The sequence below is a fragment of the Triticum urartu genome, chromosome 7 (assembly GCF_003073215.2).
Source record: "Triticum urartu cultivar G1812 chromosome 7, Tu2.1, whole genome shotgun sequence".
Taxonomy (NCBI): Eukaryota; Viridiplantae; Streptophyta; class Magnoliopsida; order Poales; family Poaceae; genus Triticum; species Triticum urartu.
In genome coordinates, this window is record NC_053028.1 from 429,766,186 (window position 1) to 429,838,274 (window position 72,089).

The 72,089-nt window shown below is 44.1% G+C and overlaps 3 protein-coding genes across 3 annotated transcripts; 2 read left to right on the top strand and 1 right to left on the bottom strand.

Annotated features, from left to right (window-relative positions):
- Nucleotides 1-26,227: 26,227 nt before the first annotated feature.
- On the top strand, nucleotides 26,228-31,583 carry LOC125525641 (BTB/POZ domain-containing protein At1g30440-like). The gene is made up of 4 exons (XM_048690643.1): nucleotides 26,228-26,916; nucleotides 28,840-28,909; nucleotides 29,152-30,378; nucleotides 30,879-31,583. Exons 1-4 carry the CDS (start codon nucleotides 26,858-26,860, stop codon nucleotides 31,452-31,454), a joined length of 1,932 nt encoding a protein of 643 aa, XP_048546600.1. The 5' UTR covers nucleotides 26,228-26,857; the 3' UTR covers nucleotides 31,455-31,583.
- A 1,853-nt stretch (nucleotides 31,584-33,436) lies between these two features.
- LOC125522195 (RNA exonuclease 4) lies at nucleotides 33,437-38,598 on the bottom strand. The gene is made up of 7 exons (XM_048687284.1): nucleotides 38,255-38,598; nucleotides 38,092-38,176; nucleotides 34,881-34,989; nucleotides 34,694-34,782; nucleotides 34,558-34,622; nucleotides 34,407-34,485; nucleotides 33,437-33,980 (listed from the first exon to the last, which is right to left on the bottom strand). Exons 1-7 carry the CDS (start codon nucleotides 38,512-38,514, stop codon nucleotides 33,813-33,815), a joined length of 855 nt encoding a protein of 284 aa, XP_048543241.1. The 5' UTR covers nucleotides 38,515-38,598; the 3' UTR covers nucleotides 33,437-33,812.
- Nucleotides 38,599-53,749: 15,151 nt separating this feature from the next.
- LOC125520429 (60S acidic ribosomal protein P0) lies at nucleotides 53,750-56,216 on the top strand. The gene is made up of 5 exons (XM_048685343.1): nucleotides 53,750-54,155; nucleotides 54,238-54,306; nucleotides 54,868-54,966; nucleotides 55,054-55,446; nucleotides 55,886-56,216. Exons 1-5 carry the CDS (start codon nucleotides 53,898-53,900, stop codon nucleotides 56,027-56,029), a joined length of 963 nt encoding a protein of 320 aa, XP_048541300.1. The 5' UTR covers nucleotides 53,750-53,897; the 3' UTR covers nucleotides 56,030-56,216.
- Nucleotides 56,217-72,089: the final 15,873 nt, after the last annotated feature.

Sequence of the window (72,089 nt, forward strand, 5' to 3'; positions counted from 1 at the left end):
TTGGTCGGTAAAAATTCATTATATATTCTCCCCAAGGTTTAGACCCCCGTATCACGCAAATATCTCTTGTCTTTGTTTCGAGCTATTTTCTGTCAGGGTTATCAAGGCCAGGCATTATGTCGTCTCCCTCCTCCTCCAACCATGAGGGCAACGATGCCTGGCTAATGAAGATAGAGTTGAAGAGAGAAGAACCCATGGAGATCAACAAGGATGAAGGGATCAAGAAGACCACGGAGGACCAAGTTCCAGTGACAGAAGACATCCTTCAACTTGATCAAAATCTTCTTACCCCAACTGAGATCGAAGCTTTCAAGATGATCGAGTTAGCTCGTATACAAAATAAGTATCTCACACGTGAAAATATTTTGTTGAAGGAGCATATCATCGCACTCAAAGGCATTATCCGCAAGTTAGAAGACCTCCTACGCTCGATGTGCGACTATCCATCACCAACAACTCCACCTTCTTCACCAACAAAGGAGACATAATCACATGGGTATGGGCACTCCCCTTGGCAACTGCCAAGCTTGGGGGAGTGCCCCGGTATCGTATCACCATCACTTTTATCTTTACCGTTTTTCTTATTTCGATCCTTTTAGTAATATCTTGATCTAGTAGAATAAAAGTTTTTAGTATGATCTAGTTGTGAGTTTTGCTTTATGATCCTTCTATGTAATCGAGTCTGTGAGCTATATATAATAAAGATTAGTGTTGAGTCAAGGGCTTGATTATTTTGCCATGATCCTGAGGGAATAAAATAAAAGAGAAAGAATAAAAAGAATAAAAGAGATCATATGGATCTTATGGAGACTAATGAGCTCACATATAAAAAGTATGATGAATAAAAGTTGTTGAGAGTTGACAAATATAGTTTTGGTCATCGTTGCAATTAATAGGAAGTAATAAAGAAAGAGAGGTCTTCACATATAAATACACTATCTTGGACATTTTTATGATCGTGAGCACTCATTAAAATATGACATGCTAAAGAGTTGACGTTGGACAAGGAAGGCAATGTAATGGGTTATGTTTTCTTGCATCCGAGATAAATTATATTGTCTTGGATCACCCAACATGATTGAGCTTGCCTTTCCCCCTCATGTTAGCCAAATTCTTTGCACCAAGTAGAGATACTACTTGTGCTTTCAAACACCCTTAAACCAGTTTTGCCATGAGAGTCCACCATACCTATCTATGGATTGAATAAGATCCTTCAAGTAAGTTGTCATCGGTGCAAGCAATAAAAATTGCTCTCTAAATATGTATGACTTATTATTGTGGGAGAAAATAAACTTTATACATTCGTGTAATATGGAAGAAATAAAAGCGACGGACTGCATAATAAAGGTCCATACCACAAGTGGCAATATAAAGTGACGTTCTTTCGCATTAAGATTTTGTGCATCCAACCATAAAAGCGTATGACAACCTCTGCTTCCCTCTGCGAAGGGCCTATCTTTTACTTTTATCTCCTACCTTGCATAAGAGTCATGGTGATCTTCACCCTTCCTTTTTACATTTTATCTTTTGGCAAGCACAACACGTTGGAAAGATCCTGGTATATATGGCTAATTGGATGTGAGTTTTCATGAACTATTATTGTTGACATTGCCCTTGAGGTAAAATGTTGGGAGGCAAAACTATAAGCCCCTATCTTTCTTTGTGTCTGATTAAAACTCCATACACATAAGTATTGCGTGAGTGTTAGCAATTGTGAAAGACTATATGATAGTTGAGTATGTGGACTTGCTGAAAAGCTCTTATGTTGACTCTTTGCTATCTTATGATAAATTGCAATTGCTCCAATGACTGAGATTATAGTTTGTTAGTTATCAATGAAGTTTATGATTCTTACTTGAAATTGTGATTGAATTATTACTCTAGCATAAGAGATCATATGACAATAATTATATAACTTGATGTTCTAAGAATGATCATGATGCCCTCATGTCCGTGTTTTATTTTTATCGACACCTCTATCTCTAAACATGTGGACATATTTTTCCATTTCGGCTTTCGCTTGAGGACAAGCGAGGTCTAAGCTTGGGGGAGTTGATACGTCCATTTTGCATCATGCTTTCAGATCGATATTTATTGCATTATGGGCTGTTATTACACATTATGTCACAATACTTACGCCTATTCTCTCTTATTTTACAAGGTTTACATAAAGAGGGAGAATGCCGGCAGCTGGGATTCTGGGCTGGAAAAGGAGCAAATATTAGAGACCTATTCTGCACAACTCCAAAAGTCCTGAAACTTCACGGAAAACGTTTTCAGAATATATAAAAAATAGTGAGCGCAAGAAGTTCACCAGGGGGGCCACACCCTGCCCATGAGAGTGGGGGCGCGCCCTACCCCCCTGGGCGCGCCCCTACCTCGTGGGCCCCCTGGTGGCCCTCCAATGGCCATCTTCTGCTATATGGAGTCTTTCGATGAGGAAAAAATCATAAGCCATCTTTCCGGACGAGACTCCGCCGCCACGAGCTGGAACCTTGGCGGAACCAATCTAGGGCTCTAGCGGAGCTGTTCTACCGGGGAAACTTCCCTCCGGGAGGGGGAAATCATCGCCATCATCATCACCAACTCTCCTCTCATCGGGAGAGGGTAATCTCCATCAACATTTTGACCAGCAACATCTCCTCTCAAAACCCTAGTTCATCTCTTGTATCCAATTCTTGTCTCCAAGTCCAGGATTGGTACCTGTGGGTTGCTAGTAGTGTTAATTACTCCTTGTAGTTGATGCTAGTTGGTTTATTTGGTGGAAGATCATATGTTCAGATCCTATATGCATATTAATACCCCTCTGATTATGAACATGAATATGCTTTGTGAGTAGTTACATTTGTTCCTGAGGACATGTGAGAAGTCTTGCTATTAGTAGCCATGTGAATTTGGTATTCGTTCGATATTTTGATGAGATGTATGTTGTCTCTCCTCTAGTGGTGTTATGTGAACGTCGACTACATGACACTTCACCATTATTTGGGCCTAGAGGAAGGCATTGGGAAGTAATAAGTAGATGATGGGTTGCTAGAGTGACAGAAGCTTAAACCCTAGTTTATGCGTTGCTTCGTAAGGGGCTGATTTGGATCCATATGCTTCATGCTATGGTTAGGTTTACCTTAATACTTTTTTTTGTAGTTGCGGATGCTTGCAATAGAGGTTAATCATAAGTGGGATGCTTGTCCAAGTAAGGGCAGCACCCAAGCACCGGTCCACCCACGTACCAAATTATCAAAGTACCGAACGTGAATCATATGAACGTGATGAAACCTAGCTTGATGATATTCCCATGTGTCCTCGGGACCGCTTTACATCATATAAGAGTTTGTCCAGGCTTGTCCTTTGCTACAAAAAGGATTGGGCCACCTTGCTGCACTTTATTTAATTTTGTTACTTGCTACTCGTTACAAATTATCTTATCACAAAACTATCTGTTACCTATAATTTCAGTGCTTGCAGAGAATACCTTGCTGAAAACCACTTATCATTTCCTTCCGGTCCTCGTTGGGTTCGACACTCTTACCTATTGAAAGGACTACAATAGATCCCCTATACTTGTGGGTCATCACTTGTGCACGGGCAATCGCGGCCGCACCCATGGCGCGGCTTGACGGGGGAAGCTTGGGACAAGATACAAGATCACTAGAGAAGCCACCAGACCAGAGAATAGAGGACGAGCTAGACCCCCAGCAAGATCCTTGCCACGACAGCTTGTGTCACCCCCGGCAAGATCCTTGCCAGGACCGCTTGAGCCACCCCGACAAGATCCTTGCCGGGACCACTTTCAAGACACTAACAAGAGCACCACCATTGAGGTTGAGAGCTCTGACACCATCGACGACGTTAAGGCCAGGACTCAGGGGCACACACGTAGAGGCGTGCAGATCTTTGTGGAGGCCAGAAGATGAGGTACCTAGCAAGATCCTTGCCGGAGGCGTCTACGAGGCCCCGGCAAGATCCTTGTCGGGGGCATCGGCAAGACCATGGCAAGGCTTTGCCACCCCGTCACCACTCCAGCAGAGTGGCCGACCTACCAGCCTGGCAAGCACCTCTGTGGTGGCATGCAGATCTTCATGAAGGTCCTGCCACCCCACTAGCGCAATAGCTGGCCAGCCAATTTGGCACTGCATGTCTCATCGGCGTGGACGCGTGTCATGTTGGGGAACGCAGTAATTTCAAAAAATTCCTACGCACACGCAAGATCATGGTGATGCATAGCAACGAGAGGGGAGAATGTTGTCTACGTACCCTTGTAGACCGTAAGCAGAAGCTGTTGGAAATATGCCCTAGAGGCAATAATAAAATGGTTATTATTATATTTCCTTGTTCATGATAATTGTCTATTGTTCATGCTATAATTGTGTTATCCGGAAATCGTAATACATGTGTGAATATATAGACCACAACATGTCCCTAGTGAGCCTCTAGTTGACTAGCCCGTTGATCAACAGATAGTCATGGTTTCCTGACTATGGACATTAGATGTCATTGATAACGGGATCACATCATTAGAAGAATGATGTGATGGACAAGACCCAATCCTAAGCATAGCACAAGATCGTGTAGTTCGTATGCTAAAGCTTTTCTAATGTCAAGTATCATTTCCTTACACCATGAGATTGTGCAACTCCCGGATACCGTAAGAATGCTTTGGGTGTGCCAAACGTCTCAACATAATTGGGTGACTATAAAGGTGCACTACGGCTATCTCTAAAAGTGTCTGTTGGGTTGGCACGAATCGAGACTAGGATTTGTCACTCTGCATGACGGAGAGGTATCTCTGGGCCCACTCGGTAAAACATCATGGTAATGAGCTCAATGTGACTAAGGGTTGGTCACGGGATGATGTGTTACGGAACAAGTAAAGTGACTTGCCAGTAACGAGATTGAACGAGGTATTGGAATACCGACGATCGAATCTCGGGCAAGTAACGTACCGATTGACAAAGGGAATCGAATACGGGGTTGATTGAATCCTCGACATCGTGGTTCATCCGATGTGATCATCGTGGAACATGTGGGAGCCAACATGGGTATCCAGATCCCGCTGTTGGTTATTGACCGGAGAGTCGTCTCGGTCATGTCTACGTGTCTCCCGAACCCGTAGGGTCTACACACTTAAGGTTCGGTGACGCTAGGGTTGTAGAGATATTAGTATGCGGTAACCCGAAAGTTGTTCAGAGTCCCGGATGAGATCCCGGACATCACAAGGAGTTCCAGAATGGTCCAGAGGTGAAGATTTATATATAGGAAGTCAAGTTTCGGCCATCGGGAAAGTTTCGGGGGTAATCGGGATTGTACCGGGACCACCGGAAGGGTCCCAGGGGTCCACCGGGTGGGGCCACCTATCCCGGAGGGCCCCATGGGCTGAAGTGGGAGGGGAACCAGCCTCTAGTGGGCTGGTGCGCCCCCCTTGGGCCTCCCCTGCACCTAGGGTTGGAAACCCTAGGGGTGGGGGGCGCCCCACTTGGCTTGGGGGGCACTCCACCCCCCTTGGCCACCGCCCCCCTTGGAGATCCCATCTCCTAGGGCCGGCGCCCCCCCTAAGGGTCCTATATATAGGTGGAGGGAGGGAGGGAAGCCGCACCCTAGCCCCTGGCACCTCCCTCTCCCTCCCGTGACACCTCTCCCTTCTCGCTGAGCTTGGCGAAGCCCTGCCGAGAACACCGCTGCTTCCACCACCACTCTGTCGTGCTGCTGGATCTCCATCAACCTCTCCTCTCCCCTTGCTGGATCAAGAAGGAAGAGACGTCTCTCCCAACCGTACGTGTGTTGAACGCGGAGCTGCCGTCCGTTCGGCACTAGGTCATCAGTGATTTGGATCACGACGAGTACGACTCCATCAACCCCGTTCTCTTGAACGCTTCCGCTCACGATCTACAAGGGTATGTAGATGCACTCCCCTCTCCCTTGTTGCTAGATGACTCCATAGATTGATCTTGGTGATGCGTAGAAAATTTTAAAATTCTGCTACGTTCCCCAACAGTGGCATCAGAGCTAGGTCTATGCGTAGTTTCTATGCACGAGTAGAACACAAGTTGTTGTGGGCGTTGATTTTGCCAATTTACTTGCCGTTACTAGTCTTATCTTGATTCGGCGGCATCGTGGGATGAAGCGGCCCGGACCGACCTTACACATACGCTTACGTGAGACTGGTTCCACCGACTGACATGCACTAGTTGCATAAGGTGGCTGGCGGGTGTCTGTCTCTCCCACTTTAGTCGGATCGGATTCGATGAAAAGGGTCCTTATGAAGGGTAAATAGAAATTGGCATATCACGTTGTGGTTTTGGCGTAGGTAAGAAACGTTCTTGCTAGAAACCTATAGCAGCCACGTAAAAAACTTGCAACAACAATTAGAGGACGTCTAACTTGTTTTTGCAGCATGTGCCATGTGATGTGATATGGCCAAAAGGATGTGATGAATGATATATGTGATGTATGAGATTGATCATGTTCTTGTAATAGGAATCACGACTTGCATGTCGATGATTATGACAACCGGCAGGAGCCATATGAGTTGTCTTAATTTATTTATGACCTGCGTGTCAACATAAACGTCATGTAATTACTTTACTTTATTGCTAAACCGTTAGCCATAGTAGTATAAGTAATAGATGACGAGATAACTTCATGAAGACACGATGATGGAGATCATGATGATGGAGATCATGGTGTCATGCCGGTGACGATGATGATCATGGCGCCCCGAAGATGGAAATCAAAAGGAGCAAATGATATTGGCCATATCATGTCACTATTTGATTGCGTGTGATGTTTATCATGTTTTTGCTTCTTATTTGCTTAGAACGACGGTAGTAAATAAGATGATCCCTCACAATAATTCCAAGAAAGTGTTCCCCCTAACTGTGCACCGTTGCTAAGGTCCGTTGTTCCGAAGCACCACGTGATGATCGGGTGTGATAGGCTCTAATGTTCGCATACAACGGGTGTAAGCTAGATTTACACATGCAATACACTTAGGTTGACTTGACGAGCCTAGCATGTACAGACATGGCCTCGGAACACGGAAGACCGAAAGGTCGAACATGAGTCGTATAGAAGATACGATCAACATGATGATGTTCACCGATGATAACTAGTCCGTCTCACGTGATGATCGGACACGGCCTAGTTGAATCGGATCATGTATCACTTAGATGACTAGAGGGATGTCTATCTGAGTGGGAGTTCATTAAATAATTTGATTAGATGAACTTAATTATCATGAACTTAGTCTAAAATCTTTGCAATATGTCTTGTATATCAAATGGCCCACGCTAATGTTGCCCTCAACTTCAATGCGTTCCTAGTGAAAACCAAGCTGAAAGACGATGGCAGCAACTACACGGACTGGGTCCGTAACCTAAGGATTATCCTCATAGCTGCCAGGAAGGCATATGTCCTTGATGCACCGCTAGGTGAAGCACCTGTTTTCCCTGCAAAACAAGATGTTATGAACACTTGGCAGACACGTAGTGATGATTACTCCCTGGTTCAGTGCGGCATGCTTTACAGCTTAGAACCGGGTCTCCAAAAGAGTTTTGAGCAACACGGAGCATATGAGATGTTCCAAGCGCTGAAAATGGTTTTCCAAGCTCACGCCCGGGTCGAGAGATATGAAGTCTCCGACAAGTTCTACAGTTGTAAGATGGAGGAGAATAGTTCTGTCAGCGAGCACATACTCAAAATGTCTGGGCTGCATAACCGCTTGCCCCAGCTAGGAGTTAATCTCCCGGATGATGCGGTCGTTGACAGAATCCTTCAGTCGCTCCCACCTAGCTACAAGAGCTTTGTGATGAACTTCAATATGCAGGGGATGGAAAAGACCATTCCCGAGGTATATTCAATGCTGAAATCAGCGGAGGTGGAAATCAAAAGGAACATCAAGTGTTGATGGTGAATAAAACCACTAAGTTCAAGAAAGGCAAGGGTAAAAAGAACTTCAAGAAGGACGGCAAGGGAGTTGCCGCGCCCGATAAGCAAGCTGCCGGGAAGAAGTCAAAGAATGGACCCAAGCCTGAGACTGAGTGCTTTTATTGCAAGGGAAACGGTCACTGGAAGCGGAACTGCCCCAAGTACTTAGCAGAAAAGAAGGCCGGCAATACCAAAGGTATATGTGATATACATGGTATTGATGTGTACCTTACCAGCATTCATAGTAGCTCCTGGGTATTTGATACCGGTGCAGTTGCTCATATTTGTAACTCAAAACAGGAACTACGGAATAAACGGAGACTAGCGAAGGACGAGGTGACGATGCGCGTCGGGAATGGTTCCAAGGTCGATGTGATCGCCATCGGCACGCTACCTCTGCATCTACCTACAGGATTAGTTTTAAACCTCAATAATTGTTATTTAGTACCAGCTTTGAGCATGAACATTGTATCTAGATCTCGTTTAATGCGAGATGGCTACTCATTTAAATCTGAGAATAATGGTTGTTCTATTTATATGAGAGACATGTTTTATGGTCATGCCCCATTGGTCAATGGTTTATTCTTATTTAATCTCGAATGTGATGTTACACACATTCATAGTGTGAATGCCAAAAGGTGTAAGGTTGGTAATGATAGTCCCGCATACTTGTGGCACTGCTGCATTGGTCACATTGGTGTCAAACGCATGAAGAAACTCCATGCAGATGGACTTTTGGAGTCTCTTGATTATGAATCATTTGACATGTGCGAACCATGCCTCATGGGTAAAATGACCAAGACTCCATTCTCCGGAACAATGGAGCGAGCAACCAACTTATTGGAAATCATACATACTGATGTGTGCGGTCCAATGAGCGTTGAGGCTCGCGGTGGCTATCGTTACGTCCTCACCCTCACTGATGACTTAAGTAGATATGGGTATGTCTACTTAATGAAACACAAGTCTGAGACCTTTGAAAAGTTCAAGGAATTTCAGAGTGAGGTTGAGAAACAACGTGACAGGAAAATCAAGTTCTTGCGATCAGATCGTGGGGGAGAATACTTGAGTCACGAATTTGGTACGCACTTAAGGAAATGTGGAATAGTTTCACAACTCACGCTGCCTGGAACACCTCAGCATAATGGTGTGTCCGAACGTCGTAATCGCACTCTATTGGATATGGTGCGATCTATGATGTCTCTTACCGATCTACCGCTATCATTTTGGGGTTATGCTATAGAGACTGCCGCATTCACTTTAAATAGGGCTCCGTCGAAATCCTTTGAGACGACACTGTATGAATTGTGGTTTGGCAAGAAACCTAAGCTATCGTTTCTAAAAGTTTGGGGATGCGATGCTTATGTCAAGAAACTTCAACCTGAAAAGCTCGAACCCAAATCGGAAAAATGTGTCTCATAGGATACCCTAAAGAAACTATTGGGTATACCTTCTATCTTAGATCCGAAGGCAAGACCTTTGTTGCCAAGAATGGATCCTTTCTAGAGAAAGAGTTTCTCTCGAAAGAAGTAAGTGGGAGGAAAGTAGAACTTGATGAAGTATTGCCTCTTGAACCGGAGAGTGGCGCAGCTCAAGAAATTGTTCCTGAGGTGTCTGCACCAACTAGGGAGGAAGTTAAAGATGATGATCATGAAACTTCAGATCAAGTTGCTACTGAACTTCGAAGGTCCACAAGGACGCGTTCCGCACCAGAGTGGTAGGGCAACCCTGTCCTCGAAATCATGTTGTTGGACAATGGTGAACCTTCGAACTATGAAGAAGCGATGGCGGGCCCAGATTCCGACAAATGGCTGGAAGCCATGAAATCCGAGATAGGATCCATGTATGAAAACGAAGTATGGACTTTGACTGACTTGCCCGTTGATCGGCGAGCCATAGAAAATAAATGGATCTTTAAGAAGAAGACAGACGCGGATGGTAATGTGACCATCTATAAAGCTAGGCTTGTCGCTAAGGGTTATCGACAAGTTCAAGGGGTTGACTACGATGAGACTTTCTCACCCGTAGCGAAGCTGAAGTCCGTCCGAATCATGTTAGCAATTGACGCATTCTATGATTATGAGATATGGCAAATGGACATCAAAACGGCATTCCTTAATGGTTTCCTTAAGGAAGAATTGTATATGATGCAGCCGGAAGGTTTTGTCGATCCTAAGAATGCTGACAAGGTGTGCAAGCTCCAACACTCAATCTATGGGCTGGTGCAAGCATCTCGGAGTTGGAACATTCGTTTTGATGAGATGATCAAAGCATTTGGGTTTACGCAGACTTATGGAGAAGCCTGCGTTTACAAGAAAGTGAGTGGGAGCTCCGTAGCATTTCTCATGTTGTATGTGGATGACATACTATTGATGGGAAATGATATAGAATTCTTGGAAAGCATAAAGGCCTACTTGAACAAGTGTTTTTCAATGAAGGACCTTGGAGAAGCTGCTTATATATTAGGCATCAAGATCTATAGAGATAGATCGAGACGCCTCATTGGTCTTTCACAAAGCACATACCTTGACAAGATATTGAAGAAGTTCAATATGGATCAGTCCAAGAAGGGGTTCTTGCCTGTGTTGCAAGGTGTGAGATTGAGCACAGCTCAATGCCCAACCACGGCAGAAGATAGAGAAAAGATGAGTGTCGTCCCCTATGCCTCGACCATAGGGTCTATCATGTATGCCATGTTGTGTACCAGACCTGATGTAAACCTTGCCGTAAGTTTGGTAGGAAGGTACCAAAGTAATCCCGGCATGGAACACTGGACAGCGGTCAAGAATATCCTGAAGTACTTGAAAAGGACTAAGGATATGTTTCTCGTCTATGGAGGTGATGAAGAGCTCGTCGTAAAGGGTTACGTCGATGCTAGCTTCGACACAGATCTGTATGACTCTAAGTCACAAAACGGATACATATATATTTTGAATGGTGGGGCAATCAGCTGGTGCAGTTGCAAGCAAAGCGTCGTGGCGGGATCTACATGTGAAGCGGAGTACATGGCAGCCTCGGAGGCAGCACAAGAAGCAATCTGGGTGAAGGAGTTCATTACCTACCTAGGAGTTATTCCCAATGCGTCGGGCCCGATGACTCTCTTCTGTGACAACACTGGAGCTATTACCCTTGCCAAGGAGCCCAGGTTTCACAGGAAGACTAGGCATATCAAGCGTCGCTTCAAGTCCATTCGTGAAAATGTTCAAAATGGAGACATAGATATTTGCAAAGTGCATACAGACCTGAATGTCGCAGATCCGTTGACTAAACCTCTTCCTCGAGCAAAACATGATCAACACCAGAACTCTATGGGTGTTCGATTCATCACAATGTAACTAGATTATTGACTCTAGTGCAAGTGGGAGACTGTTGGAAATATGCCCTAGAGGCAATAATAAAATGGTTATTATTATATTTCCTTGTTCATGATAATTGTCTATTGTTCATGCTATAATTGTGTTATCCAGAAATCGTAATACATGTGTGAATATATAGACCACAACATGTCCCTAGTGAGCCTCTAGTTGACTAGCTCGTTGATCAACAGATAGTCATGGTTTCCTGACTATGGACATTAGATGTCATTGATAACGGGATCACATCATTAGAAGAATGATGTGATGGACAAGACCCAATCCTAAGCATAGCACAAGATCGTGTAGTTCGTATGCTAAAGCTTTTCTAATGTCAAGTATCATTTCCTTAGACCATGAGATTGTGCAACTCCCGGATACCGTAAGAATGCTTTGGGTGTGCCAAACATCACAACATAACTGGGTGACTATAAAGGTGCACTACGGGTATCTCTGAAAGTGTCTGTTGGGTTGGCACGAATCGAGACTAGGATTTGTCACTCCGCATGACGGAGAGGTATCTCTGGGCCCACTCGGTAAAACATCATCGTAATGAGCTCAATGTGACTAAGGGTTGGTCACGGGATGATGTGTTACGGAATGAGTAAAGTGACTTGCCAGTAACGAGATTGAACGAGGTATTGGAATACCGACGATCGAATCTCGGGCAAGTAACGTACCGATTGACAAAGGGAATTGAATACGGGATTGATTGAATCCTCAACATCGTGGTTCATCCGATGTGATCATCGTGGAACATGTGGGAGCCAACATGGGTATCCAGATCCCGCTGTTGGTTATTGACCGGAGAGTCATCTCGGTCATGTCTACGTGTCTCCCGAACCCGTAGGGTCTACACACTTAAGGTTCGGTGACGCTAGGGTTGTAGAGATATTAGTATGCGATAACCCGAAAGTTGTCCGGAGTCCTGGATGAGATCCCAGACGTCACGAGGAGTTCCGGAATGGTCCGGAGGTGAAGATTTATATATAGGAAGTCAAGTTTCGGCCATCGGGAAAGTTTTGGGGGTAATCGGTATTGTACCGGGACCACCGGAAGGGTCCCGGGGGTCCACCGGGTGGGGCCACCTATCCCGGAGGGCCCCATGGGCTGAAGTGGGAGGGGAACCAGACCCTAGTGGGCTGGTGCGCCCCCCCCCCTTGGGCCTCCCCTGCGCCTAGGGTTGGAAACCCTAGGGGTGGGGGGCGCCCCACTTGGCTTGGGGGGCACTCCACCCCCCTTGGCTGTCGCCCCCCTTGGAGATCCCATCTCCTAGGGACGGCGCCCCCCCTAGGGGTGCTATATATAGGTGGGGGAGGGAGGGCAGCCGCACCCTAGCCCCTGGCGCCTCCCTCTCCCTCCTGTGACACCTCTCTCTTCTCGCTGAGCTTGGCGAAGCCCTGCCGAGAACACCGCTGCTTCCACCACCACTCTGTCGTGCTGCTGGATCTCCATCAACCTCTCCTCTCCCCTTGCTGGATCAAGAAGGAAGAGACGTCTCTCCCAACCGTACGTGTGTTGAACGCGGAGCTGCCGTCCGTTCGGCGCTAGGTCGTCGGTGATTTGGATCACGACGAGTACGACTCCATCAACCCCGTTCTCTTGAACGCTTCCGCTCGCGATCTACAAGGGTATGTAGATGCACTCCCCTCTCCCTCATTGCTAGATGACTCCATAGATTGATCTTGGTGATGCGTAGAAAATTTTAAAATTCTGCTACGTTCCCCAACAGAAGCGTTATGACAACGCGGTTGATGTAGTCATACGTCTTCACGATCGACTGATCCTAGTACCGAAAGTACGGCACCTCCGTGATCTGCACACGTTCGGCTCGGTGACGCCCCACAAACTCTCGATCCAGCTAAGTGTCGAGGGAGAGCTTCGTCAGCACAACGACGTGATGACGGTGATGATGATGCTACTGTCACAGGGCTTCGCCTAAGCACTACGATGATATGACCGAGGTGGATTATGGTGGAGGGGGGCACCGCACACGGCTAAGGGATTATCGTTCAACTTGTGTGTCTATGGGGTGCCCCCCCCCCCCCGTATATAAAGGAGTGGAGGAGGGGAGGGGCCGGCCCTCTACTATGGCGCGCCCTGGGGAGTCCTACTCCCACCGGGAGTAGGATTCCCCCTTCCATGTAGTAGGAGTAGGAGAGAAGGAAGGGGAAGAGAGAAGAGAAGGAAGGAGGGGGCGCTGCCCCTCCCCCTAGTCCAATTCGGACTAGGCCTTGGGGGGCATGCGGCCTGCCCTAGGCAGCCCCTCTCTCTCCCCTAAAGCCCAATAAGGTCCATATACTCCCCGGAGAATTCCCGTAACTCTCCGGTACTCCGATAAATACCCGAACCACTCATAACCTTTCCGATGTCCGAATATAGCCTTCCAATATATCGATCTTTATGTCTTGAACATTTCGAGACCCCTCGTCATGTCCCCGATCTCATCTGGGACTCCGAACAACCTTCGGTCATCAAATCACATAACCCATAATATAAATCGTCATAAAACGTTAAGCGTGCGGACCCTACGGGTTCGAGAACTATGTAGACATGACCGAGACTCATCTCCAATCAATAACCAATAGCGGAACCTGGATGCTCATATTGGTTCCTACATATTCTACGAAGATCTTTATCGGTCAAACCACATAACAACATGCATTGTTCCCTTTGTCATCGCTATGTTACTTGCCCGAGATTCGATCGTCGGTATCCTCATACCTAGTTCAATCTCATTACCGACAAGTCTCTTTACTCGTTTCATAATGCATCATCTCGCAACTAACTCATTATTCACAATGCTTGCAAGGCTTATAGTGATGTGCACTACCAAGAGGGCCCAGAGATACCTCTCCGATACACGGAGTGACAAATCCTAATCTTAATCTATGCCAACTCAACAAACACCATCGGATACACCTGTAGAGCATCTTTATAATCACCCAGTTACGTTGTGACGTTTGATAGCACACAAGGTGTTCCTCCAGTATTCGGGAGTTGCATAATCTCATAGTCTGAGGAACATGTATAAGTCATGAAGAAAGCAGCAGCAATGAAACTGTAACGATCATCGTGCTAAGCTAACGGATGGGTCAAGTCAATCACGTCATTCTCTAATGATGTGATCCCGCTTATCAAATGACAACTCTTTGTCCATGGCTAGGAAACTTAACCATCTTTGATTAACGAGATAGTCAAGTAGAGGCATACTAGTGACACTCTGTTTGTCTATGTATTCACACATGTACTAAGTTTCCGGTTAATACAATTCTAGCATGAATAATAAACATTTATCATGATATAAGGAAATATAAATAACAACTTTATTATTGCCTCTAGGGCATATTCCCTTCAGTCTCCCACTTGCACTAGAGTCAATAATCTAGTTCACATCGTCATGTGATTTAACACCAATAGTTCATATATTTATGTGATTAGTTCACGTCTCCATGTGACTAACACCCAAAGGGTTTACTAGAGTCGATAATCTAGTTCACATCTCCATGTGATTAACACCCAAAGAATGATCATGTTTTTCTTGTGAAAAATATTTAGTCAACGGGTCTGCCACATCCAGAGCCGTATGTATTTTGCAAATTTTCTATGTCTACAATACTCTGCACGGAGCTACTCTATCTAATTGCTCCCACTTTCAATATGTATCTAGATCGAGACTTAGAGTCATCTAGATCGGTGTCAAAAGCTTGCATCGACGTAACTCTTTACGACGAACTCTTTGTCACCTTCATAACCGAGAAACATTTCCTTATTCCACTAAGGATATTTTTGACCGCTATCCAGTGATCCACTCCTGGATCACTATTGTACCATCTTGCCAAACCTATGGTCAGGTACACAATAGTCTAGTACAAAACATATCATATTTTATAGAACCTATGACTGAGGCATAGGGAATGACTTTTCATTCTCTTTCCATTTTCTGCCATGGTCGGGTTTTGAGTCTTTACTCAACATCACACCTTGCAAAACAGGCAAGAACTCCTTCTTTGACTGTTCTATTTTGAACTACTTCAAAATCTTGTCAAGGTATGTACTCATTGAAAATATATCAAGCGTCTTGATCTATCTCTATAGATCTTGATCCTCAATATGTAAGTAGCTACATCGAGGTCTTTCTTTGAAAAACTCCTTTCAAACACTCCTTTATGCTTTCCAGAAAATTCTACATTATTTTCGATCAACAATATGTCATTCACATATACTTATCAGAAATGATGTAGTGCTCCGACTCACTTTCTTGTAAATACAGGCTTCACCGCAAGTCTGTATAGAACCATATGCTTTGATCACTTTATCAAAGCATATATTCCAACTCCGAGATGCTTGCACCAGTCCATAAATGGATCGCTGGAGCTTGCTCACTTTGTTAGCACCTTTAGGATTGACAAAACCTTCTGGTTGCATCATATACAACTCTTCTTTAAGAAATCCATTAAGGAATGCAGTTTTGACATCCATTTGCCAGATTTCATAAAATGCGGCAACTGCTAACATGATTCGGACAGACTTTCAAGCATCGATACGAGTGAGAAAATCTCATCATAGTCAACACCTTGATCTTGTCAAAAACATTTTGCGACAATTCGAGCTTTGTAGATAGTAACACTACTATCAGTGTCTGTCTTCCTCTTGAAGATCCATTTATTCTCAATGACTCATGATCATCGGGCAAGTCAATCAAAGTCCATACTTTGTTCTCATACATGATCCCATCTCTGATTTCATGGCCTCAAGCCATTTTGCGGAATCTGGACTCATCATCGCTTCCTCATAGTTCGTAGGTTCGTCATGGTCTAGTAACATGACTTCCAGAACAGGATTACCGTACCACTCTGGTGCGGACCATACTCTGGTTGACCTACGAGGCTCGGTAGTAACTTGATCTGAAGTTTCATGATCATCATCATTAGCTTCCTCACTAATTGGTGTAGTAATCACTGGAGCTGATTTCTACGATGAACTACTTTCCAATTCGGGAGAAGGTACAATTACCTCATTAGGTTCTACATTCCTTCCACTCACTTCTTTCGAGAGAAACTTCTTCTCTAGAAAGGATCCATTCTTAGCAACGAATATCTTGCCTTCGGATCTGTGATAGAAGGTGTACCCAAAAGTTTCCTTTGGGTATCCTATGAAGATGTATTTCTTCGATTTGGGTTCGAGCTTATCAGGTTGAAACTTTTTCACATAAGCATCATAGCCCCAAAATTTAAGAAACGACAGCTTAGGTTTCTTGCTAAACCACAATTCATATGGTGTCGTCTCAACGGATTTAGATGGTGCCCTATTTAATGTGAATGCAGCTATCTCTAATGCATAACCCCAAAACGATAGTGATAAATCGGTAAGAGACATCATAGATCGCACCATATCTAATAAAGTACGGTTATGACGTTCGGACACAGCATTACGCTGTGGTGTTCCAGGTGGCATGAGTTGCGAAACTATTCCGCATTGTTTCAAATGAAGACCAAACTCATAACTCAAATATTCTCCTCCACGATCAGATCACAGAAACTTTATTTTCTTGTTACGATGATTTTCTACTTCACTCTGAAATTCTTTGAACTTTTCAAATGTTTCATATTTATGTTTCATCAAGTAGATATACCCATATCTGCTCAAATCATCTGTGAAGGTCAGAAAATAACAATACCCGCCGCGAGCCTCAACACTCATCTGATTGCATACATCAGTATGTATTATTTCCAATAAGTCAGTTGCTTGCTCCATTATTCTGGAAAACGGAGTTTTAGTCATCTTGCCCATGAGGCATTGTTCGCAAGCATCAAATGATTCATAATCAAGTGATTCCAAAAGCCCATCAGCATGGAGTTTCTTCATGCGCTTTACACCAATATGACCTAAACGGCAGTGCCACATATAAGTTGCACTATCATTATTAACTTTGCATCTTTTGGCCTCAATATTATGAATATGTGTATCACTAAGATCGAGATTCAATAAACCATTCACCTTGGGTGTATGACCTCAGAAGGTTTTATTCATGTAAATAGAATAACAATTATTCTTTGTCTTAAATGAATAACCATATTGTAATAAACATGATCCAATCATATTATGCTCAACGCAAACACCAAATAACATTTGTTTTAGGTTCAACACTAATCCCGAAGGTAAAGGGAGTGTGCGATGGTAATCTTATCAATCTTGGAATCACTTCCAACTCACATCATCACTTCGCCCTTAACTAGTCTCTGTTTATTTTGCAACTCCCGTTTCGAGTTACTACTCTTAGCAACTAAACCAGTATCAAATACTGAGGGGTTTCTATAAACACTAGTAAATTACACATCAATAACATGTATATCAAATATACCTTTGTTCACTTTGCCATCCTTCTTATCCGCCAAGTATCTAGGGCAGTTCCACTTCCAGTGACCATTTCCTTTGCAGTAGAAGCACTCAGTTTCAGGCTTGGGTCTAGCATGGGCTTCTTCATGGGAGTGGCAACTTGCTTCCATTCTTCTTGAAGTTCCCTTTCTTTCCCTTGCCCTTTTACTTGAAACTAGTGGCCTTGTCAACCATCAACAGTTGATGCTTTTCTTGATTTCTACCTTCACTGATTTCAGCATCGCGAAGAGCTCGGGAATTGTTTTCATCATCCCTTACATATTATAGTTGATCACGAAGTTCCAGTCACTTGGCGATAGTGACTAGAGAACTCTGTCAATCACTATCTTATCTGGAAGATTAACTCCCACTTGATTCAGGCGATTGTAGTACTCAGACCTTCTGAGCACATGCTCACTGGTTGAGCTATTCTCTTCCATCTTGTAGGCAAAACACTTGTCAGAGGTCTCATACCTCTCAACTCGGGCATGAGTCTGAAATACAAATTTCAGCTCTTGGAACATCTTATATGCTCTGTGGTGTTCAAAGCATTTTTTGAAGTCCCGGTTCTAAGCCGTAAAGCATGGTGCACTAAACTATCAAGTAGTCATCATACCGAGCTTTGCCAAACGTTCATAACATTTGCATCTGCTCCTGCAATAGGTCCGTCACCTAGCGGTGCATCAAGGACATAATTCTTCTGTGCAGCAATGAGGATAATCCTCAGATCACGGACCCAGTCCGCATCATTGCTACTATCATCTTTCAACATAGTTTTTCTCTATGAACATATGAAAAATAAACAGGGAGCTACATCGCGAGCTATTGATCTACAACATAGTTATGCAAATACTATCAGGACTAAGTTCATGATAAATTAAAGTTTAATTAATCATATTACTTAAGAACTCCCACTTAGATAGACATCCCTCTAGTCATATAAATGATCACGTGATCCAAATCAACTAAACCATGCCCGATCATCACGTGAGATGGAGTAGTTCTCAATGGTGAACGTCACTATGTTGATCATATCTACTATATGATTCACGCTCGGCCTTTCGGTCTCCAGTATTCCGAGGCCATATCTACATATGCTAGGATCGTGAAGTTTAACCCGAGTATTCCGCGTGTGCAAAACTGGCTTGCACCCATTGTATGTGAACGTAGACTTATCACACCCGATCATCACGTGATGTCTCGGCACGACGAACTGTAGCAATGGTGCATACTCAGGGAGAACACTTATACCTTGAAATTTAGTGAGAGATCATCTTATAATGCTACCGCCGAACTAAGCAAAATAAGATACATAAAGGATAAACATCACATGCAATCAAAATATGTGACATGATATGGCCATCATCATCTTGTGCCTTTGATCTCCATATCCAAAACACCGTCATGATCTCTATCATCACCGCCATGACACCATGATCGCCATCATCTTGATCTCTATCAACATGTCGTCACATGGTTGTCTCACCAACTATTTGTTTTGCAACTATTGCTATCGCATAACGATAAAGTAAAGCAATTATATGGCGCTTGCATCTTATGCAATGAAGAGGCAACCATAAGGCTCCTGCCAGTTGCCGATAACTTTAGCAAAACATGATCATCTCATACAACAATTTATATCTCATCACGTCTTGACCATATCACATCACAACATGCCCTGCAAAAACAAGTTAGACGTCCTCTACTTTGTTGTTGCAAGTTTTACGTGGCTGCTACGGGCTGAGCAAGAACTGTTCTTACCTACGCATCAAAAACCACAATGCGGTATAGTGATTGCTTTTTGATCTTCAGAAAGAACCCTGTTCATTGAATCCGATTCAACTAAAGTTGGAGAAACAGACACCCACTAACCACCTATGTGCGAAGCACGTCGGTAGAACCAGTCTCGCGTAAGCGTACGCGTAATGTCGGTCTGAGCCGCTTCATCCAACAATACCGCTGAATCAAGAATCAACTAGTGACTGCAAGAAATATGTATGTACCCACGCCCACAACTCCTTTGTGTTCTACTCGTGCATATAACATCTACGCATAGACCTGGCTCGGATGCCACTCTTGGGGAATGCAGTAATTTCAAAAATTTCCTACGCACATGCAAGATCATGGTGATGCATAGCAACGAGAGGGGAGAGTGTTGTATACGTACCCTTGTAGACCGTAAGCGGAAGCGTTATGACAACGCGGCTGATGTAGTCGTACGTATTCACGATCGATCGATCCTGGTACCGAAAGTACGCCACCTTCGTGATCTGCACACGTTCGGCTTGCTGACGTCCCACGAACTCTCGATCCAACTCAGTGTCAAGGGAGAGCTTCGTCAGCACGATGACGTGATGACGGTGATGATGATGCTACCGTCACAGGGCTTCGCCTAAGCACTACGATGATATGACCGAGGTGGATTATGGTGGGGGCACCGCACATGGCTAAGGGATCAATGATCAACTTGTGTGTCTATGGGGTGCCCCCTCCCTCGTATATAAAGGAGTGGAGGAGGGGAGGGGCCGGCCCTCTACTATGGCGCGCCCTGGGGAATCCTACTCCCACCGGGAGTAGGATTTCCCCCTTCCATGTAGTAGGAGTAGGAGAGAAGGAAGGGGAGAGAGAAGAGAAGGAAGGAGGGGGCGCCGCCCCTCCCCCTACTCCAATTCGGACTAGGCCTTGGGGGGCACGCGACCTACCCTAGGCAGCCCCTCTCTCTCTCTCCCCCCTAAAGCCCAATAAGGCCCATATACTCCCCGGCGAATTCCCGTAACTCTCAGGTACTCCGATAAATACCCGAACCACTCAGAACCTTTCTAATGTCCAAATATAGCCTTCCAATATATCGATCTTTACATCTCGAACATTTCGAGACTCCTCGTCATGTCCCCGATCTCATCCGGGACTCCGAAAAACCTTTGGTCGTCAAATCACATAACTCATAATACAAATCGTCATAGAACATTAAGCGTGTGGACCCTACGGGTTCGAGAACTATGTAGACATGACCGAGACTCATCTCTAGTCAATAACCAATAGCGGAACCTGGATGCTCATATTGGTTCCTACATATTCTACGAAGATCTTTATCGGTCAAACCGCATAACAACATACGTTGTTCCCTTTGTCATCGGTATGTTACTTGCCCGAGATTCGATCGTCGGTATCCTCATACCTAGTTCAATCTCATTACCGGCAAGTCTCTTTACTCGTTCCATAATGCATCATCCCACAACTAACTCATTAGTCACAATGCTTGCAAGGCTTATAGTGATGTGCGTTACCGAGAGGGCCCAAAGATACCTCTCTGATACACGGAGTGACAAATCCTAATCTTAATCTATGCCAACTCAACAAACACCATCGGAGACACCTGTAGAGCATCTTTATAATCACCCAGTTACGTTGTGACGTTTGATAGCACACAAGGTGTTCCTCCGGTATTCGGGAGTTGCATAATCTCATAGTCTGAGGAACATGTATAAGTCATGAAGAAAGCGGTAGCAATGAAACTGTAACGATCATCGTGCTAAGCTAACGGATGGGTCAAATCAATCACATCATTCTCTAATGATGTGATCCCGCTTATCAAATGACAACTCTTTGTCCATGGCTAGGAAACTTAACCATCTTTGATTAACGAGATTGTCAAGTAGAGGCATACTAGTGACACTCTGTTTGTCTATATATTCACACATGTACTAAGTTTCCGGTTAATACAATTCTAACATGAATAATAAACATTTATCATGATATAAGGAAATATAAATAACAACTTTATTATTGCCTCTAGGGCATATTTCCTTCATGTCAGGACGGAGCGGGGCGGCGACGGACGGAACGGGTTCTACTCCCGTCCCCGATAAAGCTAAGGGGCATGTAAGCAGTGCATTTAATGCGCTTGTCCTAAGACGCCGGTGATAAACATAGACACTGTAACTACTTTACAGCTCCTGTGTGCCACTATGGCAGCCCCTTGGACATATAAAAGGAGGCCCATGGCGTACTGGAGGAGGATTCAGACTTTTGAACCTCTCGGCCCAGCTTGCATGCGTAACGGCTAGATGAAGCTCAAGAACACAGAATATACACTCAAGCAGGACTAGGGTTTTACGCTTCTCAGCGGCCCGAACCTGGGTAAAAATTCCGTCATGTTGATCATTAGATCCGCTCTTTGCTCTACCCCTCTTCCCTGCCAACCCGTAGAAGGGATCCACGTGATCCCGTAGGTGTTGTCCTTCGCACCGACAGTAACGCCTTAAGTAAGATGACATGATGTAGAGGGATAAACTCAAGCAATATGATGAAAGATCCATCTTTTTATCCTCGATGGCAATAATGCAATACGTGTCTCGCTACCCCTACTTTGTCACTGGGTGAAATCACGCAGGATTGAACCCAAAACTAAGCACCTCTCCCATTGCAAGAAAAACCAATCTAGTTGGCCAAACCAAACCGATAATTCAAAAAGAAATACAAAGATATCAAATCATGCATATAAAGAATTCAGAGAAGATTCAAATAATATTCATAGATAAGCTGATCATAAATCCACAATTCATCAATCTCGACAAACATACCACAAAAGAAGATTACATTGGATAGATCTCCAAGAACATCGAGGAGAACGTGGTATTGAGAATCAAAGAGAGAGAAGAAGCTATCTAGCTACTAGCTATGGACCCGTAGGTCTCAGGTAAACTACTCACATTTCATCAGAAGGGCAATAGGGTTGATGTAGATGCCCTCCGTGATCGAATCCCCCTCCGGTAGGATGCTGGAAAAGGCCCCAAGATGGGATCTCACGGGAACAGAAGGTTGCGGCGGCGGAAAAGTATTTTTGGTGGATGCCTCTGAGGGTTTTGGAATATATGTGAATATATAGGACGAAGATCTAGGTCAGGGGACTCCCGAGGGGGCCACAAGGTAGCCCCCCCTAGGGCGCGCCCTCCACCCTTGTCACCGCCTCGTGGGCCTTCTGGCTTGGACTCCAAGTCCTCTAGGTGTCTTCTGGTCCAAGAAAAATCATCGTAAAGTTTTATTCCGTTTGGACTCCGTTTGATATTCCTTTTCTACAAAACTCAAAAATAAGGAAAAACAGAAATTGGCACTGGGCTCTAGGTTAATAAGCTAGTCCAAAAAATAATATAAAATAGCATAATAATGCATATAAAACATCCAAAACAGATAATATAATAGCATGGAACAATCAAAATAATAGATACGTTGGAGACGTATCAGTGCATATAGGTGAGCCCAGTTGTTTTAGGTTTTGTGTTTGACAAATTAAACGCTAGTTTTATTCCGCATTTGTTCAAGCCTAAACCGTAATTATTTAAAGCGCTTATTCATCCCCCCTCTAAGCGACATCCACGATCTTTCACTTGGGCTGAGGGTTGAACATTCACGACTTGTAGCTTACGCCAAGAGCTAAGAGCACCACAAAATAGGGTATTACCTCCACCGAACAGGGCCCGAACCTGTATAATTCCCTGTGCATACTCATATCAGCATTCTTCGGTAGATACGATTGCCTCTACATTCCTATCCCCGTAGTATTGTCAGGATTATATCCACGATAGCCACTTTGCGCTCCAGGCATCACTTTTCCTTGGACACTTTGCCTATGGTCGAAAGGAGCTTCAACTAGCCAGGCTGCATCTTGCGCTGGATTGCATAACTGTTGGTAAAGGGCCTCGATCTCCCCATCATTGAGTTCCACCACGGCACTTTCCTCACTTCCCATGAAGCTATAATCTGGCGTGTCGACCGTGTAACATCCTGGACCTAGGTCACCTGCCACGGGCGTAAAGGCGTCATGGATGGCACCGTTATTGCGGGCCGCTCAAGAAAAAGTTGTGAATGTGTTTCCCATCTCAAAGAAAAAAAGATAAAAAAAACATCACCTTCATCTTAATTTTTTTAAAGAAAATCTCGCATCACGTGAATATCACATCCATCTCAAAAAAAACTAGAAAACAATTATCAAAAAGAAAAAAGAAAAAGGCTCACTTCCCTCTTCTAAAAATAATCTCCATAAAAATAAAATAAAAAATCTCACCGTGGCCAACCAGCATGCGCCAAGTTGCATAGCTGGCTGGCCGCTCTTTCACTGTGCCTTAATGGGTTTGGCAATTTTGTAAATAAAAAAAGGATAAGTGGAAAAGAAAGCATGGAACTGGATTAGTGCCTCGCTTGTCCTGTGACCGGGGGAATCTTTGCTGCCTTGGGACAGAAGGGAAAGGGATGCATCGATTGGAGGGAGCATGGCATGGTGCTAATCATGCGCGGCTGCCCTCGCAGAATCCACAACCTTTTGCGCTGCCACAAGACAAACAAAAGTGATCAACAGTGCGCCTAGTGTCTAGTGCTACCTCACGGTTTAATAGTTTCTGTTTCTGAAATTCCATGGTTGCTTCATCGAACATGAAAAACAAAGATGGAACATGGAATGCTTAGGCCCGGCCCTGCCCCTGCGACGTGATTCCAGTTGTTTCTGGATGGAAGTGCCAGTCAATCTCCCCCAAATCTCTCGGCTGTCCCGACTTGCACGTTGGTGATCTCCATCATCTCCTCCACCAGGGACGACAGACCTTTCGGTCTCGAACATGCAAGAACTTGTCGACGGACATTGAAACATATGGATTCTTGCGGGTGTGTGTTTAGGACTTACGAGTGGCCATTTGCTGCTGTGGTTGTGGACCACGGGGAGGGTAGAAGACCCTCAAGAAAAGGCCAAAAGCACAGTAGCCAACGGTGGTTGATATTTGTAGTATAACAAGAAACACGCGGATTACCATTTACCGTCCCCTCACTTTCTCTGTCCAAAAATCTTCTCCTCTTATCTTTTCTTCTGCGCGAAACTTTTGATTTATTTATCTTCAATCATGATAGTATAACGAACATCATATAAAATAAAAATTACATTCAAATCCGTAGACCATCTAGCAACGACTACAAACACTGAAGCAAGCTGAAAGCGTGCCATCGTCATCACCCCGTTGTCAATTAGTTTGGCGGAGAGGGACATAGAGAATCAAAATCAAGAGCCTATCAATCAATAAAAATGGAAAATTAGTTGGCTATCGATCGCTAGCCTACCCCTTCCTACTCCCTTCCCAAGCGAACAAAAGATTAGGATTCCTACCTACAGTCGGTGGCAACACCGATTTAATTCATCTCCTGTGGCGTAAGGGCCATGGGCGTGTGGTGGATCCCGACCACTGCCGTCGGGAAGGCTCAGTTGTTAGATGTTTCTTTGAATTTGTTAGGATTTGTGTTTTGCTCATGAAAGTGAGACGACGGCGTCTCCCTGAAGATGGAATAAGATTTTCCTTGCCTAGCCCCCATCTCAGTGGTGCTTCTAGCATCGTCGGAGGCCGCGTGGAGGTGTGTTTCACGAGATTTAGTTGGTGGTGGTCTTTGGTGGATCTGCTCCTAACAACAAGTTTTGCCCAGCCCCGACGAGGGAGGGAGGGGGTGATGACGATGCCACACCTTCGGCTTGTTTCAGTGTACAACCTGGCTAGGTGGTGTACGGATCTGAATGTAAATTTACTGTTTGTTGTACTGGCATGATCGTAGATGAATACTCCCTCCGTTCCTAAATATAAGTCCTTTTAAAGATTTCAACAAGTGCCTACATACGGAGCAAAATGAGTGAATCTATAATCTAAAATATGTCTACATACATCCGTATGTTGTAGTCCATTTGAAATGTCTAAAAAGACTTATATTTAGAAACGAAGGAAGTAGATTGGAATCATGAAACGCAACGGCCCTGGTGATGGGCATTGCCCGCTCTGGGGGCCTGAAGAGGACTCAAACCATATCTTCTTCTCCTGCGTATCCGCGCAGTTCCTCTAGAACTGTTTCCGTGAGATAGTGGGTGGAAGCTGGGACCACAACAACTTTCCCGCCTTTTTTGCCGAACTCCAGGCGTTAGCACCTCCGGCTCGCCACATTAGGTGGCTGATCATTGGGGTGCTTGCCTGGACGTTGTGGACTGTTAGGATAAGCTTGTGATTCAGCGTATCCCTCTTCGTCGCGCTACTGATGCTTTGTTCAAATGGTCTGGTTACTTGTAGCTTTGGCGGCCGCTTAGCCGCCCCAGGAAGAGAGACGCCATCACCTCCATCATCATCCAGCTTCGTGTGATGGCTCTCCGGATGGCTCCACCGCTTCCCCCACCTCCGGAACCGGATTAGATCTTCTCTACTTCGCCGCCACCGTCGTTTATGTGTTGTGCATGTCGTGTGTGTATGTTGGGCTTGTTGTGCTGTGCCCACAGCTGAACCCGGGTGTTGTGTGTTTGTGTGTGTGTTGGATTTTGCCTGCGGTGGCGTTGTGTGTGTTGTTCGGTTGGTATTTTGATAACTTTGTGCCCCGTGGTTGTTTTATTTATAAAGCGGGGCGAAGACTTTTTTAAGGACGGGAAGGTTTGGTAAAAAAAAAAATACAATGCAGCCAAGCCAAAGTGCATTCGGGCCTGCTGGGTCTGGGCCCACAGCCTGGCTGCCTTCCTCCTCCCCCCTCCCCGTCTCCTTTCCGTTTGGTGTCCTTTTCTCCATAGGAAGCTGTGAAGCCCACCCAAATCCACACCACGGCAGGACTGCTAGTACTAGTACACCGAGCCAAAGAAGAGAATGTTCTTGGATCCCCTTCCCTGCCTGCCACAACATTCCTACTCCCCCACACTTCCAGTCCCCATAAACAAACAAACCAACAAACCACTGGTCATCGACCTCTCTTCCTCATCTTCTTCTTCCGGGACGGTCTATTCCTTCGTTGAGTCGGGATCTTGGGCGGCAGAATCCAGGAGTAATTCGGCGGGTGGGCTTAGTTAGGTACCACAGTTATCCAAAGGTCCGCCGGCCCTTCTTTTCCACGTCTCCAGAGGTCGCCGGAATCTCTCCTCACCAGTGGATGTGCAATCTCGTGCGTCCTCTCCGCGTAATCTGGGCGCCCTTCGCCTTCCACATCGCAGCAACGTCTCGGGGGATTTTGGGCTAGATTGAGGTTTTGCGTGCGTGTTCCTGTGTGGGGAAAGTGCTTTCCTTTTCTATTTTCTTTCCCTTGGTTTCTCGAGGATTTGGTTCTGGTGTGTGCGGGGGGGCGGAATCTTTCTCTGCCTTTGATCCCAAGGAACCGGCCGCCTCGTTCATGTAGTGCGGCGTCCGCTGGAACCTGGGACTCCTAACATGGCCTGCCTCAAGCTGGGATCAAGGGCTGATGTATTCAGGAAGCAGGGTCAAGACTGGTATGAACAGCTTCTCTCTCTTTCTTCATTTCCCCCAACATGATCCTCTGCCATGTCTAGCCTGCACATTTCCTCATGGTTGCAAATGACAATTTTAACATCTTATTAAAGTTGCTTCACCTTTTAATACGTGCAATGTTTTCATTACTTGCTCTATTTGCTGCCATAATTACCACCGTAGACATTGGAGTGTTTGTCTGTGTGAGGTTGGGCACGATAGGAAATGTACCTGCCATTACTTCTTTCAGGAATTGGAAAAATAATTGAATAGGTGCCATATGTGTGTACTAGAAGCTCCCATGCATCATCCATGGCCCAACCTCTTCCTGTTGGCCTCATCTGGGGTACTGATTATAATATGCTAACCAACTCCTTCTGGATGGAAGGCTCTAATCAAAACATCGAGCCCAGGCCAGCTAGGAAAACTACAACCCTTTTTGTTTTTAAGCTGATGCAACTTTCTGGGAGGACTCACTACCAGTTATTTACCTAAAGACAGCCTGTTAATCAATATCATTATGCTAAGGCTGTCATTTCGATGCATTCAATGCTCGTACCGTTTGGACGACTTCATCTATTCGTGGAAAAATGGAACCTACCTTTTATACTACCATTTTTGGGTGTTATTGAGATCAAGGCAGTGGTGGGTAAATGGAGCAGAATGCCTGTCCTGGATTAGCATTTATTCCCCCTTTCCATGAGAAATATTGTCTCGCTCTCGCCTGACTTTTGGGACCGGCCGTTCTTATGTTCAGTACTTGCTGGAGCTGCACATGTTGGACACTAAATGTGCCATATTGATGCCTCCAAATTCTGTTCTCTCGTCACAATCATGCCGAGCATTACTCCGTCAGATACCGGTCCTGGAATATGTAATAAACTGCTACAAATCTGAAACTTGAGATTTTTTTTATCTTTTGGGTTACGGTTAGAAGGCTTATAGCTAATCTCTTATTTGGTCTCTTGTATCCTATTTAAGTGCAATCTTTTTTTAGAACCAACTTTATTAGGCACATCACTTGATCAACACTTCTAAATACATCTAAACTGTATTTACAAGAGAGAGAAACAATTGTGACATATGAACTTTGATTATTATTTTCAATTCTGACCATGGATATTTTAGTGCATGTTCTGTGTGCATACAGTCTAGAAGTTAGGAAGTCAAGCACATTAATGTGCCTTGGAGCTGGTCGTGATCAATGTTCAAGATATCGGTAACTAGTACCATATCGTTCGGGTGCTGAGTAGTGACAAATAGGCGAATTTTCCAGTTAATTGGCCAAGAAATCAGTTAATCGGCTGTTCGGTGACCCACCGAGTAGCGATTAACTGACCGAGATGCTGGTTGAACACATGGCCAATATTTGGAACAATATTCATGATAACACATGGCCTTTTTATCCCTAAATTTTTTCAACTTAATGAGACAAGCTAGGGCTGATGTAAGATGTTGATATTCAGCTGGATTATGTAGTGCATTAAGTTTAGTTCACTCCGTTGATGAGCTCAAAGATCACCAAAGTATACCATGTTTTTCCAAGAAGCAAAAATGCTGGAACATGTAGGAACAATTACATGTTGAAATAGTAGAAAAGAAATAGGGATAGACATGGAGGGTAGTGAGTTTGTACATCTACCCCCACCCAAGCGAGGCTCAATTGCTACATTGAGCTCATGTTCACTTTAGAATAGATGGCCGAACTAAATGCAGCTCATTCAAGCTCTGCATGATTGTGTACAACAAACTAAAATTATCTATAATATTATCTCATGTGGTTTGGCTGGAATAATTTTCCCACTTATATTCATGTACTTCCTCATGCTCTACAGTTATAACTTATAACTGTGTAAGCACACTATTTTATATAAACTAAATTGTTTGAACAGAAAATTACTAATGGAAATATGTTTGTTATGTAGGTATTGCACTACTGGCCTTCCCAGTGATATAACTGTGGTGGTTGGGGAACAATCTTTTCATCTCCACAAGGTAAAAATTTCACTAATAAGTTCACTAAGGCTTTCATGTGTTTTCACACAATTTTGTTAGCATTGTGCGATTTTTACTTTGATTCTGGGAAACTTCTAGTACCAATATGTGCATACTACTCTGTCCATCCCAAAATAAGTGTCTTTGATTTAGTACAACTTTGTTTAGAGACAAAAAATAGATGTAAATGTCTGCGGAGGATGAAGTAAATTACCTTGTAACAATTGATATCTGTTTTACAGTTTCCTCTATTATCGAAGAGTGGCCTTCTGGAACGTCTCATCAGAGAGAAAATTGAGAAGGGAGAAGATAGCTGTGCCATTGATCTATCTGATATTCCTGGGGGAGCAAAGGCTTTTGAACTAGCTGCTAGGTTCTGCTATGGTGTGAAGTTTGAATTGACTTCCTCCAATGTTGTGCACCTTCGCTGCGCTTCTGAGTATCTTGAGATGGCTGAAGAGATCGCCGAGGGAAATTTGATTGCGCAGACAGAGAACTTCCTTACCCAGACAGTTCTCAAAAGCTGGAAAGATTCAATCAAGGCACTTCATACTTGCGATGACGTCATTGATCTTGCTGAAAAATTGCAAGTTGTGAAGAAGTGCATAGACTCAGTTGCAACTAAATCAAGCACTGATCCCGATGTATTTGGCTGGCCTGTCGCCCAGTATGGTGGTCCCACACAGAGTCCTGGAGGGAGCTTCTTGTGGAATGGTATTAGCACTGGAGCAAGGCCAAGAAATTGCAGTTCAGATTGGTGGTATGATGATGTGTCATGCTTAAGCCTTCCATTATACAAGAAGGTAATCTCAGCTATGGAATACCGAGGCGTCAATCAGGACATTATTGTTGGATCCCTTAACCATTATGCCAAAAGGCGTTTACCTGGTCTGAATCGGCGCAAAAGCATTAGTGATGTCAGTAACTGCCTTTCAGTGTCAACTTTAACCACCATGCCTTCTGAAGAGGAGCAAAGGTATCTTCTTGACGAGATTGATAGGCTGTTACCTTTCCAAAGGGGTGTTACATCTTGCAAGCTGTTATTTGGCCTTCTGCGCACAGCGATCTTCCTTAAAGCCAGCTCATCCTGCATGTCCAACTTGGAGCGTCGGATAGGTTTGCAGCTTGACAAGGCCACTCTGGAAGATCTTCTGATAACAAACATGTCTGAATCCATTGAAATGCTCTATGATGTGGATTGCGTACATAGGATTCTTGACCACTTCTTGGCAATGGATCAAGAAACTGGTGGAGCTTCTCCTGGCATTGGCGAAGATGGGCACCTATTGGCTTCTCCATCTCTATTGCCGATTACTATGGTTGCTAAGTTGATCGACGGCTACCTAGCTGAAGTTGCACCAGATGCCAACCTAAAGTTGCCAAAGTTTGTGTCTTTGGCTGCCGCCATACCAGACTATGCTCGGCCAATAGATGATGGACTTTACCGCGCCGTTGACATCTATCTGAAGGTAAACACTCTTTTATTTCTGCTCCCTGTTTCCAATGACACAATAACACACCGGTAGGTGAATTCTTTTGCATATCCTAAGTCAGGCAAATCATGATTAGCATCCATAACTTAGTTCTTCCTATCCTTGTAACTTCTTGTCGAGTTATATTTGAAAGGATTGGTGGATAGCTGTTCTGTTTTCAGTTCCAAAACCTTTTCTCAGTAAAACTAGATAGTACAGTAAAGGTTTGTGATCATTCAGCTTGCGCCGCAGGATAAAGAGGTTATTGAAGAAATAGTAGAGTAGGTTCAGAAACATTATTTAGGTTGCATGAAGGTGGTGCTTACTGCTTACTATTCTTCCTTTTACCTTCTGTTAACGAAGCTTATAGATAGTAATGTTTGATCTGTAATATTTGATATGGCATCGACAGGTAGCTAGTAATGTTTGATGTGGCATCAATCATAAGTTCACCTTGCTAATGTTTGTTTATGTTTTGTTTCTGCTCCTGTACATAGGCGCATCCCCATCTGTCGGAATCGGAGAAGGAAGAGCTTTGCCGGGTGATGGACTGCCAGAAGCTCTCTCTGGAGGCTTGCACCCACGCGGCGCAGAACGAGCGTCTCCCCCTGCGGGTCATCGTGCAGGTCCTCTTCTTCGAGCAGCTGCAGCTCCGGAGCTCCATCGCGGAGTGCCTGATGATCTCCGAGAACCTCGAGGGCGGATCGAGGCAGCTTGGCATGCCAACCTCTAGTGAGCAGCACCGTGGCGGTGTCGGCTGGCCCCTGGCCGCCAGGGAGAACCAGGCCCTGCGCGAGGGCATGGACGGCATGAAGCAGCGGGTGGCCGAGCTGGAGAAGGAGTGCTCCACCATGCGGGAGGAGATTGCGAGGCTGGGCCGCAGCAGGAGCGCCGGCAAGGGCAGGCTGTTCTCCCTTGGCACAAGGCCGCAGATCTGCAGCACCGCCAAGGATGCTACCCCCGCGAAGGTGACAACGGCGAGCGACGACGAGAGGCTGGCTGTGGTGAAAGTTGATGCCACACCCCGGCTGAAGCTGAGCAGACACAAGAAGAACCTGTCCATAGAGGCCTAGCAACATCGTTTGTGTTACTCTGTACTCTGAGTTTGGTGTTTTGCCGGTGAACTTGTTAGATGCTTTTTACATACCACCACCACCTATGAACGAAGAACTGAAAGAAGAAAATGAGTTGTTGAGACCTCATTCTAAGTTTTTGACAGCCACCCTGTATATTACGCACGCATGGCCATGGTGGCAGCGGTAACATCTTGTATCATGTGTCTCGTCTCTAGGATTGCTAGTTCATCTTGATTAATGTGTCCCGTCCCTATCGGTAGTGGTAGGCAGTCCTCCCTAGATGTGATCGGGATATTTGCCCACTTCTTTTATTTTACTTTACGAGCAAGGCAGGAGTTCCGTGGATTTCATTAAGAGAAAAAAGTAAATACAGAGCTACCGGTTTATAAGAAAAACCAAGGCCGAAAATCAACATGAACCAACACCGAACGCCAACACAAACAGGCCAACACCATCTAAGGGCATTTCTAACCGAATCCCCAATAACTGGTTAGAGGAGTAAAAATGCGCCAGCACGTAGACGATCCCCAATCGGCCTTAGAGGAGGATAAATTATCCTCAGCCGCCGCGGTACGGATCCGTGCCGCCATGCCCGATCCGCCGGCCCCCGCCCGGTTCGCCGACTTTCTGGACCTCGCTCCGTCACGGGCGCCGCAGAGGACATACATTGGCGTCCGATAGCGCGCGCGGGGGAGATGGGTAGAGAAGATCACCGACCGATAGACCCACACGAGGAAGTGGGTCGGGTCGTTCCACACTGCGGAGCTCGCAGCGATGGAATATGACTGGTGGCAAATCCGGTTCCATGGCGCCACTATGAGGCTCAACTTCCCGTTTGGGACGGCGCCGGTCCACCTCGTCCTACTGGCGCCGGATGTGGTGAGTGCGGCGATGGCTCGAGATGACCGAGAGGCGAGGGAGCGCCTCAAGGCAGAGGCCGTTGACAAGGCATACATGGCGGACCTCCGCCGTTAGCACCCCAAGCTCGTGGAGGCGAAGCGGGCGATATTCACCGACAATGGCGGGAAGGTCATCGTCATCTCCAACGATGAGGTGCAAGGCGGCGAGGAGGAAGGCAAGGAGGAGTAGGAGTTCGACCTTAAGGAGTGGCGGCCCGGATCCATGTCTCACCAGCGGTGGCCTGTTGAGAAAGATTGGCTCGACCTCCACTATGGCCGATGAGTAGTCTAGTGTAGTTTAAATTTAAATTTATGTTTAATGTTCGATTGTCAAAACTATATTGAATTTATGTTTAAATGTATGCAAATTTCGGTTGAAACTAGGTTAAATTTATGCAAATTTATATTTTACTTCGCTAAATTTAGTGGATCGGCTAGAACCGATCAAAACTTGGTGGAGCATAACGGCTCCTTTGATTCAAAGGAATTTCATAGAATTTTTAAAGGGTTAGAATCCTTAGGATTTTTTTTCCTATGTTGATCGTTTGATTCACATGATTGAATCCTACAGGAATTTTCCTATGAAATCAAGTGAACCACATTTCATTGAAAATCAAGCATCCACTTCAAAAAAATTTACAATTCTTTTGTTTTTTCTATAGCATCAAACACTCTATGCAAATCTTATAGGATTCAAGTGGACATGCCACTCAAATCCTTTTTATTTTCTATTCCTACGTTCTGAAAATCCTTCAAATCAAAGAGGGCCTAAAGATTTACTTGAATGGAGATTATTTTTTAGGGATTAGCTAGAAATGCCCTAACATGACTAGAGCGATAGTAAGCAAGATATATGAAGGCGCCTTCAAGAAAGGAAAACGATGCGTGAGGACGCAGTAGGTGGTTCACTTGCCCACTTGCCGTTGATCGCCGATCTCAGCGTCCACTCTTCCTCCGTACAGTTCGTGAAGGTTTGACAATGGGGCTCTGCCGTGGGACTCGATCACGTGCAACTCGCACCGGTTATGATGAGTGCACGTGCCATCTACTCTAGTTATAAGCCAACCCAAGTACTCAAAATGCAATTACCAACAACCAAATATTATCGGCTGCGACATTTTTCAGCTGATCATGTAAATATCTTGTTACAGAACCCGCATGCAAGTGCGAAGTTTCGTCACACGTGATGTGGGGAATGATCAACCACACAATTTTCAATCAATCCCTGAAACAGATGCGGCGTAAAGAAACCAGAATCAACAGATATCCATCTACCCGGTCCGGCATGGTACCCAAGTTCATGGTTCATCTGGAGAAAATTCCCAGGTTGGCGTGCTGATCTTGAGTTCTTGACAGGGTCATCTGAAATTCCCACACGACGGCATACCCTTTGGCGTCGTGAAATCCATGTTAAGAACGACACTGGCTTGGCCCTGGCCCCCTACATCTATATTTCCTAGAGTAGAACTATTGGGACATTGGGGTCCTTCTCATTGGCTTCAGCAGATTTCTTACTGCCTCGCTTCTTCTGCTTGTTCTTGAACCTGAATTGCTCTTTCTTGTTCTTCTCCCAACTTTTCTTGTGCTTCTTGTAAATGAACATTGCTGCGCGAGCATCCTCAATCTATACGGTTACCAAAATCACCATGCAAACTAGTTATGGACACAACTAATATGAGCAGGAAAGTGTTAGACTAGGATAATGAATTTTCAGTCTACTAGCAAGTGGCTATGTGAACGAGTGGTAAGCTATGGATCACAAGAACCAATCACATAGTTGATAAACAAGACAAATTTCATAATAAGCCCCTGGTCTATTTGCGTTTGTATAATCAAGCACTCAACATTAAATGTTGTTTAGTAAGCTCCTGAATCATTCTAGTTCAACTTAACACAATTTGTTGGCGTGACACTGATTTATTAGTCATTGAAGCAAAAGAGGATTGGAATGGGCTAAAATAAACCAAAATATACTGTTGAGGGGCTCAAAACTGAACTCGAGGCTTAAACACCGTATAAAAATACATTATGAGTACAGTATCACACATACCGGGCAGTGCTCTTGCTGCTGTATCTTAACAGAAAGTTCTTGAGCAGCAAGATCTTTCAACGATCTCCGCTTGCCCTCCCTAAATTGAAACACATGTCACTACAGTGCTAAGCAATCTTAGTAAGAGTAGATATTTAGAAGACCATCTAACCGTCGGAAAACCTCATATTCTGAGGTGTCTCTTATGTCCTTTTTTGGGTGGCCTAGTAGCAGGACCTGGCAAAGATTGTACCACATTAGACAACATAACAAAGTGCTTCACGAATGGGGTTAAGATCCGTAACAACCTTAAGATCATGGTGTAAGGCATGTCCAACAAGAACCCTTCCTGTGATAAGCTCAGCTATATCCTTCTGAACGATCGAGAAATCTTTGGCTGTAGTATCATAAAATGGTGTTGCATGACCCATACAAATAGCAAACCTCAACAGAAAAATATAATAACACATAGTGCTAATATACTAATGACATTACCTTTATTCATGTGCTTAGGTCTAATCCCACTAATATGGGTACGGTAGTCCACAATTCGCTCCATTGGTCGCACATATTCATCATATACTACGTTGCCAAAGGAATTAACCTAACAGAAAGCAGAATAACATTAGAGGGTACGAATATACTAAGAAAAGTATTTCAGCATATGAACTCCAATACATAGACCTCCCTCTCTTCATCGTCCTCCAATACACACTGTACTCTACATCTACTTTGTCCACCACCGCCGGCACATACCACCGGAACCCTACACCAGGTGCTCCCCACCACCGTCATTTGATCCCCGCTGATAATGACGAGTGCAACTGCATCAACATGTACCACACACATGACCCACCTCTCTTTTCCCACTCACACGACCCACCTTTCTCCACTCTCGTGTAACCCAGCTGGGTACCTCACTGCTCCCCTCTCTCCACGACACGTGGATCTCGCCGGGCTGGAGCCAGGCTCCAATGACGCCACTACCAAACCATGGCTAGGCTCACACGTGCCACCGCTATCAGGGAGGGATCCTCACTGCTCCCCTTTCTCTACGACACGTGGATCTCACCGGGCTGGAGCCAGGCTCCAATGACGCCACAACCGAACCATCGCTAGGCTCACACGTGCCACCGCTGTCAGGGAGGGACCTCATTGCTCCCTTCTCTCCATGACATGTGGATCTCGCTTGACTGGTGCCGGGCCCCAACAACACCACCGTTGAACCGCGGCTAGACATCGAGGAGGGCTCCTCACGTGGCCTTTATCAGGGAAATCCTCCACGCCGTTTCTATCCCCCCCCCCCCCCCCCCCCCCCCACACACACACACACAAACACATCCCAAACACGTGGGTCTCACCAGACGGGAGAAGGCTCCAACAACGCCAGCAGCAAACCGCAGCTATACCCTATATGTACAATGCTATTGAGCACCCAGGGTGCAGACTAAGTTACTTTGCACCTACGGTTTTGCTACGTCGTTATATTTTGAACTTGCGTTTGGTATACAAATACTACCTTCATATTGGTTCACTACGCAAAAATTGGCATAAGAAAAATAAGATATGAATCATAAAAGCACAAAGTTGCATTTATATGTATATTTTATGCTGTGCTTTTACGTTTGTAATTTTATGTCATGTAAAAAATTACGGCCGATATACATTTTCATATGTTCTTATTTACTTCGATGTAAGACAACATGTATGGAACGTAAAAATATGGTGTAGTGGTGTAAAAATAGGTATTCTACACCCTAGGTGCTGATCGTTTTGGTCAAGAGATTTTTTTTTCTCAATATGATTTTTTTTATCCAGATGGTAATGGATCATGTTTGTGGTGGTGGATACAAAATGTTGAGTACTACAATTTTTCTTCATGTCTCTGTTCTCTCTCCTTCCTAGAAAATGAAATGATATTTTGTTCATGATACAAAATGTTGCCAGAGTTCTAGATTTCTCTTGGTTCAGAGCTGCTTCTTTCATGTTCATGATGGCTGCATAGGCCACGCTCGCCCCTCTCCCTTCTTAATTTCATGATGTATTCGGATAAGGCGGGGGTATATGTGGGATTCAGACGAGCTTTGCCTGGGATTTGCTCCGATGGAACTGCTTGGCAGGGGGTGTTACTGTTCTAGAGTGTTAACCCTCCACAGACATTGGAAGGAAGGGTAATGATGGACGACAGGGTCATAACAGAAGAAAGCAAGAGTATGTGTCAGTGGTTAGTTCCACGTAACCAGGGTTTGAGCTTCGCCAGAGAAAAATGAACTTAACGAATTACTCTTAGCTGTAACAAACTGCAGGTGTTTTAATATATATGTAGTGGAATATTAGGATTGCTACTGCTAACTGTATATGCATCCAAGTCTGTAGGAAAAAGTAGAGTACAAACACTCCTAAAATGTTATGAATTCATTTATAAGTTTGACCATCTATAAAGAAAGAATTAGTAACATCACAAATATCAAACTGATATTAGGGCCTTTTGGTCGCAGGATTTTAAAAGAACAGAAACAGGAAAAACATAGGAATTGGATCATGACATGTTGAATCATACAGGAATGTGTAACTGATGTTGCTTGGTTACGCCACAGGAAACAACATAGGATTTTTTTTCCCCGAATGGTTAATCACATGACGTAGTTGTCACTAAAATAAAGAGATGTTTCCATTAGGTTGGACCCATATGAATTCCAATTCGACAAAGCAAACAAGCCCAATGAGAAAAACTCCTATGGAATGGAATCCTCTAGAATTCCTATGAACTTCGATGGAAGCAAAGAGGCACTTACTAGATTTATCATGATGAAATGCAGTTCTATAATGTAATAATGGTTTTATTTCAGACACTAGAAACTGATGGTCAAAGCACTGTCTTGAAGACTGTCATGTCGTAACAGACTTGCATTTTGGATTTGAGGAAGCAATCACCACAAATTTTAGAGGCATCAAACACTAATTGCTAGACATAACACCAAGAGTATTCCATTGTATAATATGTTTTTTTATTGTCATCTTTAGTTGACATGGATGACCACTATACCTACCCTAACACATGATGTAACAATCACGATACATTACTACTAGAAGGAACGTAAGCTAATTAAGAGGTATTTAAACTAATAATACCTAAATATTGTAGTACTGGTTACTCCTTCGAAATTCAAGCTTACAACATCTTCTTGCAGCCAAATAAAGCAACCAACTTCTAAACATACTAATGTGGCATCAATCTGATTTCTGAAGTTGCCAAAAGCACCTTCTAGCCCGAAAGTTCAAGACATCGCATAGCTACAAAGCTCTGGTTATGGGTTCCTTTTTGCATATGGCAACCCCACTACCTTTGGCCGCATCAACAATTCGGAACTTAATTCGGAAGTCATATTTCGACCCAGACGCTTTTGGGATGCTTCTAATAACCAACTAATTGCGGTGCTCTTGCTTCTTTAGATCCTATGCCAGACACAACTTGATAAGCCCTTCGAAGAAAATGTCATTCCGCACGAAATGCAAAACATTATACATGCAGTTGTCTCAAGACTGCGCAGCTCCTCGAACCCCATTCTTCCCATTCAATTCAACAAGAAATCCCGTACATCCCAAGCGCTTACCATTGGCATGGCATAGTTAGCAATGAAGCATGGCACTGTACCAAGTAAATACACAAGAAACCAAACAAAAGAAAGTGGTGATTGGTGTTTACCAAGGTGGCCCTGGCGAGGGCGCTCTTGCTGCCACCGGCCCCAACCCCGACCATCTCGCAATCCAGCGCCAACGCCTTCGTCAAGCTGACCACCACCACCAAATCAAAGCCCAAACGTCTCAAAGCGGCATACAAGGGAAGCTAACTGGCAGGGCCCGCTCACCTGGTGTCGTCAGAGGTCGGCTCAAGCTTGAAACTCAGCTCCGCTGCCTCCGGGGTAGGAGACGGCTCAGGGGGCGGAGAAGGGGCGGGGCGCTTGCGCTTGCCGAGGAACGTGGACGCGGGGAGCTTGGACTGGAGCTGGGCCCAGTTAGGGTTTAGGGCGGAGGGGGCGGCTGGTTTTGTCTTGGGCTTCCGCTTCGAGGTGCGCTTGGTGTTTCCGGCTGCCGCCGGTAAGCCGGAAGACGGCGGCTGAGCCGCCATGGACGATTGCGGCGCGGCAGCGGCTGCTTGGGGTTGGGGGGCTCCTTGAAAGGGTTTGGGCTTGTTTGCTTCTTGCTTTTGGGCTTTGGACCTTTTGACCGACCCGGAGGAGAGATTTGGAATTAAAAGGTCCGAACATATTTTCAGAATGAGAAAAATTCATCATAGGTCACAAAACTTGAGCCGGCTGACACTTAAGTACCACTACTTCAAAATACCTGAAATACAGTCCATCTACTTGCGCAGGGGTTCACTTTAATCCGTATATACGATTGGAGCTACGTATTTGCTGACTTGGCCGAGTCAGCCGTTGCCAGCTGTGCTTTGACCGCCACTTGTGCAGCACCTGTCGGGGAGGGGGGGGGGGGGGGGGGCGGCGTTAATACTAGATGGCCGGAGGTTTTTTTGCAAATATGCGCGCACCTGGTCGGACCGCACCCCACCTGGTCGGACCGCACCGGGTCGCTCCTGTCTCCTCCCTCCCGCAACCCATATCCTCTCGCTCTCCGCTTCCTTATCCTCTCGCTCTCCGCTTCCTCTCCTCCGAACCCTAGCGAAATCCCGTTCGCGCCGCCGCCGTCGCCTTCCGCCGCCGCAGCCATTGCCGACGCCCTCCTCCGCCTCCTCTGTCTCTTCCTTCATGTCGTCTTCCAGCTCCATGCGCTCAGCGCTGCGTGGCCGCTCCGTTGCTGTACCACTGATCGGGTGCCCGGATTGCGGCAAGCAGGTGAGGTTCTACCGGTCTAGCACCGATGAGCACGATGGATGGATCTTCTACAAGTGCGTGAACCACCATGTAAGTGCCAGTTCAGTAGATTCATGCCGTGTCAGCTCACTTTAGTAATGAAGCAGAGCAGTTGGTTAACTAATGCAGTAGTTTAGAGCAATGCAGTAGTTGAATCATTAAATCTATAATTTTCTAGAGTTGGTTAACTAATTTTGCCACTGATTAATCAGGTCACTTGTGATTTCTGGCACTGGGAGCTTGAGTATGTGCAGCATCTGGTTGAAACAAGGCGTCTGGTTGGTGATGCTGCTGTAGATGCAATTGGTGCTGTTGAGGACAAGAGGGAAGAGCTTGAGAGGCAGAGGACTGAATCAATGGCAGGCAGAGGCACAGCTGGAAGGGTCATGGCTGGGAGAGGCAGGGCTGGAAGAGATAATTATGGCAGCTCCAGTGAGAATAAGTATGCTACCAAGCAGCAAATTGCTATGCTTTTAGGGTTAGGCAGAGAGATTTTGATGCTGCTGAAGCTGATGATTGGTTTTGTTATAGTGCTTTGTGTGATGTGTTTCACCTTAATTATGAAGAAGTGAAGTGTTGTTAATTCAGTAGGTGCAGGTGTGTAAACTGAGCATACTAAAATGGTTGCTTTTGTTTGCTCAGTAATGCTTAGTTGTAATGGTTGTTGTAATGGATAATATGTCAGTAATGTGAAGCCTGCTTGACCTACTTGCTTTGAAATGCTAGACCTATTTGCTTTGAAAAAACTGACAGATGTATTTCATGTCAGAAGTGTAGTTAAACTAATTCTGACAGAATGTTTGCAGTTCACTGAATTTTTATAGTTATCTGAATTTAGTTTGCAAAGTTAACCTCATTGTACTTAATCTCGTTGCTTTCAAATTAATTGCTGTACTGAACTAACTTTGCAAACTTTGCAAACTAATTGTTGTACTAAATGAAGTAAGTGAATCTCGGCACAACTGAACTCAAAAGCAAGCATGTACTTGCACCTGCTGCAAACACCCACCCAGCAACTTGCACTCTACATGTAGCTGTGGTCCACTAGTCGACCACCACCACCACCACCAGATCCCCTTCTTCCTCACCATTCATCTTCAATTTCGTGCACCACCAGATCCCTTCTCTCCTCTGTCCAATAGCACCAACAGATCCCCTTCTCATCTTCAGCTAGCAGCAACCATGGTGTCCTGGAATGATCTTCCCACTTCTTCTGAAGATGACTCAGTGACCAACAAGGTTAGTGTGCTCTTCAATCTCACACAAATCTAGTCTAGGGTTTCTCAGCTAGGGTTTCTCTCTCAATTGATTCCAAATGTCTCTCTTTTGTTTAGCCACCTGCCACAATATCCTATGAGGAATGGAGTGGCTTGGCTACAGATCTGCCTAGCTTTAGATGTGGGCATGGATCTTTGTGTGAGAAGAATGTGGCATTTGAATCTGTTGATACTGGCAGAAGGTTTCTAGCTTGTGCACAAAAGGTTAGTAATTTTTTTGCATTTGGCACTGTTAAACATTTTTCTCTTTGTAGTATGTCTTAAGTTCCATCATCAGGCACAGTACTGAATATTGGCAGTTAACTGAATCTCTTTTTTGTATGTTCTAAATTGTTAGGAAGTACCCAAATGCAGATATGTTGAGTAGGTTGACCCTGAGTGGCCTGATGCTCTGAAGATGAGCCTAGCTACTATATGGACCATGTATGAAGAGGAGAAAAAACAGAGGCTCGGGCAGAATGTTGTGAGTGCTGAAGAAAATTTGAAGGTTCTTGAAGAGAAGAAGAAGATGGAGAATGAGTTGAGGCATTTCAAACTTGATTTTGCTAAGATGGTGGCTGAGAAGGAGCAGGCAATGAGCCAACTAGGCAGCACACAACTTACTCTGACTGATCTAAAGGAAGAAATTGAGAAGAAGAAGATTGCAGACAAGTCAGTAACCAACATTCATCAGGTATTCAGGGTTAAAGCAGAGAAAGAGAGGGACTAAGCAGTGCAAGAGAGGGATGACTTGAAGCATGAGAAAAGGAAGCTTGAGTACATGATTGGTGACCTATTCAAACAGACAGAGGCCACCAAGGAGAAGATAAGAAAGCTGAAGGGCATGCTGAATGAATTTGATTGAATCTGTGTCATTGTAAAAAAAACCACTTTGTATCTTTCCTCCTGAATTTGTGTCAACTAAATTGTGTTAAGATAAGATATTGAAGTTGAAGTGGGTTAAGATAAGAAACTGAAGTTGGTTCAGATAAGAAAATGAAGTTAACTGTCTCTGTCTTATATGACTGAATTTGCCTGAATTTATATGCCTGCAGTTGCTGTTTCATATGACTGAATTTGTCTGAATTTATATGTCTGCAGTAGCTGTTTTATATGACTGAATTTGTATGCCTGTACCAAATTTTTCTTAAATAAAAAAATTACAAAAAAAGAGTTTTGCCTAGGTCTCGAACCTAGGACCTGTGGTATTAAACATTGATGGCAATGCCAGTGTGGTAAGTAGTAGTGCTTTGATCAAGGGCAGGTACTAACGTAACTATTTAGCAGTTGCTAGTGGCCCAATGGCTCACGCCTCTTCCGTTTCCTTGTCTGCTCTTTAAGCCCACCCACCCACCACTCCACTCTCCACTCTCCACTCAGTCCACCGCGTCGCCTCGGTTACTCCGCACCAAACCCCCACGCAAGAAAACCCTCGCCGCCGACCACCACACCGCCGCCGCGGACATGGAGAACTGCCCTGCCTGGAAGAGGGTCATCGATGACCTCGCAAGCGACGACAAGGCCATGCGCGTGGACCTGATGGAGATCGGGAAGTGATTCCCTAGCTGTTTGACGCTGCGTCACCATGCGTGTGGCCTCTTAAAGGTCATGACCGACGACGAGCTGGACCGCGCCTGCCCCGACCACGACGGTATCCACTATGCACTCGTCCTCCGCTTCGCGATGCAGGAGATGCGCTCCGACGACCCGGGGCAACGAGCCCGGTGGTGGATGTACCGGTCCGCCACTGTGTCGCGGCAGCCGGATCCGGTGCGCGTCCGCCACAACATCGACCTGGCTGTCCCCGCACCTGTCAACACTGCCTACTGGGACCACTACCAGCCCGACTACCTCGGGCGCGACGATGTCTCCGAGTACATCTCATCCGACTCAGAGTACGACTCCGGCTCCGACGACGACTCTGGCTACGCTGCTGACTCGTCCTGGTCGACTGGCTGGGAGGAGCCAGAGGTGATTGTGCTCTCTGACGACGAGCCGGAGGTCAGTGTGGCGGCGCCCGCCGTTCCCGAGCCGGAGGTCCACATGGTGGCGCCGATCGCCAGGGAGGGTGACAAGCACCGCCCCATTGACATCGAGCTGCTTCCCAATGTTCCTGACATCGTCAAGCAGGAGGTGGAGGTGGTCTTGGCCCTGCAAGCACAGGACGTCGCAGCACAGCCAGAGAGGAAGAAGAAGAGGAAGGTGGCAGCTGACATGGAGGTTCGCTGCTCGGAGCGCCTCCAGAAGTTGAAGAACTGAAGATGATGCAGTTGCAGTAGAAGGCATGAAGAAGATGCAGTTGCAGTAGTTAGGTATGCTGAAATATACAGATTTTCAGCATATAAGTTATAAAATATTAGTTTGTTAGGTGTGCTTGTATATTAAGCACATAAGTTATTTGTAATTTCTGTCTGTTGAACTCTGTTGAACTGGTTGTTGATGCTATATAAGTGTTGAACTGGATGTGATGCTATATATGTGCTAAACTGTGTTGATGCAAAAGTGGCAGTAATCCAAAAGTGTTTTGTTGGTATGTAATGGTGTTGATGCAGTCTTGTTGCTATATAAGGCAACAATCCAAAATTCTCTTGTTGCTATGTAAAGCAATAATTTCAAAAGAAGTAGCTGCTAAGGTTTTGAATCTTAACTGAATTTTTGTCTGAATCTTTGTCTTAATTGAATTCTGTCTTAACTGAATTATGTCTTAACAAAATACAGACAGTTGTTAAGATTTAGTTAACTATAATCAAATCAGTTAGCTTTTCAAACTAAATTCAGACAACTGTAAAAAATATGTTAGCTTTTCAAACTAAATTCAGATATCTTTGCAAACTACATTCGGTCAACTGTAAAAATTCAGATAACTTTGAATTCAGTGAACTGTAAAAATTCAGTTAAGTAGGTTGGAGGGGAGTGGAAATATAATAAGTAGGTTGTCAAGTAACACTTGAGCAAAGCACTGTTCCTATCACACTGGCATTGCACCCTGTTTATCACACCACGGGTCCTGGGTTCGACACCTAGGCCAACCTTTTTTGTATTAATTTTTAAATTTTATGCAGTTAATTATCTATACTCCAACAGTGAATAAATCAATGAACTCCAACTGAATAATAAAGCCACTGAACTCCAACAGTTTTCATTTGGGATTTCTTTTCATTTTGAACTCCAATAGTTTTCATTTTGAATGGCAGTATGAAGCCACTGAATCTTCACATTTCCAACAGTTCAAAGAGTCTCATTGTAGTTTTTGCTAAAATATTACAAGTGCAAAAGCACTGAATCATCCCAACTCCAACAGTTTCAAAGAGTCTCATTTAAGTTTTTTGCCAAAAAATTACAAGTGCAAAAGCACTGAATCATCTAAACTCATCAAACATGTTCACTCTCTTCGGCTTCTTGGGCACATGTCCACTTGGTCCTGTCTGCTTCCTCTGCTCAGCTCTTAATCTCTTGGCCTCTTCTTGTTGTATCTTCTTTGCTTCTTGATCTTCTTTTCTCTTCAGTGCTGCCATAGCTCTCTTTGCTTCTTGATCTTCTTTTCTCTTCAGTGCTGCCTCTGCTTTAGCTGCCATTGCTTCAAGGGCTCTGGCCTCCTTCTCTTCTTGCAATGCAGCTTTTCTTGCTGCTGCAGCTTCCTTCCTTGCTGCAGATTCCAAAACTTTCTTCTCTTGTGCTGTTCTTCTTCTTCTTTGTGAAGACTCTACTTTTCTCCTTGCAATTTCTTGCCTTTTTGCTTCTGCCTCCTCTTCTTTCTTCTCTGCCATCTCATTCATGGCCTCAAGTGCTGCATCTCTCCTGGCTGCCATCTGTCTTTCTTTGTCTCTCTTCATCTTCAGCAACTTCATGGTCAGGTTGCCTTCATTTGTAGCTGTTGTTGTCTGTGCTGCAGTGTGAGAACTGGCTGCATTTGAGATGAATGAGGAATCTGGCAAAATGATTTCAGGTTCTTCTCTAGGAACAGGTCTGGATTGTTGCATCCTATGAAGCATTGTAAATCCAAAGTCCTGCACCTGTACAAAACAAACATCACATGAAAACATCAGTACAACAAAAATGACTGGACAAAAGAGGTCAAAATTAAGGGACAAAAGTGGAGAATTTGCCTGAAAAACAACTGGTGCATCTGCTTCATCATCTTGTGTGACAATGACCTCATCATCTTGTGTGACAATGACCTCCTCATGTGTATCATGGCCATCAACATGGGCCTCCTCATGTGTAACTTGGCCATCAACATGGCCCTCCTCCTGTGTAAGTTAACCATCCTCTTGTGTGACCTGAACCTCCTCCTGTGTACCTTGGCCATCATCTTGTTGTGCCAAAACAATTTCATCATCTGACACATCATCAGGAATGGCCCTTGGACCCCTTCTTGTTGTTCTCTCTGCTAGATTTGGCAAAATGCCAGCCTTTTTTGAGATTACATCCTTTGATGTTGTGGCCTGTTTCATGGCAGTATGAACATGTTATTGTGATTCCATGTCTGCTCATCACCTTGGTTCCATCTTTCTTTTCAATCTCATAAGGCTGCTTTCTCCTACTTTTGTTTGAAGGCCTCCCTACTTTTTTTTCAAAGACAGGTGGCTTGATTTCACAGCCATTCATCTTCTGCCACTCACTCCTATCTCTGCAAGGTTTGATAATGGGTTTGTATGCTAGCTTGAATGCTTCTATACTGTAGTAGGAGTGCACCAAACTTTCAGGATCAATCCTCTCATGTCTGCAGCATGCAATTGCATGGTGACATGGAACTCCACTAAGATCCCACCTTTTGCATGTACAGCTTTCTTCCTTCAGGTCAATAATGTATGTCTTGTTCCTGTTGTCAACCTGAAAGATGCCATCACCAGCCCCTGAAACCATGCATGTAGCTGACAGCTCTATATTCTTCTCAATTCTTTTCCTAATTTTTGGGCATATTGAGCCAGGCCAGGTCTCTGCCTCTTTTCTTTTGTTGTAGAACCTGACCATGAGCTGTGTTTTGATCTTGTCAATCATTGATCTGAGATGCATCTCCCTAGCCTCAAGAATATATTTGTTGAAAACCTCACAGTTGTTGTTCAGAAGGATATCACACTTGAACAATTCTCTTTGGAAGCCCCTAACCCAAGTGTTGGGTGGTAGTTGCTCAAGCCACTTGTATGCTTCTAGGCTTATGACCTTCATTTCCTCTATGCTTGCAGCCCACAGTTCTGGTGTTGTGCTCCTTGCACACTTTCATAGCTGGTTTTTAAGAACATCTCCTTTGTGCGTTTGCTAAAAATTCTGCCATATATGCCTAACATAGTGTTTGTGCTCTGCATCAGGAAAGTGCTGCCTCACTCCCTTGATCAGGCCCTTTTGCTTGTCTGACATTATAGTCCATGGGTCTGTGTTTACAATTCCCAAGTCACTCTTCAGATTTGACAGAAACCATTTCCATGTGTCAGTGTTCTCTACCTCAACAACTGCAAAAGCTAGAGGGTAAATGCAGTCATTAGGATCCATGCCAACAGTACACAGCATAACACCTCCATACTTTGTCTTCAGATGGCATCCATCCAAACAAATGACAGGCCTACAAGCTTGCATGAAACCCCTTTTGCAGGCATCCAGAGAGAAATAACAACTTGCAAATATGCCATTACTGACACCCACATAGAAAGAACTCCCTGGATTTGATCTTCTGAATTCTTGTGCATAATCCCACATGCTGGTGTACTGCTCCAACTCATCTCCTTCAATAACTTTCTTCACTAACCTCTTAGCCCTTCTAAGCTTGCTTCTTGTTGCTGTCATGTTCCAATCTTTCTGAACCACCCTTGCAAAAAATTTCATGTTCATGTTTTTATCTGCTCTGAAAGAATCAAGATATTTTCCAGCCATAAAAGGAGCAGTGAATGACTTAACACACCATTTCTTTATGCATGTATGCTTTGGGTTGTATTTCTTGATCATGAAGCAGTTGATTCTCCCATCAAATGATGCAGACAAGGTCCAAGGGCACCCATCTTCACAAATGGCATTCAGTCTTTTCCTATCATTTCTAGGGCACCTAATGTCAACTCTCTCCTGATAGTTGTACTCTTTGATAGCTTTCCTAAGGAACTCAACAGATCTAAAGGTCTGGCCAACTTGAAACTGTGGTTTAGTCAGGTCTTCCTCTCTAAAACTTTTGAAATTCAGCTTCACCTTATCTTCATCAGAGGATGGCAGACAAATATCCACATCTTCAGTAGGATCATCAACTTCTTCTTGGACTACTGGTCATTTTCCCTTCTCACAATCAACATGTTTGTCAAACAAGTCATCATCATCCTGCAGATCAATGTCTGAATCAACAATTTGTGGAATATAATCGTCATCTGAATCCTGCACTGCTGTGTCTGCTGCATCCATGTTCAAAAACCTACAGGATTTCCTTGCCCTAAACCCAAACTGAGATGAAAGGTAAGTAGTTCCAGGCTGGGGTGGACTTGGTATGAAATCATCTTCTTCTAACTCTGCTCTACTTTCTGACTCTGCTTCATCTTGCTCATGCTCTTGATCAGAATCATGCTCTTGATCATGCTGAGCCAGCTCATGTTCCACTAGAGTGAGCTGATCCTGCTCCTCTTGCAACTGCTGTGTCTGCTCTACTTGCTGCCGGTGGGCATTCTCCTTCTTTGGCCTAATGCCACTGAACCTGACAATTGGTGGATCCTCATCATCAGAGTGGGCTTGAACAACAGAAATATATGATCTCATGCTCTGATCATGATCAAGAAATATCTGTTGGAAGTGGTTGCCATTTAGAACACAATCCTTCATGTTTTCTGTCATAGTGTTGTCCCCCATCTTGATCTCTCTTAATCCATTCTTATACACTGTCAATCCAGGAACACACCAATAAGCCCTGATCCTGCCCTCAAACTCATATCCAATTTCCTCCACTAGACTGGCAACAACATTAGGTGTCCAATTATCTATGTCACAGTAATCATACCAAATGGAGTGACCTTTGTGATAACCCCTATGCTTGCCAGCACACAGAAAGTAGCCACCATGTATGACCTCAACAGAGAAGTGGTTGCTTAAGTGACCTGCAAAACAATCAAGTTGAAAAAGTTCAGACATTTCAGACTACAGAGAGATTCAGACATTTCAGACTACAGTTCAAAGATTCAGACTTTTTTACTTTTTCAGAAAGAAAAACAGAGATTCATGGCTCCAATTAACAAATGTATGATCTTACAGGTCGAAAAGCAACCATCTTTGGTCAATCTGACACAATGTAATTGCAAATTACAACAATTTTTGGGTCCAATTAACACTCTGACACTAAGAGCAAACTTTACTGCTTAAACCCTAGACCCCTGAATCAATGAAGAATTGGGGGGGGGGGAGAAAGAACCATAACCACTCCAGATCTCTGCAAACATGGCCAAACCCTAGCTCCTACTGCAAACCCCCCATGAAGCAACCCTATTTTTGGCCTGTCAAAAAGATCTTCACAAACTGTTAAAACCCTACCACCCCACACCCAATTCGTCAGAGAGTAGAACGAACGGCCAAACCCTAACTCCTACGCGCAATTGATGCGGCCAAGAACTCTTTACGGGAGCTAAATTGCACAGATCGAGCAAAGGAGCTGCTGGCGACGGCGACGTACCGTACAGGGGCGGCGAGGCATCATCACGGCGACGCGAAGGAGCAAGAGGCACGTCGCACAGGCCCTCCCGAACGGTGCGGACGGCGGCGGCTCAGCGTCCGACGACGTGCTCATGGAGTCGTCGTCGACGCCAACGACGTCCGACCTCGGCAGCGACGATGAGCAGAGAGGGTGCGAGAGCAGAGAGGAGAGAGCGACCCGGTGCGGGAGCAGAGAGGTTGCGGGAGGGAGGAGAGAGCGACCCGGTGCGGTCCGACTAGGTGCGGGCCGTTTAATGACCACCAGGCGGGGTGCGGTCCGACCAGGTGCGCGCATATTTGCAAAAAAAAACCTCCAGCCATCTAGCATTAACGCCCCCCCCCCTCCCCGACAGGTGCTGCACAAGTGGCAGTCAAAGCACAGCTGGCAACGGGTGACTCGGCCAAGTCAGCAAATACGTAGCTCCAATCGTATATACGGACCAAAGTGAACCCCTGCGCAAGTAGATGAACTGTATTTCGGGTATTTTGAAGTAGTGGTACTTAAGTGTCAGCCAGCTCAAGTTTTGTGACCTATGGTGAATTTTTCTCTTTCAGAAATATACTTCAAGATGAGTTTTTTTAACACACTGACGTAGACACTCGTACACATATCTCTACTAGTAAGTATGCACGTGCAATGCACGTATCATAGAGTTATGAAATAGAGAGAAAATTGGATCGCTGGAAGGGGAGCGGTGGCATAAGTGTCGAGCATGCCGGTAGGTTTCCTTGGTATTCCTCAGTTACTTTTAGTGACTCCTTTGATTATGTTGGACTATTGTAGAAAAGATTATTGAGAATTTTTTGTGTACAATCAATAATCAACAATTGGAAAACATGTATGTACTGGATGGAAGAGGCAAAAAAATTCCAAGGTAAGACCTAAAGCTTCCTTGAACTGAAAGTTGATTATGCAAGCAGTCGAAGTTAGGATCTAGTGAGTGATTTAGGACCTGAAGCTTCCTTGAACTGAATGTACGTGCTCGTACCAGATCGTGCCCGTGTAGCGTTGCTGGCCCACATCGCCGTCGTTCGTTCCTTGGGACGAGAAGACCAGGTCAAATTAAGAGTCGAGCCGTCAAAGACGACGAACATTCAAATAGGTGAACAAAAAGAAAGAAGTGATGGAAGTCAAGGAACGATCGGAATCAAGGTCCGGGTTTGATTGATCCTATTATCCGAACAAACATGGAAACGGGTGATTTGGTTTCCACGTTTGTCCCTACCTACATGCGAATATGGGCCATGCCTTTTTCTTATTTCCTTCTATGTACGCAGTACATAAGGCTCGGTTTCAAAAAAAAATGATGGCACGGATCACGGTAATTATTGCTAATTGATATTTTTCCTTCTATGTACGTGACATACAAGGCCGAGTTAAAAAAAATATGATGATGTAGATCATGGTAATTCTTGCTAATTGATATGATTAAAATAGGCCTAGTTTGAAGCCAGATCGTGGTAATTATTGCGTAACAATGATGGCGTAGATCATGGTAATTATTGCTAATTGATTATGGTAAATGATGCGATACAACATTGAGACAATCCGGTCCATTGAAAGATGCCAGATGTATTGCTGAGATGTAATGTTTCTACCACAACTCGATTGTTTAATAATAGTGGAGATAAACGCACACATACACATCCTATCTTTATGAGCACTTTCGAGACCGAACGACACACCATCTTGAGATTAACAAAGTCAACACAAACGCATTCGTACTTGATGTAAATGTTTCCTCTCACTGAACGTACATCCCCGAAATGTAATCTAACACTTGAACTCTGATGAGTGAAGATACCATTGTCTTCCTAATCATCCAGCCACATATTGATCCGCTATACTTTAAGATAAACTAATGTGTTGATTATAGGCTCTTAAAATTTTGCTCGTGTAGAGCTTTTCCCTCTTGAATGCCCAATGGTTACTAAAAACTCTTACAAAAGCAGCACGCCGTAACGACTCAATGAGACTAAAAATCCATCTTTTGGTATCCGTCTTGTGATTGCCCGTCAGTACATCAACCAAATCATAATCCTTGAGTGCTCAGAGGCAACACGCCACATTGTAGTCTAGCAATGAATATATCCACGAACCATTGCTCCTGCATAACCCTCAGTCAATGACAATAGCCATTTTCCGATAATGAAGTAAGTCAACCATCGATAGAGACTGCTGAGCGAGTCTCGATAGGAAAACCTTGAGCTTTGATGGAACACAGTCCTTCCACGTCATCATCCAATACCTTTGGTCCTTCTTAGAGTTTGAAAATCCTCCTCGTTCCTCGAGCCACACTTATCGTCGAGCTTGGTTGCTACCAATATACATTAGACGTCTCCACGAATCATTGCTCCTGCATAACCCTCAGTCAGTGACAATAGACATTTTCTGATGATGAAGTAAGTCGACCATCGGTAAAGACTGCTGAGCAAGTCTCGATAGGAAAACCTTGAGCTTTGATGGAACACACTCCTTCCACGTCATCATCCAATACCTTTCCTTCTTAGAGAGGAGAGATTTGGAATTAAAAGGTCTGAACATATTTTCAGAAATATACTTCAAGATGAGTTTTTTTAACACACTGCAAACATACGTAGACACTCGTACACATATCTCTATAAACACACGCATACACATCCTATCTTTATGAGCACTTTCGAGACCGAGCGACACACCATCTTGAGATTAACAAAGTCAACACAAACGCATTCGTACTTGATGTGAATGTTTCCTCTCACTGAACGTACACTCGCGAAATGTAATCTAACACTTGAACTCTAATGAGCTGAAGATACCATTGTCCTCCTAATCATCCAGCCACATATTGGTCCGCTATACTTTAAGATAAACTAATGTGTTGATTATAGGCTCTTAAAATTTTGCTCGTGTAGAGCTTTTCCCTCTTGAATGCCCAATGGTTACTAAAAACTCTTACAAAAGCAGCACGCCGTAACGACTCAATGAGACTAAAAATCCATCTTTTGGTATCCGGCTTGTGATTGCCCGTCAGTACATCAACCAAATCATAATCCTTGAGTGCTCAGAGGCAACACGCCACATTGTAGTCTAGCAATGAATGTATCCACGAATCATTGCTCCTGCATAACCCTCAGTCAATGACAATAGCCATTTTCCGATGATGAAGTAAGTCAACCATCGGTAGAGACTACTGAGCGAGTCTCGATAGAAAACCTTGAGCTTTGATGGAACACAGTCCTTCCACGTCATCATCCAATACCTTTGGTCCTTCTTAGAGTTCGAAAATCCTCCTCGTTCCTCAAGCCACACGTACCGTCGAGCTTGGTTGCTACCAATATACATTAGACGTCTCCACGAATCATTGCTCCTGCATAACTCTCAGTCAGTGACAATAGACATTTTCCGATGATGAAGTAAGTCGACCATCGGTAGAGACTGCTGAGCAAGTCTCGATATGAAAACCTTGAGCTTTGATGGAACACACTCCTTCCACGTCATCATCCAATACCTTTCCTTCCTAGAGAGGAGAGATTTGGAATTAAAAGGTCCGAACATATTTTCAGAAATATACTTCAAGATGAGTTTTTTTAACACACTGCAAACAGACGTAGACACTCGTACACATATCTCTATAAACACACGCATACACATCTTATCTTTATGAGCACTTTCGAGACCGAGCGACACACCATCTTGAGATTAACAAAATCAACACAAACGCATTCGTACTTGATGTGAATGTTTCCTCTCACTAAACGTACACCCGCGAAATGTAATCTAACACTTGAACTCTAATGAGCTGAAGATACCATTGTCCTCCTAATCATCCAGCCACATATTGGTCCGCTATACTTTAAGATAAACTAATGTGTTGATTATAGGCTCTTAAAATTTTGCTCGTGTAGAGCTTTTCCCTCTTGAATGCCCGATGGTTACTAAAAACTCTTACAAAAGCAGCACGCCGTAACGACTCAATGAGACTAAAAATCCATCTTCTGGTATCCGGCTTGTGATTGCCCGTCAGTACATCAACCAAATCATAATCCTTGAGTGCTCAGAGGCAACACGCCACATTGTAGTCTAGCAATGAATGTCTCCACGAATCACTGCTCCTGCATAACCCTCAGTCAATGACAATAGACATTTTCCGATGATGAAGTAAGTCGACCATCGGTAGAGACTGCTGAGCGAGTCTCGATAGAAAAACCTTGAGCTTTGATGGAACACGGTCCTTCCATGTCATCATCCAATACCTTTGGTCCTTCTTAGAGTTCGAAAATCCTCCTCGTTCCTCAAGCCACACTTATCATCGAGCTTGGTTGCTACCAATATACATTAGACCGAGCGCATCCTAAATACTCATTTTTTTCTTTCAAATCGTTGACCGATATTTATCTAGTTGCCTGGTGCATAACGAAATCCCAAGTATAGCTTTAGGATCTGTAGCCATAAAAAGTTTTGTTCTATTTTTGTTTGGTCCCGGTTTCATTTTGCACAATAAGTTCACTTACCAACTCGGGAGGGTCTGCAGTCAAACTTGCTATCGGCCTCATATCATAATCACGCGGGATCAAATTATATCTTCATATTTCTTGGTGTTGTGGCCATCACCAATCTATAATCTATAATACCTAAATAGTTGATCCTCACTATTTCTAATTCTATCAACATACAAGCCCTCCACCTCATCAAGTGTGCGACATCAGCATCCACTAACAATATTTTTCAGCCTATGCAAACCTTATTTCATTATCACTAAATTCTCTCAACATGTATGCATCCCACCTCACCATACAATATTTTTATTTCAGCCCATGCAAACCATACCAATATGCTTATTTTCGTCACTGAACATATGTAGTATATTAGATAATTATTTAATTTATGTACTTCCTAAAGGTTGTGAAATGCCCTGATTTACACATAATGCAAGTACGGAATATTTATATATTAAAATTAGTAGCTTTTGATTTAGATCTTTTATTGCATACTAGTCAATGCGTACATGCAATGCACGTTAATTTGGAAGTATATTAAGTGCATGCAGATATTAAATATGATACTATTTGCGTGTCATTATGTGATTAACACTATATTTGACATGAAATTAACTGCACGCTAAACGCGTTGAACGCTTGATATTGAAGCAGTCTACGTCGTTGGATTGACATGACTTAATGGCCGAAATTAATTGGATATGTCCCTTTAAGTCTTTTTATATTGGTACAGATATAAATATAAGTCATTTGTAATTAATTTTTATATTCCCGCAGCAACGCGCGGGTAAATTACCTAGTTCTCCTAATTAAATCCTGTGTAAGAGTGTCTCTTCCTTCTAACACTGAACGCCAAATGCATCTCGCTAGTTTTTTTTCTTTCTATTTTTAGGGGTAAATTCTTCTCGCTGTTTTTTTAGTGGAAAAAAATGCTTCGCTAGTAAGGCAGAATAGTTGAGCAGGCCCGTTATTTTTTTCAGCCGAAGCGCCCATCCATTCTGTAAGCAGCTGAGCAAGCCCATTCGGCCCATTCCAGCATCGCAACCCTAGCCAAGCACGAGCCACAGGACACTGGCAGCTATAAATACCCAACCCCTGAGCAACGAAACCCTAGGTTAAAGCGACGCCGCCGCCGCAAGCCGTCCGCCTCGCTCTTCTCCCGAGCCTGGTCCTCATCCTCTCGCCTCTCCTCCCCAACACAGATTTAACAATCTAGAGTTAGCGCCTCCGTCCGTCTCGTAGCTGCTCCGATGGCGATCAAGAGGACCAAGGCCGAGAAGAAGATCGCGTACGACCAGAAGCTCTGCCAGCTGCTCGAGGAGTACACCAAGGTGCTCATCGCTGTCGCCGACAATGTCGGCTCCAAGCAGCTCCAGGAGATCCGCAAGGGTCTCCGCGGTGACTCCATCGTGCTCATGGGCAAGAACACCCTCATCCGCCGCTGCATCAAGGTGCACTCGGAGAAGACCGGCAACAAGGACTTCCTTGAGCTCAGCAACCTCCTCGTCGTAAGCCGCCGGACTCGTCCCCCCTTTGATTCTTTTGATTCCGCCGCGAATTTCGTGCTGAAATGTATCCTCCGGTCTGTAGGGTAACGTTGGCCTCATCTTCACCAAGGGTGACCTCAAGGAGGTTCGCGAGGAGGTCGCCAAGTACAAGGTAAAATTCAGACCGGATCTGCCATGTCCCCTATTTATTGAATTATTATGTGATGGATTGCTGGTTTATAGTGCGGTTAATGGAGAGATATATCCTACGTCCGTGACAAGTAACATGTATCGCTAGAAATGTAGCCCCCCTGATGTGGTCTGTTTGTTATTCCTGTATTTGATGACACCTTTGCCTAGGTTTAGAATATTTGTAAATTAGCTAGTCAAGTTCTATTATTTTGATAAATCAGTATGTCGCACAAATGGTAGTTAAGTTTGACAAATGTGAATGAAGCAGAACCATTGAATTATTATCGACTCAGAATGCTGCCATTCGTTTATGTGTGCAATTTAGTTGTTTCCTAGCAACAAGTATGTATGTCAAAGTTCCTTTTTTTCTGTCAAACTGGCTAGTTTAGATAACAAATGTTATAAAATTGTGTAGTTGACACGTTCTATTCTTAGTATAAGCTATCTTTTTTTAATGCCATCTCTTAATTTTTATGTGATTTCTTTGTACTAAAGTTTAGAACATCTGAGGTTAATTCTTGTCTTGTGTTTTGACACACAGGTTGGTGCTCCTGCTCGTGTTGGGCTAGTTGCACCTGTTGATGTGGTGGTTCCCCCTGGCAACACTGGTCTGGATCCCTCCCAGACGTCCTTCTTCCAGGTTAGCATTTGCTGGTAACACTTTTCAGTTGATGCTTTTGTTTCAATCACATTTTATTACAAGTTCTAATTGTGTTGTCTTGTTTAGGTGCTTAACATTCCCACCAAGATTAACAAGGGTACTGTGGAAATTACTATCCCAGTGGAGCTAATCAAGAAAGGTGACAAGGTGGGCTCCTCTGAGTCTGCCCTGCTTGCCAAGCTTGGTATCCGCCCCTTCTCATATGGACTGGTCATCTGCAATGTCTATGACAGTGGGTCAGTCTTCAGCCCTGAGGTTCTTGACCTCACCGAGGAAGACCTGATGGACAAGTTTGCATCTGGTGTGTCCATGGTTGCCTCACTGTCCCTGGCGATCTCATACCCCACCATGGCTGCTGCGCCTCACATGTTCCTCAACGCATACAAGAATGTTCTTGCGGTTGCTTTGGAGACAGACTACTCATATGACCATGCTGATAAGATCAAGGAGTACCTCAAGGTAATTCTTGTTCTACAATGTTTTGTTCCCACTATGAAATCTTAATTTGAAACATGCATTAGAAGTTGTCTTGAACAATGGCATGAACTTTCTGTTTTATTTAGTTTAGAGTCATGTGTTGAGCTACTTATCAGGATGTCATCTGTTCTTTTCTAACCAATTCTGGAGCTTAAAAAGTGATATGTTTGGATTGTGTTAGCCTCTAATTGTCCCCTTAGTGTAATCTTTCAGTGTGTGAGATTTGTTTTTAGTAGTCATCATGGTATAATACATGACATGCCATCTCTGATCTGGCAGATGTTTCATCATATTCATGAGCAACTTCATCATTGTTAGCTAAGCTAGTCATGTTCACATGGTTCTTCCTACCACAGCTTAATTCTGAATCATGCATTTCCATGTCAGTTTTTGACACATTAGGTGTTGTTTTGCTGTGCAGGACCCCAGCAAGTTTGCCGTTGCTGCCCCTGCTGCTGCTGCCTCTGGTGGTGCTGCCGCCGCTGCCCCCAAGGAGGAGGAGAAGAAGGATGAGCCCGAGGAGGAATCAGATGGCGAGATGGGATTCAGCCTGTTCGACGACTAAGCTGTGTGCCTATCTTCATAAAGCCGTGTCCAGTCGCCAGTTTTGTTTAGTGTTGAACACTAAAGTTTTTCAGTCCTATCATTACCTTGAACAAGAATTAATTATGCTGTTTGTTAGTGTGTATCTGAATATGGTAACGTTATGTCATGCACTTAGTTACTTATATGCATCGCTCTGCTTGTGCTTCTCTGCTGTTTTTCACTAAGTTAAATTTTAAGTAGGCTTGTTTATCGATGTTCGGGATGGAGCACTGATTTGGCCGTTGGATGGAATGCGCTTATTTTGCCGATGACATCAGATCCTAGCGAGCTCGGCGGCCAGCCACCGGATCAGATTGCACTGGGCCGTGTGGGCGTAGGCATGTATGGGATGGACCTGGGTGCTGCTGCTCGAGCCGGTCGCGGCTTGTGCTTGCGCGCGTTGACGGTTGTGTGGGGTTCCTCGCATCCAGTCCTGCACAGGCAGGTCGCTGGTAGGGATGAGTACCGGCACCATGATCGCCATGCTCCAGGTCGGGAACCACCTTGAACCGCATACAACATTACATAGGGAGGAGTACATAATTAATTAAGGAAACTAATCAAATCTTAACACTCTCCTTAATTCTTCCTTGTACTTGCGATTGAACATCTTTGGAATAGTCTCCTCCAAAAACCTTGTGGGGAAAATATGAGGAATAATATAGGATATATTGGTAAAACTCATTCAAACCCTGTGGAAAAATAAGAAGAAAATGATCCAACATATAATGATTATTGCCTCTGTTAACTTGATATGAAGTATATTCATAGAATTTAGAGGGCAATAAATATGTCGTGTATACTTCTGTAAAAACCCCGATGGGGAAAACAGAAAGTATGACATAATCTTATGTTAATATTACTTCATTAAAAACCTTTATTAGAATCTGTAAAGTAAACCAGAAAGTATGACATAATCTTATGTTAATATTACTTCATTAAAAACCTTTATGAGAATTTGTAAAGTAAACTCATCAAGGAAAAAAAAGTATAATATGATCTTTTGAACATGAACAATTCAGAAAGATACTTTGAACACATTTCTGGAACACAGAAGTCGGTAGAGACCTGGTGAACAAATCAATCTCATGATTTGACTTACAAGATATGCAATATAGTGATATTGCTTATTACGTAACATGTTTGCATACGGGCAACACAAAAAACATTATCATTTAGATAATGGTTGGTGGATGTATTCATGAGGTCTGTTTCGAAGACTCTCCATGAGAGGGCTACCACACCTAGTAGGAACACTAAACTTCTCTATGATCTAACATCGTGGTGATCTGATCGATATATCCAATGATATCGGTGTTCACATTTCTGTGAAACTGAAAAATCAGGATAAGATGTTTGATGCCTTGGAGATACCGAAAAATATTCTTGAGTACCAACCAATTGTGTTTGATGAAACCAATGGCATTATGGAATATTGAGTCCCAATATCTCATTTCCACCACCTCTTGGTCTAAATAAATCTTTCTCTGCGTCTAGAGAATGAACTACCATGAGAGTTATGGATGAATAAGATTTGTCCACAATGAATTTCTCCAATATATTATGGATATAAACAACATAGTATACCATAATGTATGAATGAAGGTGCTCAATTTGTAGTAACGAGCGGTATTTTGGTTTACCCAAATACTTCATTTTAAATTCCGTCATTTAGATGATTACGTGTGTCGTTATTGCAGACACACAAACATTGGTAATCATCATTGTAGGAGTAATCGTTGTGTATAAGGAACTCACTAAGTCGGTTGTACCATATATACCGACAACAATAAGTCGTATGTCGACTTACTGATTTTTACACAATGTATGTTGTATTTTGCATTTTGATTCAGAAGTGAGATTCCATCGGGAATCAATCATATATGTCTGAATCTAGTGATCCACATGTATATGTAATCACTACATCTATCAACTGCACAAATAGATGATTTTGTACTGCCAATGATATAAGTTATCGGAATGAGATTCCACCTCTAGAGAATAGTTGGGTATCTGCGTGAACCCTTGTGCTACAATATTTGCTCTATGTTTCACCACCTTATTGTTCTCAATTCTGTTTCCAGAAGAAAACTGGTGTAGGTATTGCTTATGAATACCTTCCCATTATTGAGCAAGATCATTTCTACCTAGATTGTACCCTTTGCTTGAGTTCAGTCCGAGTGTTGTTCACACTTTGCCATGGCCATGGTCTTTAGATCTGAATCATTTGAAAGGTTTTGCAATCTAGTTGAGAAATATATGTCGACAATTGTAGACTTTTGGTTATATGTTTCTCCAAAATCTATATATCAATATAGATTTGATGGAAATATCGTTACCTATGGTGACTGCTCGCGATTTCCCAATGCGGCTGAGCCGGGTATTCCGATGACCCGGTCATTGTGTGCACTATGACCTAGGTTGGTGGAAGTTTTCCATCCACTGGGTGTATACTACCCATTAGGTGTCTGCCAACGTGAAGTTGACTTGCATTTACTGATTCACAGGTCTTGATATCCTTACTTGCGAGAAGCTGAATCCTTATGTACTTCTGCCATACATCTCCCCCTGTTGCTTTGAACGGGGAGTGGAGTAGATTTTGTTGATACCTCCACTCTTTCAGGCGTACTTTTGCAGGATTGTAGGATTGTGTGACATTTTTATAGTCAGTAAATGAATCTGGCAGGTTATTTGCAATATGTTGCAAATCTTCCGAACCATGCATGGTTCAGCTCTTTGAGTACGTGGATATGAGGCAGAAATGTGTTGAACATTCCACTAATTTCCTGGCATTCTTTATGGTACTTGAATTCTCCCCCTAATGCCTGGGAATATTCCTCATTGAATCAACATACTGGCCTTGAATAACTCCCCACGTGAGGGGCTTAAGGTATTGAGGGTAATACAATTATTCCTCACATAGATCTCAACTATATGTTGATGGGCCAATGATGTATGTCGGGGTGGTGATATCGGTGTGTAACCGAATTACCGCAGATAGGAAATACTTGGTAGATTTCCACGTATCATAGACAGAGGGGAATAATATTATGCAGTTTGGTCATGAGCGTGTAAAACTACATGACTCCAACGTAAAGTTGGTAATTTGCAATTCGAGAGTGAAGATAATGCAATGAGCTTAACTGCTTTGGATAAAGGATTCTACCAAACCATTTTGAGTCTAGACATTAGGACAAATTGCTAAACTTCAATCCGAGGGCCATAGAGAAAGGCACTCAAGGAGAATTCTTCAATGCTATCCATACAATTTTCTTGAAATCGATGTCAGGATAATGAGCCAATGGTTTTGTGTGAATAAAGCACACACTTAAGACCATCATGTAGATATGTTTTTTAGAACCATGGAATGCCTGAATAGTCTAGTCAATGGATGGAAAGAGCCACTTACCTCAACTTGATGCATTTAAGGAGTCTGAGTGGTTCAGCTTTAGACTTTAAGGTGTGCGAGCCTTCAAATTAGCTTCCTTCTGTCACTTGTAGTGCACATAAAATCCAAATGTTGTTAGAATTTAGCATCATAATAATCATAAATTATTGGAATTGCTGATAGTTTTGGTTTCAATCCAATGTCTCGATGACCAAGGCGAGTATGCCAAGTTTTTCATATAAAAGACATTCTGGAAAGCTATCTTGGATGCAACATGTGGTACGGGCTTTGTAGTATATGTAGTGCAATCTAGATGATACATAGAGAATGTGCTTGCCATATTAATTGCATATGGTAAAGAGAAGTTATTTCTCTTTGTTGTCATCATAAGTTTCGCTATGGAAACTATTTTGACGGATAGCTTCATAATTTAATAGGGTACGAGTTAAACCTGGGAAGCAATAAAACATCCCGACGTTACTCGAGTACCCACAGGGATAGTAAATATGACTCGAGTTGAGCCAACAAATACCTCATCGCGTCTAGCGATTTTAAAATGTCTCCTTTCTCTCAATGAGTGGAAACATTGGACTTCCCTGGGTATAGAGTTTATGGTGCATATGTCCACAAGGAACATATCATTTTTCATCGGATTGACTCCCGTATAAATCTATATATAGACATGAAGATTCTCAATATGAAAATCATTGTCAGATATATAGAATACATACAAATGTATTTGTACCAAAGTGCTGGTACAATATGTTGTGATATACAATATATGATGACAACAATACTTATGTTGTTGTCATAACATCGTAAATGGACATTAATTATATTGGCCACTCAGGAGATTGAAAGACTATTCATAGTCTCCAAACATGTCGGTTGAGGCATATCAACCATCGCATTCTCCGTGCCCATAGGATCCCGTCACAGCTGGTGATGTCAGATTGAAGGTTGAAGTAAGATTCAAACCTTTGTCCCTGAGGTTCATTGTATCCCAGGAATTGCTGATACAGAATAACCAGATGTTGAGATATGAATCTAATGCCTTATTATATATAAGACACAATTTTTCTGTTAGTGCTATGAACTTGACCAAAGGTGAATCCAGGATTGCACACATTATCCCATAAGACACAAGAGCAATCAAGATGTCCATGGCCCAGATAGGGCGGTGATGGCCATTGAGGGCGAATGCCTCAAACTCTATAGCCATATGTTATCTCTATGGGTAAACTAGATATAATTAATTTACAATCAATAAATTAAAGATCGTCATGGTTAGTGTTGTAATGAACTTAGCAAAATCAAAGGAAATTTCAAGAAGTTGGCTTGAAACCATTAGCGAAGTTGTGTATCTCAAATTATTAAGTATGGCATGTTGTAGATAATCTCCAAAGGAAATTTTGGAGTAGATCTAGCCGTATTAGCGGAGTATAAGATACTCACACTCCAAATGCCTTATGTCATAACTTAATTAAAATGCATGGGAGAGCACATTGGCAATCATAATGTCAAAATGACAAAATGTAGGCGTAAACAGTAGGTGTAGATAAATTTACACTCTACCTCATGATCCCAAAACATCAATTTAAGGAAATCACTTTGAATTTTGCATTGTAAATTTGCAAAAGATTTAAAATCTCAATTGCAAACGGTGAATGTAATAAATCTCGACATGTGCACACACGGAAATATATTACATCACACATTTTCAGTGATACACATAGTACTTGAACTGAAAAACAATACTAAAAGACTTGTACTGTAATCAACAATGTCTACAACAGGAAGTAAATTACTGCTAGAACTACTGTTAACAGACTAATTTGCTAATAAGCTGAACTAGTACTGACGAAGCAATAAAGTAAGTTGCTAGTTAAATAGACAGGAAAGTCTGCTGGTGTGCCGCATGCACATGGCACGTATGCAGTCTATTCGGTGAGTCAATGAGATAAGGAGAGAGAGGAAACAAGTAGTCTCTCGATCCTCAAATCCTCCACCGAAACAGCGGAGACCACCATGCGACTTCCTCCAGTACCACTGCAGCAGAGCTCACCAACGACGAGCAGTGTTCTGGCTGCCCTCTTCCTCGTCGAGGATCCACCAGGGAGCAGGGTCCTCGGGGTGACGCCGTTGGAGGCGCTATTCGCGAGCCTAGCGTCCAGGCTCCAGGTGCCAGCACGGTGGCCGCGGCTGCTCGTTGGCGAGTCTGCCGGCGGGCTGGCTAGCGGGAGGCCGATGGCCAAAAGGCGGCGGCGAGCGCCTGCGCGCGGTGAAGGAGGTGATGTGTCCGAAGTTGGGGACGGCAGGCAGAGCACATCAGCATCGACGCGCGGCGAAGACAGAGGCGCGGCCAGGGCGCTCGTCATGCTCCTCATGTCGGAGCCGAAGGTGAACATGGAGGCCCCGGTCGGCGTGAATACGTAGGCGAGGGCATCGCCTTCAATCTCGACAACCGCAGGGGTTTGAGGCAGAAGGCGTGACGCCATGGCGTTGGCGTCAGCGACCGTGGCGCTGGTCGAGCCAAAACTGAAGATAGATGTGGGCGACTGCCCAACAGCGTCCACGCCGGTGGCGCGGCCGTACTCGTGCAAGGGGCAGATAACCCACCCATGCGTAGAGCACCAAAACGCAGGTGGCGGTGCGGCCTGTGCCGGGCCGGCAGTGACGGGGAGGGGGGCAAATTTTTGTGTTTTGACCCTTTTCTAAAACCTATTCGAGATTTGACCCTAGTTTAAAAAAATCTCGAAATCTGACCCTTTTGCTACCGCCAGAGCCCATGGCGGTAGGGTCTAACAGCCTACCGCCAAGGACTTTGGCGGTATGAAACATCGCTACCGCCAACCGAGCTGGCGGTAGCCTGCACAACCTTACCGCCAAGGTGCTTGGCGGTAGGCACGAGCACGCATTGTGTTCAATACTTAGGAGTTTTTTGGCGGTAGGGCATGCAACCCTACCGCCATGGACCTTGGCGGTAGGCTGTTATACCCTACCGCTATGGTCCCTGGCGGTAGCAAAAGGGTCAGATCTCGAAAAAATTTCAAACTAGGGTCAAATCTCAAATAGGTTTCAGAAAAGGGTCAAAACACGAAATTTATCCGCCAGGGGGGGGGGGGGTTGCGGATGCCCTGGTCGCGGAAACGACCCGTACCATGGCTGCGCGCAGGGTAGCCTCCGGTGCCGTGGCGGCGGCCAATGAAGCAGCCTAGCCCGTACCGCTGACCGTCGAAACGTCGGCGTTCACCAAAACCGTGCCGGCGGTGGTGTGCTACGAAGCGGCGGCGACGGCCGTCGTTCCGCAGCAGGCGGCGAAGGAACATCGGTAGGCGAGGCATCTCACCTTTTCCTTGTTCGTGTCCTCCTTCTCGGTTCCTTTCCTATGTCGCGCTCGGCAGAGGTAGTGTTGATAACTTGTTCGAAGTAGAATCTGAGAGCGATCGAGAGAGTAGCAAATGAATCGAACTGTGTTCTTTATTCCATTGACAATCAACTATTTATACAAGGTGAAACGTCGCCTCTACAAACCGACATAGGAGGCAGTGTTTCGAGAGCAACTGTTGATAACCCACAAGTATAGGGGATCATAACAATTTTCGAGGGTAGAGTATTCAACCCAAATTTATTGATTCGGCACAAGGGGGGCCAAAGAATATTCTCAAGTATTAGCAGCTGAGTTGTCAATTCAACCACACCTGGAAACTTAATATCTGTAGCAAAGTATTTAGTAGCAAAGTAATATGATAGTAGTGGTAACGATAGCAAAATGTAACAGTAGGAAAAGTAATGTTTTTGGTATTTTGTAGTGATGATACCAATAGCAACGGAAAAGTAAATAAGCGAAGACCAATATATGGAAAGCTCGTAGGCAATGGATCGGTGATGGAGAATTATGTCGGATGCGGTTCATCATGTAACAATCATAACCTAGGGTGACATAGAACTAGCTCCAATTCATCAATGTAATGTAGGCATGTATTCCGAATATAGTCATACGTGCTTATGGAAAAGAACTTGCATGACATCTTTTATCCTACCCTCCCATGGCAGCGGGGTCCTTACAGAAACTAAGGGATATTAAGGCCTCCTTTTAATAGAGTACCGGAACAAAGCATTAACACATAGTGAATACATGAACTCCTCAAACTACGGTCATCACCGGTAAGTATCCCGATTATTGTCACTTCGGGGTTAATGGATCATAACACATAATAGGTGACTATAGACTTGCAATATAGGATCAAGAACTCTCATATATTGATGAAAACATAATAGGTTCAGATCTGAAATCACGGCACTCGGGCCCTAGTGACAAGCATTAAGCATAGCAAAGTCATAGCAACATCAATCTCAGAACATAGTGGATACTAGGGATCAAACCCTAACAAAGCTAACTTGATTACATGATAGATCCCATCCAACCCATCACCGTCCAGCAAGCCTACGATGGAATTACTCACGCATGGCGGTGAGCATCATGAAATTGGTGATGGAGGATGGTTGATGATGACGATGGCAACGGATTTCCCTCTCCGGAGCCCCGAACGGACTCCAGATCAGCCCTCCCAAGAGGTTTTAGGGCTTGGCGGCGGCTCCGTACCGTAAAATGCGATGATTTCTTCTCTCCGATTTTTTCTCCCCGAAAGCAAATATATATAGTTGGTCTTGAGGTCGGAGGATCTCCATGGGGCCCACGAGGTAGGGGGGCGTGCCCTAGGGGGCAGGTGCGCCCCCACCCTCGTGGATAGGTGGTGGGCCCCCTAGTCTTCATATTTTGCAGGTATTTTTTATATTTTCCGAATAGATGTTCCGTGAAGTTTCAGGTCATTCCGAGAACTTTTGTTTCTGCACATAAATAACACCATGGTAATTCTGCTGAAAACAGCGCCAGTCCGGGTTAGTTCCATTCAAATCATGCAAGTTAGAGTCCAAAATAAGGGCGAAAGTGTTTGGAAAAGTATATACAACGGAGACGTATCAACCATCGGGGACGATTATACAATCATGGGAGCGTCGTGACGGTTGCTTTGGCAACCGCACACAACTTTACACAAGGAGGATTACATAATTAATTAAGGAAACTAATTAAATCCTAACATGGGGGACCAAACTCTTAGGTGCCGATGAGATTGCTGCTCGGCATGTTCCCACACCTACTTCATACTGCTGAAATGCCTGAATTTTTAGCTTTTGTGTGTAAGGCAACCTTTAAGGCAAATCATTAGACGGAAACAAAAACTTAGACGTTGTTTAGGCTTCGTTGGTTCATAGGCCTCATAATCTGAATTCAATGATAAAATTATGAACTCTCAAGCTTTTGTCAGATGGTCACATTTTACACTTTTTTTGGTAATGTCCACATGGCAAAAGAATCATGTTAAGATGACAACATTCTATTTTTTGATGCGTAAGACATGTCAGTTTTTTTCCCACCTAATTGGCACGGCAAAATTTACCTTTTTATTTGCAATGGAAACTTTACCTTTGTTGACATGGTTAATTTAACTACACTGCCATGGGAAATTCTTCACTTCTATTGCCAATAGCAAAACTTTTTATTTGCCATGGCAAAATTACTTACATTGTCATGGAAAATTTACTTTTTACATGTCAATTTAATAGCTCATGGCAATTTTTTGCTTTTCATGGGACCATGGTAAATTGGCCATGGCAATTTTACTTTGAGTACATTGAGCATGACAAATGAACAAGAAACAAAGTCTACAATCATTGAGTACATTGCGCATACCGTGGGGCAAAAAAATGTGTTGAATGGTCATATGCCATTTTTTTTGGAAAAAGTGTCTTATACATCATAGCAAAATTTGAAACATTTTTTTGGAATAGCCACACGACAAATGTATGCATTTTTTATCTTCAAAACATGTTACCATTTTAGGAACATGACAATTTTACTTTGTAGCATGGTAAATTTACTTTATTGCGATGGCATTTTTTACTTTTATTGTCATGTCAATTTTACTTTAATTTTTTGCCATGTCAATTTTTACTATTTTATTTTGATCATGGAAAAATTACCTTTTTTTCCATTGCAAATTTACCTTCATTGACATGGCAATTTTAATTTAACATACATGGAAAATTTACTTTTACGGCGCATGGTACTTTTATTGCCATGGCAAATATAGTTTACGTTCATGGAAAATTTTGCTTTTCACACTGTTCATGCAATTTTTTGCTTCTACAGACTATGGTAAATTTACTTTATGAGACATGGCAATTACTAGTAGACAATATATGGTGCACTTTTTTGTGTTTCACATGATGGCAAATTTTTATCCACAATTTTTTGTGTCTTCACGATCACGTATATAGTAAAAATGCCATACAAATTGCAATCCATATTTTTTTGCCACTATGTACACATGCAAATTGCCATGACTTCCTTTTTTGTGCATTTTCATGAAAAAAGATCGTTTTGACCATGTCAAAATTTGCTTTTAGATACAATGACAATTTTTGGTTTGAACCACTAGGATTTTCAGTTCTCTATCATGACAAATTTACCCCCCCTCCTATTTGGACCATTGAAATTTTTGTATAGCATGGCAAAATCTAGACTTTTATTGGTCACTACCAAAACTGGGTTTTTTAGTCTTAGTACAAACTGGGCGAAACTGGGATTTACCATTTTCTTGCAAAAATGCCATGTACGGACGCTCGAGGTGGGTGTTTGTTCTTTTTTTGGAATGGAGATGCAAGATTTGTCTCATGAATTAATTAATCAGAGGAGAATTGCCCAATTAATTAACGTAAAACCAGATGGAAACCGATACAAACCAAGAATATGTGGACTCTTCATAGAGCATGCAAACCTCCAAAACGCACGGCCAACCTGACAACCATACCCACTAACCCCTACACTGCTACATCACAAAGAAACCCGTGATGAGAGTACCTCAGCCGAAGACCGCAGACACCACCAAATCCACACAGACAAGTCAAGTCATAAGGACAACCCAAAAGACCGATGACCATTCATCAAGCAGTTGCGGACACCTTTCTTGTGGCGCCGCTCTTCTTTCTTTTGCTCCTGAGAGCCTCCTACACAATCATCTTGCCAGATCCAGGGTTAGCCACCTCTAAACATGCGAGCAAGCTAGAAGCTCTATCTAGAAAGAGAATCCCATCAACCTTGTCACGCACAGACAACACCTACCCAACGGTCATGTGCGAGTGGGTAAACGCAACGCCGGAACCTCCACTGTCCATAAAGGCGAGCGACTTGCTGGGCTCTAAAGGATCATGTGCCAACATACTGACCATCTCAACATCAGCACCCACAGGTACCACCGACATGATTGACTCAAGCGCCTCGGATTGCTCACATGACATAGGTGAATCATGTTCCTCACACGAGGTCGCCAGCAAGTCGACCTTCATATGCTTCATAGACAGAGGCAACTTGTGTGCTGAGGCATAATTTGTAGCACTAGAGCCACGACCTCAATAACGACTTTGCTCTCGGAAGCAATCGTCGCGACTCACAGTGGCGACGGGCAGGATGTAGCACGAGGGGAGAAATCTCTGTAGAGGCCTGCTTCCCCATGTACAGAAACCAACCTAGAGCTCAGGCAGCAGAGACACAAACTGAAGTTTGGTGAGAGAAGCCTCTGCTCTTGCCAAAACACTCCCAACTCCCGCAATGTAGTCGCGATCATGTCGAACAAATTTGTTCGATGGATCTTTCCCTAGTAACGAACAAAACATTTGCTCCAGAGAGCGAACAAATTTGATGTTAGTGCCATATTGGGGGTCCTAAGAGCATCTACAATCGGAATCCTCAAACCCCCTATAAGCCGGAGCAGACGATGACCCGGTAAAAAAAAACCCGACCCAGACGGACATCTCATACCAACGCCAAACGCTCAGGCTAACCGACACCGCTCATATCCAACCCAAATCTGGGGAGGACATGGGGAGGCTCGGGTGCATCCGCCACGTCGGATCCAGCTCACTCTGGCCTGCCCCGACCTCACATATATTTGTCCTCATCTATTCTCTGGACCAAACCCTAGCCACTCCACTTCGCCCCAAGCTCCCTTCCAGCGTTCTCCGATGTGGCGGGCGGTGGATCTGACTCCAACCACTCTTGATCAGCTGACTCGGGCTCCATGTGAGCTGGATCAGGATATGGCCATCCACATGGTCCTCCGCCGCTCCTAGGAGGAGTGCGCCTGACCGACGTTAGAATCTGCCGACACGAATCCATTGCGTGAGTGCAACTGGCGCTCGGATCCACTGGGGTTGGAGGCTCGAGGTCCGTCTGCCACCCCATCTCCGTTCCACCGGTGTATGAGTGCTACAAGAGTAATGTGCCCTGTGGTAACAAGCAGGGGGCGTGGGAGCGCGAGGCCCGCCTTGCTGCTGATGTGACGGAGGCGGATGCGACGGCGCACTCTTTCGCGGAAGAGGAAGCCATCATTGCCCGCATCCTCCAGAATCGACAAAGGAGGAACACACACGCCCTCACCCGAGAGCAAGTCCAGGTAGTCCATGCCATGGCTAGAATGCACCCAAAGAGAAGAAGGACGTCAATGACGGAATGGACAACTCTGGCTAGAAGGAGATCCGATTTGATCCATATTGCGTCTTTGAGCGCTACTTCCATAAAAAACACGCCAAGGGAGCCGACAAGTGCAACCGTGGATGATCTTTGTGTAAGTGCATCTAGTTCCCCTTAGTGATTTTGGTGTATTGAAGACTTATAGGTTAAGGGACTAATGTGTTTATGAGTGTACACATGTCTATAAGTCTATGAGGAGTTTGATATTTACAAAAAAAGTCGACCCCTAAAAAATGAAGCTCTTTGACTGAAGACTTTGAATTTCTGAAGACTTTCTGAAGACTTTGAAAGTGAAGAAATTGGTGTGACCTTTGAAGACTTGGCATTCATTCGAGGAACATGAAGCGTGAAGACTTTTGTTTTCGTAGTTCCTTTTTCTCTTTCTTGAGTCATAGGAAACACCGTACTGTTAAAGGGGGTCGAGGAAATACTAAGGAAAAATTTCCATGTGATGCTCAACTCAAAATCCTACACCTACCAATCCCTTCGATTGAAGCCATTGGAAATCTCATATAGTTCAGTCATATTCTTCGGTGACAGAGACGAAGTTCTTCTGGTCTCCGAGGAATTTGTTCTGACTGAGGAGTTAGGAATTCGCCAGTGCGGATTGCCTACACAGTGAGGAACATGATAGCCCTGAGGAATTTGATACTCAAATTTCCGACCGTTTCTGTGCTATGCGCCAGCTGTCCCAAAATATCTATCCACCTAACGGTCATATCATTGAAGGGCATTTATGTCTTATCATGTCGGGATGCTCCCTAGGCTATAAATAGCCGCCCCTATAACCACTAGCTGGTTGGCTGCTCCGAGAAAAACTAACACTTGTCATTTGAGAGCATCCCATCCTCCGAGGACTTTGAGCGAAAATCATCAAGTGAGGAAAACCCAAACCCAAACAACTACAAACCCAAAGTGATTGAGCATCACTGAAGAGATTGATCCTGCGTGGATCCGACGCTTGTTACCTTTGAAGACTGTGCTTCTTCCAGACGGTTAGGCGTCATGGTCTAGAGCATCCAAGAGGAATTGTGGATCGCCGAGTGACCAAGTTTGTGAAGGTTCGGAAGTCACCTGAAGACTTACCACGAGTGATTGGGCGAGTTCTGTGTGACCTTAGCTCAAGGAGAATATGGTGAGGACTGTGTGTCCTTAGGTTTAAATACCTAGCCGCTCCAACTAGATGTACAACTGAGACAACAGTTGGAACTGGTCTACCAAATCATTGTCTTCACCAAGCTCACTGGTTCTATTTCCTCAACTCTTTCATTTCGTCATAACTGTGTTGAGTGCTTGTTCGTATCTGTGTTTGAAGACTTTGACCAAAGACTTTCTCAATTTCCTCAGTTCAATTTCTTCAGTCTGTTTGTCTTCATACTGTGTTATCCTGCGTTTACGCTTTCTGTACTATGTGCTTGTCTTCTTTTCATCATGATGACTATGCTTGTGTTCTGTTATGTTTAGTTTTGAGTACTTATTCAGCTGCTAGTAGTTCTTCGCTAAGGAATTTCCTCACCTGCAAATTCCTCAGTGAAGAATTCATAAAAATCGCCTATTCACCCCCCTCTAGTCGATATAACGCACTTTCAATTGGTATCAGAGCAAGGTACTCCCTTGTTCTGTGTGATTTTGGTTTAACCGCCTGGAGTTTTAGTTATGTCGACCACAGGAATGAAGACTGTGTCATGCCCCATCTTTGACGGTCACGAGTATCCCAAGTGGAAGGCCATGATGAAGAAGCGCCTCATGGCGATGAACAGCGAGCTGTGGACGGTCACTGAGATTGGTCTGACCGATCTGTGCAAGATGGCGGAAGCTGATGACATTCACAAGTACACTCTTCTCAATGTCACAACGAAGGACGTCATCTGCTCCTGTCTGTCTCAAAATCAGTTCAGGAATATCATGCATCTCGATCATGCGAAGCTTATCTGGGACCGTCTCTCTGAGGTCTATGAAGGTCATCGAACCCGTCATGATCCTTGGTTTGAGGACTTCAGGGAATCTCTCAAAGCGATGACATTCAAACCAGAATCATCATCTTCTGCATCATGCCTTATGGCAAAAGATGCTAAGGTAACTGAATGCTATCTATCTGAATCCAGTGATGATGAATCTGGTGATGAATTTGGACCCAACTATGTCAAACTTGCTTCCCTTGCCACTAAACAACAAAGAGCTTTGGAAAAAAATTCAATACATGCTAAATAAGAGTGATGATATGTTGGGTGAAGAAATGGATCAGTCCAAAGCTTTGGCTGAGAGTCTTCAGAGGCTTCAGTCTAAGTTTGACACCCTTCAAGGTCATCATAACACTCTCTTATCTGATCATGAGAAGCTTCCATATGAATTTCTTCAAAAAATGCAAGATCTTGAAAATATAAGAGTGAGTTATGAAGATCTTCAGAAGGAGCATGATTCATTACTTTCTCAACAAATCAACGCTTCTCAGGAAGAATTTGTTCCTCCATGCTTGAAGTGCATTGAACGTGAATCTGCTAATTCTTCACCTGAATGTTCAAATGCTGCTAATATTTTAAATTCTTCACCTGCCTCTGCTATCACTAATTCCTCATCTGAGGACACTACTAGTATCACTGACGATGCAGGGCTGAAGGAATTGTACATGACAGGCATGTACAAAAGCCTCAAAGGGCATCAGACTCTTTGTGATGTGCTTAAAAAGCAGATCCTCAACAGGAACCCTAGGAAAGAGGGTATTTCCTTTGAGAGGAAACTCAATGCTGATGGTACATATTGGAAGCCTGAGCAGTACCCCAAAACCTCATGGGTTGCTGCAAAGGGACCTCCAGTTGATCCATCCAACTTATCTGGCTTTGCATGTGAATCTCCTCGTTCTGATGATGAGTCATTTGACTCCAACTATAAACTGTTCAAAAATCATAATGGTGAAGTATTTGCTAGATATGTTGGCACTAACTGCAGGAACGGTCCTCCTATGAAGAAAATCTGGGTTCCCAAAAAGTGCCTTGAAAGTCTTCAGGTGAATGTCCTCAGGACACCACCTGTGAGGAATAGGAACCCCAGATCAAATTCTTCATATGGACCAAATTCCTCAAAAGGATCAAAGTCCTCATATGAATATCATCATGCTAATTACTCTGTTTCGCAGGGAAGAGCCAAGGGCTATGAATATGAGCAGTATTCTTCTAATCATTATGTTCATAAGTCCTCGAAAAATTTCTCTGCATAATCATATGCTTATCCTAACTCCTCTTATGTGAAACAGAATGGACCGGCTTCTATGCCACCTTTCTCGTATGGAGCTCGCAGAGTGATGAACCCTTTGCCACCCCTTCAGATGTGGGTGGTGAAGAAAAAGAACTAATCTCTTCTGCAGGGTCAGGTCTCCAGACGTACGTAATCGTCTGAAGAATTTGCTGGAGACCTGAGTGTGCCTGAAAGGACGCAGGCTAATCATGAAGAAATGAACTTTCATTTCTCACGTCCTCATACCGCTTTATCTGTTCTGTTGCTTGATGAAATTGATCTGATGAATTGATGTCATATTCTTCACTGATGAAGTATATGAGTTAGTAAGTTGCACTAATTCATCTGCAAGATGATCAACCCAAAGCCACTGAGTGGGTCCTCGATAGTGGATGTACAAATCACATGACTGGTGACAAGAATCTATTGATGGATGCTCCCTTATCACCATCACATCTGAAGCATATCATCTTCGCTGACAAAGGCAAAAGTCAGGTATTGGGTCTAGGTAAGGTTGCGATCACAAAGGATCGACACATGGACAAAGTCATGCTTGTCGAGTCCTTAGGATACAACCTCATGTCTGTCTCAATGCTTTGCGATCTTGATATGGTTGTTGTCTTTGGCAAGTACCGTTGTGTTGTGGTTATGGAAGCTGACAATTCCAAAGTCTTTGAAGGCTTTAGGAGAGGAGACCTGTATATTATTGATTTCTCTACAGGACCACAACCAGCCGTGTGCCTACTTGCAAAAGCTTCAGAAGGCTGGCTCTGGCATCGCCGACTTGGTCATGCAGGCATGAGGAATTTGCACACGCTTGCGAAGAAG

Excerpts from the sequence above, each read along its gene's own strand:
- LOC125525641 (XM_048690643.1), top strand. The coding sequence starts at position 26,858 with ATGGCCTGCCTCAAGCTGGGATCAAGGGCTGATGTATTCAGGAAGCAG. Across the intron at positions 28,910-29,151 it reads AATCTTTTCATCTCCACAAG|TTTCCTCTATTATCGAAGAG; the intron begins GTAAAAATTTCA and ends TCTGTTTTACAG. Across the intron at positions 30,379-30,878 it reads CCGTTGACATCTATCTGAAG|GCGCATCCCCATCTGTCGGA; the intron begins GTAAACACTCTT and ends TCCTGTACATAG.
- LOC125522195 (XM_048687284.1), bottom strand. The coding sequence starts at position 38,514 with ATGGCGGCTCAGCCGCCGTCTTCCGGCTTACCGGCGGCAGCCGGAAAC. Across the intron at positions 34,990-38,091 it reads CCCTCGCCAGGGCCACCTTG|GTTAATTCCTTTGGCAACGT; the intron begins GTAAACACCAAT and ends GCTTTCTGTTAG. Across the intron at positions 34,486-34,557 it reads GAATATGAGGTTTTCCGACG|GGAGGGCAAGCGGAGATCGT; the intron begins GTTAGATGGTCT and ends GTTTCAATTTAG.
- LOC125520429 (XM_048685343.1), top strand. The coding sequence starts at position 53,898 with ATGGCGATCAAGAGGACCAAGGCCGAGAAGAAGATCGCGTACGACCAG. Across the intron at positions 54,156-54,237 it reads AGCTCAGCAACCTCCTCGTC|GGTAACGTTGGCCTCATCTT; the intron begins GTAAGCCGCCGG and ends TCCGGTCTGTAG. Across the intron at positions 54,967-55,053 it reads CCCAGACGTCCTTCTTCCAG|GTGCTTAACATTCCCACCAA; the intron begins GTTAGCATTTGC and ends TGTCTTGTTTAG.